Source organism: Melanotaenia boesemani, chromosome 17 (genome assembly GCF_017639745.1).
Source record: "Melanotaenia boesemani isolate fMelBoe1 chromosome 17, fMelBoe1.pri, whole genome shotgun sequence".
NCBI classification, from domain to species: Eukaryota; Metazoa; Chordata; class Actinopteri; order Atheriniformes; family Melanotaeniidae; genus Melanotaenia; species Melanotaenia boesemani.
The window spans coordinates 9,324,728-9,396,816 of NC_055698.1; the positions used below are offsets into that span (position 1 = coordinate 9,324,728).

The 72,089-nt window shown below is 36.6% G+C and overlaps 3 protein-coding genes and 1 long non-coding RNA gene across 6 annotated transcripts in view; 2 read left to right on the forward strand and 2 right to left on the reverse strand.

The window, feature by feature from the left end:
* LOC121656319 (trafficking kinesin-binding protein 1-like) overlaps positions 1-8,916 on the reverse strand; it is a 15,033-nt gene extending 6,117 nt beyond the window's left edge. The window contains exons 1-11 of one of the 2 annotated variants that reach the window (XM_042011385.1): positions 8,746-8,916; positions 6,787-6,981; positions 2,101-2,177; positions 1,827-1,943; positions 1,645-1,742; positions 1,385-1,490; positions 1,212-1,290; positions 528-658; positions 363-437; positions 139-276; positions 1-61 (exon numbers count right to left, since the gene is read on the reverse strand). The exon at positions 1-61 is cut by the window's left edge and continues 16 nt beyond it. In XM_042011385.1, coding sequence (XP_041867319.1) covers positions 1-61; positions 139-276; positions 363-437; positions 528-658; positions 1,212-1,290; positions 1,385-1,490; positions 1,645-1,742; positions 1,827-1,943; positions 2,101-2,151 — 856 coding nt within the window. In that variant the 5' untranslated portion in view covers positions 2,152-2,177; positions 6,787-6,981; positions 8,746-8,916. Of the gene's footprint in view, positions 62-138; positions 277-362; positions 438-527; positions 659-1,211; positions 1,291-1,384; positions 1,491-1,644; positions 1,743-1,826; positions 1,944-2,100; positions 2,178-2,878; positions 3,216-6,786; positions 6,982-8,745 lie in introns of those variants that run through there. The other variant, XM_042011386.1, reaches the window with a different exon arrangement.
* Positions 8,917-12,912: 3,996 nt separating this feature from the next.
* si:dkey-166k12.1 (solute carrier family 22 member 13) lies at positions 12,913-33,985 on the forward strand. Of its 2 annotated transcripts, XM_042011388.1 has the most exons (10): positions 12,913-13,644; positions 14,989-15,092; positions 23,835-23,989; positions 25,325-25,493; positions 25,692-25,806; positions 30,733-30,839; positions 30,927-31,138; positions 31,222-31,330; positions 31,404-31,616; positions 32,503-33,985. In XM_042011388.1, exons 1-10 carry the CDS (start codon positions 13,312-13,314, stop codon positions 32,603-32,605), a joined length of 1,620 nt encoding a protein of 539 aa, XP_041867322.1. In that variant the 5' UTR covers positions 12,913-13,311; the 3' UTR covers positions 32,606-33,985. The 2 variants fall into 2 exon arrangements, with proteins under 2 accessions (XP_041867322.1, XP_041867323.1); XM_042011389.1 differs by lacking the exon at positions 32,503-33,985 and having other exon boundaries at positions 31,222-31,325; positions 31,404-31,609.
* On the reverse strand, positions 33,821-40,400 carry zgc:110239 (uncharacterized protein LOC550326 homolog). The gene is made up of 11 exons (XM_042011387.1): positions 40,242-40,400; positions 39,515-39,574; positions 39,270-39,362; positions 38,394-38,566; positions 37,851-38,112; positions 37,563-37,758; positions 37,230-37,423; positions 37,056-37,147; positions 35,326-35,487; positions 34,456-34,645; positions 33,821-34,365 (listed from the first exon to the last, which is right to left on the reverse strand). Exons 1-11 carry the CDS (start codon positions 40,285-40,287, stop codon positions 34,178-34,180), a joined length of 1,656 nt encoding a protein of 551 aa, XP_041867321.1. The 5' UTR covers positions 40,288-40,400; the 3' UTR covers positions 33,821-34,177.
* Positions 40,401-67,541: 27,141 nt separating this feature from the next.
* LOC121657145 lies at positions 67,542-68,526 on the forward strand. The gene is made up of 3 exons (XR_006013523.1): positions 67,542-67,681; positions 68,028-68,111; positions 68,458-68,526. It is a non-coding gene; the product is annotated as an uncharacterized LOC121657145 (long non-coding RNA).
* Positions 68,527-72,089: the final 3,563 nt, after the last annotated feature.

Consider the following 72,089-nt stretch of genomic DNA (forward strand, 5'->3'; position numbering starts at 1 on the left):
CTGGGTCATCCAGACTCAATTCCTTCCTCATCGTTCCCTCAATCTCAGCTGCCAGAGAATCCTGCAACACGATAGCTCTTAAAGAAAGGAAGATTGTAATGTACACACTCAAAGACACACACACGCGCTCTCCCTCACCATTGGGTACAGTCCCAGCGGGTGGTAGCGGCGGGGCGTTCCTGCAGGGTAGTTTCTGTTCCTCAGGTTCTTCAGCTCCTCCTGAGCTTCATGCAGCATCTCTATACACTCTGAGTACTTCTCCTCTAACTCCTGCAGCTGTTGCATGGCAGACATCACAGTTACACATTACAAACTGTTTATTTACAATAAACAAACAATGAATGGTAAGTCTGGAAACTTACCTCTGCTGTAAGCTGCCTTTGGGCATCTTTAGCTGCCATCAGATGTTGAGAAAGCTCCTCATTTTCTACTGCATACTGGACACACATTTACAGCTTTGGCTTAGCAAACTTATCAGCACCAGAATATGGAACAAATAACATCCAAAGCTGCATGTCTGCACTCACAGATTTGGCCTTTTTTTGGAGGTCTACAATCTGAGAGAGGAGGTGTGTGATCTCCTCTTGCTGCCGGGAGGCATCCTCTGTCTTCCGAGCCAGCTCCTCCGCGATGGCAGAGATCTGCAGGCTGGATAACCCTGAGAGAAATGTTCATTCAGAAGAGGAAAAGACAAAAAACACGAGAGAATAATATGTTAGCCCAGAGGGCAACTAGGAAGAAGAGCATTAAACAAAATACCAAAAAAAGAAAAAACAAATATAATTTCTGCATGGAGACACATGTTTGCTTCTCTAGATCTTGTTGATTTAAGTTTTATTTAATTTTTTGAAATGTTACTTTTTATTTAGGTGTTTTCTGTTGCTTTGTTTTAATTTCATTGTTGTGTTTTCTGAAATGTTGTTAATTATAGATTAACAGAGCTTTTAAGTAGGACTTGTGTGTACATGTACAATCCATGCATATTCATCTAAAGTTGTGCACACAAAAAAAGTTTTTTTGCATTCTGTTGTATTTTGTGAAACTTTTCAATGTTTCAGGATTACTTGTATTTTCTAACCTGCTGCTTCATTTTGTTGTATTTTCTCTTGTGGCAAAGCAAACGAGACAAAAATTACACATCTTCATTTAAAAGTTACTTCAAGAAAAAATGTAAACAAGACAAAAATAAAAAAACTAACAACAAAACTTACTGAGTTCTTTAACGCAGTCATTGACAAGCTGCTGCTCTTTTTCTTCATACGTTTCGGTCTCTGTCTTCAGATGGTTAGCCTGCACAGGTACCCACGATAAAACTATATTTCCAGAACAGCTTCGGTTTATCACATACTTATCGCATGCACACTGCCTTTACTGTGTGTTTTACCTCCGAGCGGAGGGAGAGGTTCTCCTCCTCCAGCTCTTTGAGTTTCCTCTGAAGTGTGTTGCTCACAAAGACTCCTGTAGCTGCTTCTGCTTTACTCTTCTTACCCCTTTTAGAAAAATAAACACTGAGTGAGCATGAAACTCCAACACATTGACAGCTGCCTGTACGGAGCTAGTTATCAACTTCTTTTGCCTGAAAATAGTAAATTAAAGTATTTATCAAGGAGTGACATTAAAAAGCAAAGAAAAAAAGGAGCTAACGGGGAGCTGGTGGACTCATCCTCACTCTCCTCAACAGCACTGGTGTAAAACTGCAGCAGCTCGTCCTTCAGGTTCAGCTCGTGGTGAAGCTGGGCCACCTGGAAGAGGAAAAGTACTGCTCAGTAATTCAGTTCTGGCACCAAAAACACTTCTGTTGAGTCAGTAAGTGTAAAGGTGAAGACCTCCTCTGCGATTTGCCCCACTTGCTCCTCCAAATAGTCATTCTGCTCGGTCAGAGTTCGGTTCTTTTTGAGAAGCGACTGGCCAATCTTTGCAGCCAACTCCAGATCTCTCTCTTTCTGTTGGAAAGAGTGAAAGTTGAATACACCATGCTATTTGTGTTTTTGGGTAAATCTAGAGAGCTGCATGCTCAAGAAGGGCTTTAATTAAAAAAGAAGCTCTAGTGCTGCTTTAAATCACACTGACAGAAAAGACAAAAATAGACTCTTATCTCACCTCCTCCAACAATCTTGTGACAGCATCAATGTCATTGTAGGTCTTCGTCATCTGGCCCACTCTTTCTGCACATAGCACTGAGGAAATACAAAAGCACGCAATTACAGTGTGAACAGTGGTGCAGCCTCTTTATGTAACTACACTAGCTGGGATGGATGGACGTATAGGATGTAACACCTCCATCAGCTGTGATATAATGCTAGAATTTGAATAAGTGGCGCAGAGTTAGGGGTGAAGTGTTGTTTTCCATGGCGCACAGCGGTTGGCTCTGTTACCCTCAGGCCGCAGCGCTTATTGACTTCAGAGCTCTTATCGATCACTTTTTTTGCGAAATTATTGAATGCGTGACAGCTATCCTCTGTGTTGCTGTTTGTATTAAAATCAGCCCCGAATGATTTAGCCTCAGATGGCACATTCTTTAACAAAAAAAGGTAGTCAGAAACTTTAAAACTACGATCCATCTCTAATGTGACCATAACAATAAACACTGTTAATCAGGGGGATCTGTCACAACAGAGCAAATTCAAAGCTTTCAAGTAAGAAATTCCTTTAATTAAGAAAACAAGCTCAAAAACATGCTAAAAATAAAAAAAAGACTACTGGGATTATTTACTGAAGAACATAAAATAGAAAAACAATCTGTGAACTGTTGAATATGATTACACAAACTGTGAAAGAAGTATGGCAGCTATTATGCACATAAATCAAATAACAGTATAAGGAAGAAACAAAAACACAAAGAAACCACCATTTTCCATTTTCTGTACATGTACCTCACCTTTCTTGTCTTCCTTACAGTACCAGTCCTCCAGTTCACACTCATCCCTCACTAGTCCCTTCATCACACTCTTGCTGTCCATGTCTTCCATCTGATTCACGTTGATCGTGGACAGATGACCACGAGCCCAAACACTGATCCATTCACTTTACTATCTCTCAGTCCAACTGCTCAGCTTCTGTATAACAGGCTCAGAGGCTGAATAACCGTCCACCCACATGGACGCTGCTGAGAGTGAACATGAAGGGGGCGGCCGGATGACCGTGAGCGTGCATCCGTTTTAGAAATCCTCTACAGCTACTGATCTGAAACCCAAAGTGGAGTTGGATCGTTATTGGAGAGGAAAGCATGGAAATAGAAGAGAGTCATTCACTAGAGTTGGGCTGCAGTGTGGACACAAGCAAAACTCCCACTTCTCTCCTTTGCACCTTTCTCTGAACATCTCACTTCCTTTCTGTTCCACTTCAAACAAGGCTGCTGCTGATTGATAAGCTTCTAGCCTTTGCCATGGTAACCCTCATCCATACACAAACGAAACTCTGACAAATGCAAAGAAAAATGTAAAGTACAGACAAGTATGCATATTAAGAAGAACTTTCATCCTTCACCATTGATCTGCACATACAGTCCTACTCTAGACCTCAAACATATTACTGACTTACTTATTCTTTCTGTAGTTTAAAGTGTGATGTTGAAACTTAAAATGACCCCTGATCCCAAAATTTCTCAAACATTACTTATAATGATGTTGACAAGTTAAAAAAGGGAAGATCTGATTCGTCAAATCTGTCTAATCTTCCACAGTGTTCAAGCTTTTCCGCTGTCGCTATGTCATCTCTATTTTCTCACTCTGTCAAGCTAACAGCAGTTAGCCCAAATACCTGTATTTTAAAACTCACTTCTATTCTGTCACTTTCACTGCAGATGGACTATCACACAAAACCTCTTTCTAATTTATCAGAAGTCTGCGTATCATCAACCACCAGCGTCTAAACTTTAGGATCAAGCTCCACCATCGTAATCCACTTGAGTGAAATAATTTTGCAGATTTTTTTTTATTTTTATTTTTTGTTTTACAACAATATATTTTGCTTCATTCTTTAAATCCATGAATTTTATCATGTGCAGCAGCTTACTTTATGAAAAGATTGGTGGATTTTGTCAGGAACAAATTCATGTGTGAAATGGACTGGGCTGAAAACACATATTGAGTGGCTTCAGGCCCCCAGGCTGCACTAAAAAACAGGCACAGCTCTGTATGGGCTTAAAAGAAAAAAAGCATGCCGCTCTATCCACAAATACAAGTTCAATTCCACTGTACAAAAGCATTCTTGCAAATCTTTCCTTTTTTCAAAAAACTGGTGCAAATTCATCATCCCAAAGAGAAAGGCAACCATCCAGCTTATTGTCAGCACACAGTTCAAAACCTTGTAGGTTAGTGTTTTCAGATTAAAAACAAAAGGTTTGAATCAAAGCTAGGACACGTTTAGTTTATTTATAAAGCCCTGATCCACAACATATGTCATTTCAAAGCACTTTAAACAGACATTGAAATAGTTCAAGTATAATTTTCATGTTCTCCCCCTGAATACACACATCACTCATTAGTCTGAACTACTTGGATCTAATGCAAATGAAGAATGAACATGTTCCTGTTTCATTGCAAAAGTTTGAGAGAAGCTAAAGTTGTGTCTGAATGAATTAAACTTTCAGAGTGGAGTATCACCCCAAGTAAAGTCAGCATAAATGTGAGCACCATCTTGTGGAAAGAGCATGCAGCAGTTTTAAGAAAACAGAAAACAGATCATGCAAAATGTCAAAATGAAACATATTTTAAAAAGAAGACAGATTGACACACTGATACATGTCATCATATCCACCAGTAATATGAGCTGCTCATCTTCTGTGTAGCCAGCATGTTAGTCAGTGTTGATGTGACACAAGAAGAGGCAAAATAATTAGACTGGTGCCCAAGCAGAATGATTAATATCTATCTTATTGTCGGCCACTAAGAAGAAGAGTTCATTCTCAAGATGCAAACAATAAATACACTTACCAGCCACTCTATCAGGTAGACTGGGTGAATTGCTTGTTAACACAAATTGTTTATCAGCCAATCACATGGCAGCTATTAAATACATTTAGTCATGTTGGTCAAAATGACTTGCTGAAGTTCAAACTGAGCATCAGAATGAAGATGAAAAGAGGATTTAAGTCACTTTGAACGTGGCATGGTTGTTGGTCTGAGTATTTCAGAAGCTGCTGATCTACTGAGATTTTCACACACAGCCATCTCTAGGGTTTACAAGGAATGGTCTGAAAAAGAGAAAATACCCAGTGAGCAGCAGTTGTCTGGACCAATGGGCAGACTGGCTGGAGATAACTGGAAGGGAACAGTTACTGTAACAACCACTGGTTCCAAACAAGGTAACAGAACAGCATCTCTGAACACACAACATGTCCAACCTTGAAGCAGGTGGGTTACAGCAGCAGAGTATCACTCCTGTCTGCTAAGAACAGAAAACTGAGGATACAATTTATACAAGCTCGCCAAAATCAGATAACAGATGATTGGATAAATGTTACCTGGAATAGGTTTCTACTTCAGCTGCAACATTCAGATGGTAAAGTCAGAATTTGACACCAACAACATAGAAGCATGGATCCATCCTGCCTTGTATCAATGGTTGGTGGTATATTGGCACCCTGGGCACATTGTACCAACTGAGCATAATTTAAACACAACAGCCTACTCGAGTATTGTTGCTGAACATGTCCATCCTTTTATGACCACAGTGTAGCATCATCTGATGCTACTTCCAGCAGAATAATGCACCATGTCACAAAGCTTAAATCACAGTTTCCACTGCTGTTATATTGAGGAGACACCCCAACAACACCCACCAACTCTCCTTGAAAGTCAAGTTAATTTGTTTTTATCTCATTTTCTATTCACCATCAAGTCACAACAGAAGTCAGTGTTGGTTCCGTCCTCTACAAACAGCTAAATGTTTAGCTTTTGTATTGGAAAACTAAACAGTCTGTTGTTATTTATCAGATTTATGTGACAGCATGTCATAGCCTCGCACAGTGGAGCTCCACCCTGACGTGCACACACATGGGTAAGCAGAGTGCATGCTACAAGAAAACACGCCAATCACCTGAAAATTAGGAAGAAATATGAACATTTTGAAACTCTTCCAAAGAGGTGAAGATGTAAAAACTCACTTTTCAGCAAGGAGCAGACGGAGTGTTTTACTCCTGCTACAATGTTAAGCCGAACCCCTAATGAGCATCGCGGGAACACACACAGCTGAACAAGCCGAATCTACCCATCTGAGGCGTATTACAGCCTAAAACCGGTCTAATAAATGTTGGTTTAATTAACGTCAAACTGTTATCTGAAATCTGAGCTTTTAGAGGGACTCTACTGAATGAAACAGTCTTCATAAAGACATTTAAAAAGTTAACTTTTTTCTGTCCTGAGTGTTTTTTATTAGATCAAGTTTAAAATTTGAGTGTAGCTGTAGAGGTGGGTAAAATGCAGAGCCTAATTTCCTAATTGTGATGAATAAAGTATTACATTAATTCAGCAGTGCTCATTTTAAAGTTGCTGAGATTTACATCCTGTTTATTGAGCCTGATTCTAAGTTACACATATGAATGTAACACTAAAGAGTCCAAACAGACTAATTAAGATATAGGAAACACCATTTTACTGTGTCTATTTTCCAGATAGTTCTTTGGCTGTTCATCATGCTTTAAGTTTTCTTTTATACATTGTTTTCTTACTGCATTATACTGTCACTATAAATCCACGAAGTCATTCACTTTTCCCCATACCACTAAATACAAAACTACATAAACACACCACTATGGTGAAGTGTGTGTGTGTCTGTCAGACTTACAGAAGTATTTGAGTGTCTCTTCGATCTGCTCAGTAGTCAGGTCGAGCCTGGCGTCCGATGAGACGAGTGGAGTGTGGAGCCAGTCATCGTTGTCGTAGCCGTAGACGGTATCCGCCCGCAGCCGGTACACCGGCAGCTGCTCCTCCAGAAGACTGATGATCTCAAACTCTGGTAAGTCAGTGCTGTTGCACACATCTGTTCATCACAAAGAGAAGAGAGGGATGGGCCAAGAGCAGGGAATGGCAATATTTATAAGGTAAACATTCCTACTGAGACCTCTGAAGGCTTTTTATTAAATGATACAATACCTATTATACTTTTACAATTGGCAGATTAGATTTGAGTTTAATTTCTGGTTTTGCTACTTGGACTGTTGAGGTGAATCCTTCTAAATTTAGATATGTGGTTACACTGGTTGTACATTTTTCTGAACCTCTGTCCATAAATTTGACAATTTATTTTTTTAATTGGAACTATTAAGCTGCAGACTGAGTTCAGCTGACGGGCAGTGGTGCTTTAAAGGTGCAAATTTACAGAATCAAAAGGTCAATGATAAATAAATTTGATACATCATTTAAACAGTTTTTATTTGTTTTTAATGGCTTTACTAAAATAACCGTTTTGTTTTTATCATCTTAAAATGGACCATTATTATCTACTTGCCTTGTGTCAACTTACATGGCAGCTGCCATCAGTGGGGCACCATTTTTACTACGGTGTCTCTGAATGGACAAACAACTCTGTGTGACATGAGAACCTCTGAGCCAGGGATCTCCAACTCCAGTCCTCGTGAGCTACTGTCCTGCAGGTTTTAGATGTCTCCTACTACAACACACCTCTGCACAAGCCTGTTAATGACCCAGTGATTTGAGTCAGGTGTGTTGAATCAGGGTGAAATCCAAAACCTGTAGGAAAGTAGCTCACGAGGACCGGAGTTGAGTTTTAAAACTGCAGTAACAACTTTGTTTGATGGGTGATAATGCGCTGTTTGGGATAAGTACAGCTTACAAGGTACAAAGAAGAAGACAGTAAATATGTAAATGATTTTAAAGTAGTCACCTGCAGTGATGGAAACCATGGTGTTAAAATATCTATTGTTATAACACTATTACGGTTACTAACGTGATATGTTACTATAATTCAGTACAAAGAAGATGTCTTCATCTGGTTTAGGGGAAGAAACAACCGCACGTGTGATGATGATTGACTGAGGAAGGGTAAAATGTTATGGCAGACTTGGTCAACACATTAACAACCAGAGACACACGCAGCAACGATGAGTCCACAGAAAACAAAGGAAGAGTTTTTAGACTGAAATCACAGACATCACTTTTCCCTCACAGAGATAAAAGATAAGAACGTTATGAGAAATGTTCATTATCACCAGAAACTAAGAGTTTCTTCATGTCTGTAAGCAGTTAGAATACGAGAAGCTCTCCTGAGAAGGAGATGGAGCCACAACATCCAAGCAGCATCCAAGCAGCCTGAGATTAGTGTTGATGATTTTTCTATTAGTAGTTTATTCAGTTTTATTGTGAATGAATGAAAATGCAGATGAATTTACAGTTCTTTTAAAAGGGGAACATTTCTTAACATTATAAAATAATTACTTTCCTGAGTAGATATTACCATGGTTCTGTAACTCTGTTACTTTTTGGGATATAGTAACTAGTAACTATAATAAATTATTTTCTTTTTTTTTTAATAACATGCCCAACACTGGTTACATCTAGTGCACCTGAGGACACTGGTTCCACTAACTGATCAAAACATGTCTGCAAGAATTTTGGCCACTGACAGCCACCATCCATCACAACTGTGCATTCTTTTCCATTCTGACAGGCCTCAACAATTCTTCAAATTATAACACTTCATATATGCGGTCGCGTATGCTGTTGCGTTTTTACTATGCTTGAGTTGTGTAACCAAGAAGCATTGCTAAAACTTTTCCCGCCGTACCTGTGATCGTCTCGGCGTCCCTGCAGTGGGGTGGCGCCAAGTGTGGCTCAGGCTGGCTGTACTCCCCCTCGCTCACATACTGCTCCTCGTGGCTGAGATGCTGACTGGGCTCAGGGTCCGGGTCTGGATCCAGGTCTGGGGCTGGAGGTGGGGAGGGGGCTGGGGAGGCCAGCTTGGCTCACCTCTCACTGGTGGAGAGAAGCAGAGGCCATGGGCCACTGGAGCTGGAGCTCCACAGGGTTGTCAGGTCCACGCAGACAAGAGACAACAGAAAAGGACACCTGGAGGAGGGCAGGGAGGAAAAGGAGCAGAGAGCTTAACATAGCAGTTTGCTGTAACTCAAAGTCCACACTGATCGATATGTCTCTCTTTTCATACAGTGTTTAACTTTAAGTTGTGCTGCTGAATCAGCAGTGTGCTGTCCGCCTGGAGGCTGCATGAATCACAGCCTGTCTGCAGTAGACAACACTCTGGATTATCTAGGAAATAAATATAGAGTGAGATGGCAGCTAAGAAGACTTGTACTTGGTAATAATGAAAGAATTGTACTTAGCTGTATGGATGCCTTCATATTTACATTTAGAAACAAACCTCTTGGGGTGCGTGCTGTCTTTACTGTCTCTGTCCCAGACAAACACTTAAAGGAGCAGGGAAACTTTGGCTAATTTTCTAATTTTTAGCACATCTTTCCTCCTACTGCAGCATTTTGAATGCTAAGCACTCTTTTGGACTTAAAATCACTACATCATTTACATAATCTGTGGCTGAACTGCCTTCATGTACATGCAGAAATGGGACATATTACACAAATCCAGCGACCTTCACCACCCAAATCAGCAAACTGTAAGGTACGACAAGTTGTAAAAGCTCCTTCACTGGTCTATTACATCCAGCTTTTGACCAGAGAGGAATTCAGCTGTCCTGCAGTGAACGCTGATGGCTGCCTGCTGACGGTGCTGCAGGCAGGAAATAGGTCAGGGTTCATTCATGCATGTGGCACAAACAATGCTATTTGAATGTTGTCTGAGGGTGTGGCTTCATCTACATCAGCAGGTCACGTCAGAGATGAGAATCTGGGCTTTCATAAATGGTGTCCTTACAGCAGCACAAAAAGGACTTGACCATCAGCCGACCATATGATGCAAGACAGCGCCATTAAAATCATGCAGTTATGGCAGAGCGTTACTCACACTGACGGAGACGGATCCAAGTGTGCTGTTTCTGTTATGTGCAGTCAGAGGATGAAATCAGCAAATAATGCTTCGTGAATGAGCAGGTTTGGGTCGGGCGCTGCTGCAGGCCGGACGGAGCCGCTGTGCGCTCTGGGGTTTGTTAAAAACGCTGACAGCTCAGGATGATCAAGGGCACCTTAGGCTGGCTTCAAAACCTGACCCGGTCCACTCCTCCATCCCTTCAGTCATGTCCCTCAGTCTCCTCCCACACTCTCACCGCATGAAGCGTCCGCTAATAATCAATTCCCCCCACTAAAGCAGAGAGAGAAAGAAAACTTCCGGGACTCCTTTCAGAATAAAACGACAAAACGCCAGGTAATTGTTAAAAAAAAAAAAAAAAAAAAAAAAAAGGAATTCTCTCATTTCAAGCAAGATTATATTGTCGTTTTAATAGAATGCCTGAATATCAGACTTATTATGAGGCAGCATTTGGCAACTAAATATTAACTTTAGATTACACAGAAGCTGCATTTACTCAAGAAAAATAAAGCATTTTTTATAGAATTTATCCGAATTAACGAGATAATTTTACAAAGAAGATAAACCAGTTCAGTTTTTTGACGTAACAATAACTTCAACCAAAGGAAAGGAAAATATTTCTGAAGAAACTTTGAAATAGCAAGATAATTTTACAAAAAAAGAAAAAAAAAAGAAAAGAAAAAAATCCTGAATATCACATATGCCAACTATTTTCAACTAATATTTACTTTATTTGTACGTTTTTTATAAAAACCTGTATTGTTTAATTATTTGATTAATACAGTTTCATTCTCCTTCAGCTTTTGGCTACTTTTTATTCACGTTCTGCGTTTATGAAAATAAGTGACTTTAATGCTTTTAATTTTAAGGTTGATTTATTTCTAACTGCTTCCTAAAAATCTTTTCTGACTTGATTGACTTTCTCATTACCTTCACACCCACATCAGGACCCAGCCCGTTCAGGACCGAGCTTTACTGACGTCACACGCAAAGGAGGAAGGAAACAGGCTGGAAGGATTATATGTTGATCCGAACAGGCATATGAATTTAGAAGCTTATTCCAAGTCACCACATTATAAAACAGTAATGGGACAACCAGACAGCCCATCTTGGAGCAACTTCCTTATCATTTCTTTCAGTGGTCTTCAGGAATAGTTCTCCAGGCTTCTTGAAGGAAGAGCTTCTTTTAAAATATTTTCCTAATATATATATATATATATATATATATATATATATATATATATATATATATATATATATATATATATATATATATATATATATATATATATATATTAATATATACGCCCTCAGCAGGTTGCTAGTCTATCACAGGACCAGGAGATCAAAATTTGGAATTATTGCTGGTCCTACAGTTTGAAAACATGCTTGTTAGGTCAACTGGTGTTTGAGTCATTTCTCCCTATTAGTGAGTTTGAGCAGAAGCAGTTGTTTGGCCCTGCAATGGTGGGTTGACCTATCCAGGTTGTACTCTTCCTCTCTACCTGGTGGGATAGGCTCAACCCCGTATGAGTGTGTAAATGGATGGACAGAAACCTGGTGTGGCAGTATAATTAAATATTTATGGTGATATTTTTCTGCTCCAGGGTTTTCTTGCTTTTGTCTTTAAAACAACACAAAATTCCAACCTTAAAACTCTGTAATTCCAACTCATGTTGATGGTACACTGACATCCATTATGCCACATTAGCTGTTGTTAGGCTTTGTTTCGCCATAGTGTGACAACAACACAACAACAGAAATGGGCTAAATGTAGACCAAATTAAAAACAAACAAACAAACAAACAAAAAACAACAACAAAAAAAAAACAGGTTTTATGTTTGTTGTGCTTTCTGAAAAGTTGCATTTTATTTTATTTTATTTTTTTACTTTTTGAAAATGCTGTAGTGTTTTCTGTTTTGGGTTTGTGTGTTTTTTCATGTCACTATTTAACTTTTTTCTTTCTTTTTTTTTTTTTTTTTTGTAGAGATGTTTTGGTCTGATTGTTGATTACTTTAATGGCTTCACTTCAAGACCAGAATTTAAATTTAAAATGTCTTTTTTCTGGATTTATGGATCCAAATGCTTCATGTTACAGTACATTTTCTTATTACATTATAACAGGTAACTGACGCTTAAACACTTTTTTATGAACTTATAGAGTTGTCCAGAGCTCATATATTCTTATGTTTTATGTTAATCTGTTTTCTTGTATCTGAGGACCAGAACTTTATTTAAATCATACTGTTGTAGTGGTGCTATCTCCACGTAAAAACAGTCTCTGAGAAACAAAATCATTTTAGACGAATCCTTTATTTTATTTATTCACTTTACCTTGATGCTGAATTTAATTTAATGGTTTAGAAACCACAAGAGAAGTCAGGAGAAGGTTTTTGGATAGCACCTGGTCACACAGTAGATGGCAGCAGAGGGCCTGTGTGAACAAGAGGCACGTGTTTCATTGCCAATTTATGGAGATGAGATGCCATATAATGGGTATTAGGCTTTACATCAGCTCGGTGACTGTCACCATGTGCATCGCAAGTTTAAATAATATCCCTATGCAACACCGTTTATTCCGGTCACTTGCAGGATTGCGGTGCGTCCGTGGCGTGCTCTGATCCACACTCTGGAGCATCTTGTCTGGGATTTTGTAATATACTATAGCCCTGCCCTATACACTAAGTAACACATACGTCACAACACCCGCGCCTCCGCTGCCATTTATGTGTGTTTTCTTCCAGATTTTGCATCGAGAGGAAAACGTGGGTCCCTAAAAAAACAGCTCCAGCGGGTCTGTTGGGTGCATGGCTTCTCTCACTTTTTATTTCCCTGAATTATGGATAAGATGGGGACTATTTTGCATGTAGTTTTTTGCGCGTCCAGTTGATGAATTGAATTGTCTGTCTTTCAGTAAGGTGTTGGGGATCTTCAGAGAGAGAGAGAGAGAGAGAGAGAGAGAGAGAGAGAGAAAGCGTAGATAAATATAATTTATATAAATTTTTTAAAGAACTGAATAAACCTGTGTGAACTCATTTGGACACAGTGTACTACATGCAAGCAGGTGGGAGGATGTCGGAGGGAAGATGATATCAGTTTGGTCCATAATTAAGCTTCACTCAGTTCACTTCTGGACTGCTCACTTATTGGTGGACCTCACCTGGACGGACCACGGCAGCACGTGGAAGTAGATTTCCCTTGTTTACGTCCTGCACAGCACAGCTTTACCGCCTCAGTGACTCATTGTGTGGTTGGTAAAGGCCTATTTGGAGTCAATCTCCCGCCTCCTCCTCCGCACCGGCTGATCCAGTCAAAAGGAGCCAGCCTTTCATTTGGCCTACATATTAAGCCAAAATGAATTTCGACCAAATCCTCGCTGCTATCGGGGGCTTTGGCAAGTACCAGAAGATTTTATACATATGGATTTGTTTACCTCAGATCTTACTTGCTTTCCACATGATGGTGAGCATCTTTACTGGAGCCACGCCGCCCCATCAGTGCCGGGAGAGCCCCAGCTCAGGAGTCGAGAACCTGACTTTCATCCCGGCTACAGGCACGCTGAACGTCACCCTCTCGGACGCCTCTTGCTTCACCTCGGAGGTGCTGGGCAACCGGACGGAGAGCGTCCCATGTGGCCACGGATGGGTCTACAGCAAGGAGATATTTGAGAGCACCACTGTCACCGAGGTACACTTGATCAACATAAGACTGAAACTATCGCCTAGATATGACTACAATATGACTAAAGTGTTACAGGACAAAATGTGTTTTCAGTAAGATTTTGACATTTGCTATAAATAATTGCCCACACACAAATAATAAACAACTTTAACCTTTACAGATTTATGTTTAAACTTAACTATACCACGAATAAGGACATGATAACACAGTTGTCCCCACAAGGACCACTGGTTATCACAAGGTTAGTAATGTTACCAGATAAAATCCTAATGAGGCAACAGAACCCACACACACTGTCCAATAAACTGTAAGAACTGAAAAACTCAATAGAGGGAGATTAAAAAAAAAAAAAAAGTATGCAGATGTGATTTATGACTGTTTTGTGAATCTGTTAAGTGCATGTTGCAAATGTTTTGCATAATTTCTGCACTTAGTGGTTATTTTACATCTTTTACATGTCTGTGGTGTCTCTGGTCTATTTTCATCTTGTACATTTTGTTTTATGTGTCATATTTTCATTGCTTTGCATAAAGTTTGAATCACAGTTGTGATATTTTGAGTATCATTTTGGTATTTTTCTTGTTGTAGACCATTGCTGAGGTTCCATCCAGCCCTTTTTATGCACATTTTTAATTTACACATAAAACACTGGAAAGACACAACAGGTTTATTTGTATAGCACATTTCATCCACAAGAAAACTCACAATGCTTTACATAATACATTAATAACTGTAATGTTATTAATGGTGCAAAAGAAACATTAAATTGGAGTTTTAAAAAAATATATCCAATCCACTTTATTTAATAAGCACATTTTAAAAACAAAGAAAAGTATCCAAAGTGCTACACATCAACAGTCAACAATAATCAACAATTACATAGAAAAGAACAAATTAAAATAGAGAAAAACAGAAAATGGGATACATACAGTGAGGTACATATGATACAAACAGACATCAACAGGAAATACATCATTATCATCACTAACATACCACTTTTAATGTATGGGGAAAAATATATATTAAAAAATAATATGAAAATAATATATAAAAAAAATTGAAGATTAAAAAAAGCATACACAAGCTTAGAAAATGTTAAAATCTTATTGTATTTATGAAAATGAAATCTGGTGCCACATGAAGACCCGGATGCTTTATATCCTCATCGTCATATTGTTTTGTGCCTCTGGTGATCCTGTCTTTACTATCATTACACAATGAATCATCAAGACTATTCCAGCTGAGTTCTGTTGAAAAACTGTCACCTGGATGCTGCAATCTAGAAATGAGAAATAAATGTATATATGATTCATGTTAAGCACAGAAACTACATGTTTTTTCATCTCTCAGTGGGACCTGGTGTGCAGCAAAGCTGGTTTAAACAGTCTTGGATCATCTATCTACATGTTTGGCCTATTGGTGGGATCTGTGGTGTTTGGAGCCATGGCTGACAGGTAGGCCTTGCAGCTTTCTTTCAGCGTGCAGTCCTCAGTCTCTGACTTTGTTATAATACTACACACAGCCTGATCCTCTGCATCAAAGCTTGGCTGCAGGGGCAGATGCAGCTGGAGTGCTTTGGCATGAAGTTGCTGTGTGTAAGTAGGTCAGCTGACACACCACCCTCAGTTAGTTCAGGGGCCAACGATACATATGACAGTTTGACTGAAACTCTGAAGCTGGACTGACCTTTCCCACAAATGATATTTGTGCCTTCAACTTAGAATGTATGATGCATTTCTACATCAGTGTTTATTGATGGAGATTGCCTGCTAGCTGCACTATGACAATAACGATGAAAGCATCGTGAAATAAGACTCTTGTGAGACAAAGTGTTCAAGAGATAACTTGAATTAGGCATAAAAGTAGAGGTGGTGCAGAAAAGATGGTTGTGTATTCAGAACAGAGTTACAGATTTTTGTTATTATCATAGCTGGTCACTATGAGACCACACATTTTGCTAAGACATGTCTCTGATGAGCCTCTGGATCCCATAGGGCATTGGCATTGGCCCATTTATAAACAAGACAGTTTAACAATTCAGTAAAATCTGTCTTTGTCTCCCCAGATTGCTCTTTGGGGACATTACTGGTAATTTAATGTACAAAATGTTTTTGGTTTTAAATCAGTCAAAGTATGTGACTTTTTTATGAGAGAGACCACACAAGCAACTGGGTTGCAATGTGAAGCTTGTTTTTCTAAGGTTGAATTATGAGATTTTTCCCTTTTCACATTTTTTTTTGTGTCACTTGTACTTTTAAAAATGTTTCAGGGTTCCAAAGTTTTACTCTGTGAAAGATTTTAAAACTTTTTTTTATTGATAAAGAGTGCTGTCATACCTTTATTGTGCACCCCTGATCTTTCTGTTTCACTCGTGTCTTCTGAAGTCTTAGAACATTTTTAACCTGTTGCTATCTGTCAGATTTCTGAAATAGTTCTGAGGCCTTCATACTGGCCAGGTGACACGATTCCTCCTAGATTCACAGGTTTTTTGTGCTATGGGTCCCTGGGTAGTCAGTTTTGTTAATGCCACTCTTCTCCTGGGTTGTGTTCCCACAGTTTTAAACATGCAGCTGTGCAACCTCTTCTTAAAAAGACTAATGTTCTCTCAAACTTTAGGGCAATTTCTAAGCTGTCTTTACTTTCTAAGATTTTGGAGAAGGTGGCTTATCTTCAAAACTACATGACCTTCATGAGAAATTTCAGTCTGGTTTTAAGTCATGCCACAGCACTGAGATGGCCCTTCTTAGGGTTTCGCTTTTAACTGCTGATTCTGGAGCTTAACTCTAGAGAGTACAATAATTATGCCAACATTTGCACTGTTTTTCCTCTGTTACTGTTTATTTTATTGTTTATTTTTTGTTGTTTTTATGTTTTATTTTGTATTATTATGTTTCCTGGGCAGCACTTTGGGTGAATCTTGGTATGTGAAAGAGCCATATAAATAAAATTTGTTTGGATTTGATTAGAAAGTGAAGAAGAAAGTGATTGCTTCAAACATATAATTCCAGAAACAAGGGGAGTATAAATATAATTATACAGCCCCTCCTGCACCCTCTGCTCCATCTCTCTTGGACTACTAACCATCCCCACATCATCCCCTCAGTACCATGGGTGCCCAAGCCTTCAGCTGATTAGCACTCATACAATGGACTCCCTGCCCCCACACATAAGGTAGTAAAACGCCATGCCAACATTCAAATCCAAACTCAAAACCACATGTTCAAATTGGCATGCTCAATCCGACTGGTCACTGATCGCTACACTTGGTTTATGTGGATGCTTTCTTTTAATATTGTCTGATGTTATTTGATGCTTTTATTATCTATAAAGTGACCTTAGATGACTTCAAAGATGCCAGCAAATATAATTTATATTATTATTATTATTATTATTATTATTATTATTATTATTATTATTATTATTATTATTAAAGATACATTCATATTGATTCAACCATTTCTTTCACATCAGCCTTTTTTGCAAAAAAACATTTATATTAGACATTTCTAGCAAAGAACATTCTGTTTTCTCTTTGGTCTCCTCTATTGATTTAGTCACCACAACATAAACTATCTTTCAAAACTTGAAACACACTCTCAAAGTCTCACAGCATGTTGGCAACATATTAACCATTTTAAAACTTTCATGTGTTCTTCAAAATTGGACATTTGAATGCTTCCACCATTAAAAAGACTTCTCAAGAGCTTAAAATGGTTTGGGGATGAGTTTTCGTCATTCAGTGAATGGGGATCTGTGAATATGCTAATCTGATTGCCAGCAGATGACACTGCCTGCCCTGTCTCTGCTCTGCTACACAATGGATAGATCTCATATTGGGGTAGTTAAGCTGTACATGTTTGTGCCAGAGAGTGATTCTCAACCAGAGATTGTCAAACTGCACAAGGTTGCATGGTTGCAAGTAACTGGTGACCTGATCAAGATAGAGGCTGGGATAGGCTTGTGAAAGAAGTTATTTGTTATTATCAAATAAAGTTTTATTGAAGTCTCAAATCAAACAATTAGTGTTTCTGAGTTTATGGGTAGTGTACTAAATAGGCTTAAAGAATCTTCTCTCTGTCACATCATTTATAGCACAAAGAACTGAAGATCTCAGTATGCACACAAACAGTTATCAATTATTTTGTTGTCTGTCATCTGTGTATTTTTCTTCTATCTGGTACACACTGACCTGGTTCTTTATTATCCTGAGTAAGAGCGAGACACCTCTGCAATGACAACAACAATAATGTCATATAAACAGAGTAGAAAATAATTTTGTTCATATAGTATCTAAGTAAAACACATGAACCGAGAATAAGATCAACCTCAACAGGTTCCAGTTGAAGCTCTGTGCTCTGGGAAAAAAGGTTAGAGAATAATTTTTAATGTTATTATAATAAAAAAAAAATTCTGGTCTGAAACATTCACAAGCAAGTTTCTGCCTTTGGGGACAAACAAAGTTTTTGCAATTGAATTAAATTAAAGAGCAAAACACTCCAAGTAGCATATTTAGTTGTTTTTTGAGAGGTTAGGGCAAGTGAGAGCATGTAGATATTGAATAGCTGTGGCCCCAAGATGGAGCCTTGGGGAACTCCACAGGTTATTTTTGTTTGCTCGGATTTATAATTACCTATAGACACCAAACCTATAGACTTAAACCAGTTAATTGTGGTGCCAGAAAGTCCTACCCAGTTTTTCAGATGGTTTTGTAAGTTGTTATGGTCGACCGACACAACGGCAGCACTAAGGTCCACTAATATCATGACTGAAATGTTTCCTCTATCTTTGCTCAAGCAGATGTCATTAAAGACCTTAACTATAGCAGTCTCAGTGCTGTGGTGGGAGAAAACCTGACTGGTAGACATCAAAACAGTTATTTAGTGTCAGGAAGTTGTGTAATTGTTGAAAGACTGCTTCTTTTATAATCTTGCTAAGAAAGGAGAGATTTGAAATTGGCCTGTAGCTGCTCATGAGCCATGAGTCAAAGTTATTTATTTTTTTTGTTTGTTTTGTTCCAGTAGTGGCTTGATGACGGCTGTTTTTAGGGTCTGAAAGAAGACACTTGATAGCAGAGACATGTTTACCGTCTGTAAAACCTTTGTGGTCCAGAAGCTTTTGGGATTTCATGTTGTTGCTCAGGGAACTGAGCCTGGGACAGTTTTGTCTCGGGCTCTCTTGTCTGTTATCCTTGTCTGAGGAAACAGTGTTTATTCAAAAAAAAAAAAAAAACACAGGTTAGAGGCAAACAGCCTCACTCCTGGTCTGTTTGGGCAGAATCTATCTGTTTTCAAAAGTGCCTGCAACACAGGAATAAATTAAAATTGTCTATGAAATGAACTAAATGTGTGGTACATGCAGCTGACAGACATGCTTTCAGACTAAGCAGCCTGCTTAATCTCTCCACTCCTCCTCTGATTAGTGGGAGAGGGCCACTGATAAATATTAGACATCCAGACACCTGATCGTATCCAGCAGTTCAGTTAAGTTCAGCACCGTAAATTGTTGTTTCACAACATTGTTCCACAGTGAGGTTTTCCAAATTTGTGTTCACAGCCACAATTTGTGGAACTTTGTCTCTCACATCTGATACCATATAGTTGGGAAAGCACAACACTTTTGTACATTTGCCACAGGTTTTTCATGTCTTTCACACCAAAGTCACCAACAATCAGAGTTTGAGGCTCAGCCATTTGCTTTCTTTGCCGCCTTTTACTTTCTGAATTGTTCTTCAGTCTTACCCCGTTGTGTAGGGAGATTTAATCCAGGTCATCCGATCCAAAATCCTGCAGCAGTGGAGCAAATCTGTTCTGCAGTTGCTTGTCTGGTTGTTGAGAAGGAGATTTGTTGTTAGTTTTTCTTTTGAGAACTGGCCATGGCTGTGTCTTGAGGGGTTGAGTCTGGATGGCAGTGCAGGCTAGCTGGTCGCATTGCCAATCTAAGCAAACTGGACTCTGCCTGTTACTCTTCTTCCCTATTTCCTGTGTGATGATTTACTCATTTCGCTTTGCACAAAGAGCATTCCAGGGAGGACTATAAGTTAACAAGTTACTACTTTGTACACTGTCCTCCTGTTTCTTCCCAGTCATGTTTGTGCTAATTAGCTGCATGTTAGCAAGATCTTGTCCATCACTGGCAAAGTTGTATTATTTCCACAGACTCCATTCACGTCAACATTCACCTGTAGCCAGTGAATTTTTAATTCCAGCATAGTGATCTTCTGTAGAAGTTTGTAATAGTAGTTTGTAAAGAGATGTGGCATCTTGCTATTAGTTAACTTTACCTCGCGAGTAACAGTAGATTCAGCTTCTGCTATTTGTTGGCCAGACTGACAAGACACTGACGAGATTTTAAAAGTCTTGAAAAATAGTAGTAGTTAGCTAAATCTATCACAAAATACAGTCCCAGTGATTAATGAGTATCCAGGAACAGCTGCCCATAAATTTCTTCAGGAGAAAAATAAGAATACTGGCAGAAAAATGCAGGCGGGGGAGAGTGAAGCAACAGTGTCAGCAGGGAACAGAAAAAGGAAGATTAGGCCCAAATAGTTTGCTATCTGGTTGGCGTCTTATGGATACTAATACACTGCCTGGCCAAAAAAAAAAAAAAAAAAATCAGGTCACACACTAATATTTTGCTGGACCACCTTTAATTTTTATTATGGCCAGCATTGGCTGTGGCATAGTTTAAAAAAAGCTGCAATATCACAAGATATTTTTCCATTGTGTGTTACATTAATTATTAACCAAGGTCTTGTACTGGTGATGGGAGAGGTCGAACACTGGACAAATCCTTTTCCAGCACATCCCAAAGATTCTCAATGGAGTTAAGTTCTAGACTCTGTGGGGGCCAATCCATGTCTGAAAATGATGTCTCATGCTCCCTGAACCACTCTTTCACAATTGGAGCCGATGGCATTGTCATCTTGGAATGTGGTTGTGCCATTAGAGAAGTAAAAATCCATTGATGGAATACCTTTCAGGCTAGAACATAGCCATCAGAATAATGGAGGTAAAAGACTCAACGGCAGACGCAAGAACTGAAAAAACAGACCACGTTTATATGTTCACGGTGGTTTAGAGAAGCCAGAACGAGGGGTTCAGGTATTTAAATCTTGTATCCTGGTGGAAATCCTGAACAGAGGGGATGTAGTTGCTGCGGTTCCTGAGCAGGTAGTGGGGCGAGCAGGCAGGTTGGTGCAGCAGGGAGGCATGGCTGGTGAATGGTTTGAAGAGTTGAGCTGGGAGATGGATGAAGGAAATTGCTGTGGGAATGAGGAAGTGGTTCAGAAATCACAGAGCATGAGCAGAAGGCTACGCACAGGAATGGCTAAAGCACCGCACTAGCTGTGAGACAGTCTTGCAAGGTCTGGTTCCTCCTGCACTCCTCATAAAGGAGTCTTGATGAGGGCAGATGGAAAACAGCTGTGGGAGCAGGAGCTGACCAGACTCCACCCAAAGCTTCTTGGAGCTTGCTCCGCCCCACCTAAGGCTCAGGCAAAAACACAAGCAGCATTATTGTGACAATAACCTGCTCATTCAGTATATACATGTAGTCAGCTGACCTCATTCTTTGGGCACAAAATGTTACTGAACCTAGGCCTGACCAACTGTAACAAACCCAGATCATAACACTGCCCTGACAGGTTTGTACAGTAGGCACCACTTCATCTGCCCTAATGCGCCCAGCACTCTGAAACAGGATAAATCTGGACTCATCAGACCACATGACCTTCCATTGCTCCAGAGTCTAATCTTTATTCTTCCTAGCAAATTGAAGCCTTTTTTCTCCACTTAGTCTCACTAATTAGTGGTTTTCTTATGGATACACAGCTGTGCAGTCCCATTCCCTTCAGTTAGGGTTAGCATTGTGCATGTGGAAAATGTTCTTACTATTACTATATATATATATATATATATATATATATATATATATATATATATTTATATATATATATATACTATAAGCCTTGAGTTTGCTGTTGTTTTCTTTGATTTGATTTCACCAAAGGTTTAAGTGATCACCCATCATGGTCATTCAGGATTTATTTTGACCACATATCTTCCTGGAAGACAACGGTTTCTCACGATCCTTCCAATTTTTAATAATGCATTAAACTGTTCTTAATCCACTTTTAGTAGTTTCTGCAATCTCCTTAGATATTTTTTCTGCTTTATGCATGCCAATGATTTGACCATCCTTAAACTGTCTTTCTACATGGTTGTTTAAGAAATGAGAAGCTATTCATTGCATCAGCTGGGGTAAAATAACTTGTTGCCAGCTGAAAGATAATTGCCATTATTATAGAAACATAAATTTTCAACAGTCTGGATGAGTGAAGATTAACAAAGTTTATTACAGAAAAGAAAAGTAAAGACTTGTACAAGAAAAACATCACATTCAGACTCAAAAACCAGGACAAAGGCAAGTAGTTTTCTACCTCTGTGTTGTTTACGATGGAGAGAGTGACCAGATAAGACAGCTTCCTTCCCTTGGCCCTTTCTCATAACAGCCTGTTTTATCTTACAGATGTCCTGTCTACAAACAACCCAGTGTCTCTTATGAGAACCACACCATTCCCAGTCCTATGCAGAGCATGCAAACTGTCTGACTTCACCTTCACTTTAGACAGTGCTCTGCAGATTCAAAGCAGAAATTCACTCACTTGATTCCTCAGTTACACTGTTGATTTAGTTCATTATATATTTTATTACACATTAGAAACCGTCTTACTAACATGTTAACAGGGTTAGAAGCATGAGTTTGAATTATGTTAGTAACAACTGAGCAACTAAGTGACTAACTTTGTCTCTCTGAAGAGAAAGGAAGGAAATACAGCAAGTTGCTAATCATTACCACCAGATCACATTGAGATTAAATAAAACAACATCTCAGAAATCTGCAACTAATAGTTAGTCTGTCCTACACAATCAGCATGCTTCCTTGGCTCTAAAAGAAGAAAACCTAATCCGTCCTTTTGCATCTTTCTGTTAAAAGAGTAAATGTGTATTATCCTATTATCACAGTTCAGTTCTCAATTAGGCTGTTCCTACAATTTTAAGAAATAAATTAAAAAGTACAAGAGTCAACTTGCAGTTGTATAAAGCATTTCTAAACTGTTGCTTATAGCAGCATCATCTTTAACACTTCTGCAGAGTGAATGTAAAGACAAAATGTCTTCATAGTGTTGTCCTGCAGGGCATACTTGACCGAATCACTGAAATACCCATTCATGTATTTATAGTGGGACAAAAATAGTGGTCTAATTAGAGGGTCGAGGTTGGCTCACCTGTGCACTGCTACAAACTGCCTGAAATATCTCTTCTGTAGTCCAACATTTTTTTTTTTACTTAAGTAATTACATCATCAGTATGCATATTTGCACATCTGCTTAGTGGCTGGGTTCCCACAACTTAGACAAAGGATTCTGGCCAAATAGTTTTTAAAAATGACCTTGTATCATTCTTTTTAAAGCTCTTTGTCTTGCACTTCTTGGGAAACATCGGGGGGTTGGAGAAAGGTGGTAGGAGAAATCTAAGAAAAGACGGCTGTACTGCAAAGACAATCAGATCACACTTACACTAAGCTGTCATGCAGCTGTGCACCACTGAACCTAAATATGTTAAATCAATATCCTACAAAAGGGGGTTTAGATACTTCATCTTTAGATATATCATTAGATATATCATCTTAGTTATAAATTGTTATTTTATCATCAAGTTGCATAATTAAGAAAGAAAAGAAAAAGACAGAAATTAATCTTTTTGTTGTCACAGGCTGCTCACACTCACTGTCTGTACATTTATTCACATGAATCACAGTTAATTAAACTGGACAAATTTTGAACTTTGCTTTGAAAGTTGGCGCCACAAGGAAATGTGAGAGGACATTATTCCCTTTCTTCAGTAAAAGATTAACCAGTGTTTACTATGCGAAAGGAGATCTTAAAAGAAGCATTGAAGTTCCTTTCATTACTATTTGGACAATTTGGACAACTTTTCCATGTCAACTCTCCTAAACAAAATAAACTATTGAACTTGACCATGTTTATTGCTCTGCCATTTTTTTTACCAATTAGCAGACCAATCAGTAAAGACTAGACCTTTTGGGAAGTGAACCTGTAAATAATGTTTAGAATAAGAGCTTTAATGGTTCAAATATGTTCTCCAGTAGACTCACGTCTATCTCATCTTTCTAAGGTATGGCCGACGTTTTGTCCTGCTGCTGTCCATTGCCCTCCAGACTGTCTTCGGAGTTGCTGTGGCTTTTGCACCCAACTTCCCGGTCTATGTGATTCTTCGCTTTGCAGTTGGCACCACCATCTCTGGAGTCATCATCAATGCTTTTGTTCTTGGTACAAACCAAACACACTCAAGCACAAATGTGGTGATGCACAGCATGAGCTCAAATGGACAAGTTTTCCATTTTGAAAAAAACAATGTGAACAAATATGTAAATGTTGACGGCCAGTGGTTAGTTAACTTGGGAGTATAGAAACCACAACACATCCAGCCTGGTTCTGCCCAAACAACCCTGCCGACCAGCACCTTTAACAATCACTTGGCCTCCAACAGAATATACTAATTATTTCCCTTCCATTTTATTTTGTCGAGTACTTATTCACATATAATTGGATTTTATTTGTATGCTAAATTAAATATTCAAATCTAATAGAAAATACTGTTGTTTCCTTTCTCAAATGTAAAAATATATATTATAATTTTCCTTGAGCAACTTCTCCATATGTAGATGTAGATCTGGGTGGAGTTTAGTCACAGATGTGGTCAGCAGAGGATCCTGTGTCAGAGGGTTTCACAAACTTCTGAACATATGAAGTGGAGACCTGCAGTACCACCTCCCTAATTAGGCTGGCTGTTGAGTTGTATTTGTGAGACTGCCACCTTCTCCTGTCTTCCTGCAGCTGTCATCATAAACTACCTAGCTTGAAAAATGTTTTTATTTGCTTTAATTTCCATTTCAAAACCTTTTCTTTTCATTTCAGGCTGATTTCTAAAGTCTCATAAATACTTTGACATTGCTGTGTTATAATTTTTCTCTGGAATATCATATTTACTTGAATTATATTTACAAGCATATTCATTTTACTGTCAGGAAAGTTCTTCTTCCTCCAGCTTTTTCTGTTCCTATACAGAGCTCATAGAACATTATCTAGACTAACAAACAGCGAGTCTTGCACCTTCAAAGAATGATGATATATGAGATTCATCATTCAGCATACCTGCAAAAAAACAAAGTAGATACTGATGGTTAAAACATTTGCTGCCTTTCTTGGACAGAACCAACAAATGTATGCATCACAGAGTTGTAGAAGTTTTTATAATTAGATTGTGTTCAATTTTGAACACATTTCTAGTCTTATTGCTAAGCTATGCTAACTAGCAGCTGGCAGTATCAATTTTCTGTTCTTAAGGAAAACTAGGGAGCTGATATGGACTGTAGATGTATGATAAAAAAAAAAGAAAGAAACGTAGGCACAGCTACAGCAATTTAATTTTTACAACAGATTTACAAACATTTATACTGTTTTTGCAAACCTTTGCCACTCTTTCCTCCACCTCCAAGCTCCAAGCCAACACCTCACTTACACCCGATACCCATGAACCCCTGTCCTCTCCTTCCCTTTCCCTTCCCTTCCTCTCCTCTCCAAACCTCCCACTGTTTTTCCAAGGTACTGAGTGGACCTGCACCAAGAGACGCATGCTGGCTGGCATCATCACAGACTACACCTTTGGCCTTGGTTATATGCTCCTAGCTGGGGTAGCGTACCTGATACGAGACTGGAGAAAATTACAACTAGCTATATCAGCCCCAGGCTTCTTGCTTATCTTCTATATACGGTGGGAAATTCAACTGGCATCTAAACATTAGATCTACTGTGTATTCATGCTATACATGAATGCCCTCTTTGTAGTGCTCATGTCCTCCTCTATCCTTATGTCCATCACTCTGTTGCCTCTGTTCACTCACCACCATCCACCACCTCCCCAACACTTCTTTCTCTCTCCGTCTTTGCTGTGTGCTCTGTCCCCTGTCAGGGTGCTTCCTCAGTCTGCCAGATGGTTATTGGCTAATGACAGGAGAGAGGAGGCCATTGCACTCCTACGTAAAGCAGCACTTGTTAATGGCCGAGTCTTACCTCCTGCTGTCCAGGTGTGTGTGTGTGTGTGTGCTTATGTTTAATTAGTAACTTTTTAAGTTTGGGGGAAAGAATGATCAAGGTATTATTCTCATTTTAATCGTGGAAAATAAACAACCCTAAGAAATTTCAGATGCTGTGTCAAATGTAAATAACAACAGAATACAATAATTTGTGAATCTCATAAACGAATATTTTATTCCCAGTAAAATATAAACAACATATCAGATGCTGAAACTGAGACATTTTGCCATTTCGTGAAAAATATTAGCTCATGCTGAATTTGAAGGCAGCAACACGTCTCAAAGAAGTTTGAACAGGAGAAACAAAAGACTGGAAAAGTAACTGGCACAAATCAAACACAACTGGAGGAGCAACTAGGAACTAATTAGGTCAAATGGCAACAGGTCAGTAACATGAGTGGGTATAAAGGGAGCATTTTTGAGAGCCTTTCTCAAATGTAAAGATGGGCAGAGGTTCAGTCTCTGTGTGCTGGGGACAAGGCCAAAGGTCAAAACTGAATGCTCATGATCATTGGGCCCTCAGGTGACACTGTACTAAAACAGGCATGATTCTCCTCTTGAAATTATTGCATGGGCTCAGAAACACTTCTAAAAACCACTGTCTGGGAACCAGTGTTGGGGGTAACGCGTTACAAAGGTAACTCGTTACTCTAATATACTACGTTTGGCAGTAACGAAGTAATACAACGCGTTACTAACTATATTTTGGTAATATTATTACAGTAAATGAGTCCGGTAATGCGTTACAATCCCAACTGTCAGTATAAACATCAGACAAATAAATAATAAAACAACCATCGCGCAACAGCCAAAAATAAATATGAAGTAGAAGAAGAAGAAGAAGAGGAAGAAGAAGAAGACGAGGGCGGCGGCTTTAAATTAACAGAAGAAGAAGAAGAAAAGGACGAGGAATGATGGCAACCGACTCGACATTTTCTAAGTGGGTTTACTCTCACTATTTTGAATACATCAGAGAAATCGAAAAGAACATTACAGTAAGATGCACTTTATGTGCTGGTGGAAGGCCAAGAGAACTGTCAACGGCTAAAAATAGCACAAGTAACCTCAAGAAACACTTGGAGCGAGTACACAGCAACCATAAGCTAGAGGCTAAACGGCCTCTTGCTAGCGAAGAGACAGAAGATGACGGCGCTAGAAAATCTAAACAGCTCAAGTTGGATTTCTCCAGACTAGCAGTGAAGATTTTGAACCCAGGAGATGTGAGAAGGCTAGTAGCTGAGTATGTCGTGGAGGATGCGCTGCCGCTTTCCACAATTGAGTCATCGGCGTTTCAGAAGCTTATCAGCAAAATCCCTGTTGGATCAAGTGACAAGGTAAAAAACTAATTTCTAAAAAATTCCTATTAGTAATGTATAATCATATTTCCGCAGATGGTTAATTTAAAATGAGACATTACAGGTGGTGTAGGTGATTCAATGATTAAAAAGCAATTTTGTTTGTTAAGTCAGTTGTGTTTGATGATTTTCTTGTTTGTTATTGTCACATTATCTCAGAATACACATTGTTTATTGTACTAATATATCTCCATGTTTTGGAGAACATTTTGGAACTATTTTGAAAACTATTTTGTTTGTGTAGTCACCTGAGTTTTGTGTCCTATTGTCTCAGGAAAACTTGTTAATAATAGAAGAGAAGAGAACCCTCAGAATTATACAATGTAAATTGCAATTCATATGCTTGTAGTAGATTACAAAAATACAAGTGAAAATATTTTTAAAAATCTATATAATCTATAAAAGATTATTAACTATTAAGATATTTCATTTCATGGAAATGTAATTTTTTTGTTAAATCTTTGTTGGCCGCACTTCATAATGCCAAGCAAATAAATGAGGTGTAGAACAAGAGTTTGTATCACATCATGTTGTTTAATTCTTCCATATCATTACATTATTGTAATTCAGCAGTTCATATTAACAACTACTTTCTGATGCAACCTCATTAGACTTTGTTGCCACACACATACTATAATAATGAGGAACTACATTTAAATGAGAACTATTCACCATGACAAAATATTGCGCACCTTCATTGCGTAATGCCTTGTCCTAAATGCTTATTTTGGTGAAAAGTAACTGAAAAGTAATATGTTACTTATTACTTTATACAGAGAGTAATATTGTAAAGAAATGTATTACTTAAAATTGAAAGTAACTGGTAATGTGAAATATATTACACTTGGGAAGTAACTTTCCCAACACTGCTGGGAACACAGGTCACTATGAAATCCAGAAATGCAGTTCAAAGCTTAATTAGGTCATATGTGAACATGATCCAGAAACACCACCATCTTCTCTGAATCAAAACTCATTTAAAATGTATAAAGGCTCCAGCAATGCTGAAAGTACATAAGATCTAGTATATTTCAGAAAGCAAGGCAAAACCACATACAACATCTATCACAGTAGTATGGCTTCACTGATGTCCTGATGCTGAACTGGCCTGCCTGCAATCCAGACCTTCACCAGCAGAAAACATTTGGAGCATCACGAATCAAAAAAAATGTGAAGGTCCAGGACAGTTGAACTTCAAATCACGCCTCAAAACCCACCTGTGCAAAGTGGCTTTTCATACTTCTTAATTCTGTTGTTTTTCATAATAACGTGGCTTTGAGTATCTAGAAAATTGCTGTATAAATTATTATTATTAACCTAACCTAACATGCATGTCTTTGGACAGTGGCAGGAAGCCGTAGTACCCGGAGAGAACCTACGCATACACGGGGAGAACATGCAAACTCCACACAGAAAGGCCATCGCCCTCAAGGTTCGAGCCTCCCCCCAGCCGAGATTCGAACCGGCAACCTTCTTGCTGTGAGGCTGCGGTGCTAACCGCCACCACCATGCAGCCCATTGGCGGTGGCTTTTCTGTGCAGAGTTTGAATGTCCTCCTCGTGTACAGTATGTGTGGGTTTTCTCCAGGTACTCCGGCTTCCTCCCATCGTCCAAAGACATGCATGCTAAGTTAATTGATGACTAAATTCTCCCTAGGAGTGAGTGTATGTGAGTGTGAATGGTTGTTTGTCCCCAATGTGTTGGCCCTGTGATGGACTGGTGAACTGTCCAGGGTGTACCCTGCCTCTCACCTGTTAATGCTGGGATAGGCTCTAGTTTACCCGCGATCTGTAATGGACTAAGCGGTTCAGAAAATGAATAAATGAATTATTATTATTATTATTGAGCAGCTAGAATTCTGCATCAGACCAGAATGGAACGACATTCCTCTCCTAAAACTCCAGCAACTGGTCTCCTCCCTTCCAATGATGATACACAATGCTAAACATCACACTGTTTCAACTTTTTTGAGGTTTGCACTGCCATTAAATTAATAATGAGGTAATATTTTCCATTAAATGGTAAAATGTCACAGTTTCAACATCTGTTGTTGTTTATGTTCTATTGGGAACAAAATGTTGGCTATCAAATCTTTGCATTCTGTTTTTATTTACATTTTACATAACTTTTTTTAGAATCAACTAACCAGTTAGTGTATCTTAGCCTAGCTTAACATAACTTAGTTTAGCTTAGCTTAAGCATATTTTCCAATTATTCGATTCCTGGTATACAAATGTAGCTTAAAAACATCTGTTCTTTTTTGTTAAATCTTAGACAGGAGTAACTAGAGATTTTGTTGCAGATTATTGTAGAAAGTGTTGAAGGAAAACGTCGTCTAGTGTAAGAACAGTCAGGACTAAAGCTGTTTGCGCACATTTTTTGTAATTCTTTCCCTGTAAAAGTGGATATAAAATAATAATGTTTAGAGATGCAAGCTTCTTTATAGACAGGCCCTCCATTTTTACAGACTCAAAATTAACTTGAGAGGCTGACATAATTATAAACTTAAAGTTTATTCATTTGTTTTGTTTAATTTTCATTCATGGACATAAATCTTTTGTAACCAAAGACTTGGAAGCAGTGGGGGAAAACCTGATGCTGAGTTTCCTCAGTCATGATGCCTTTCCAGGTCTTTCTTGTCTTTTTTTATCTGCTGTTTGTGGATATTTTTGCCTTCAGCCATCAGTAAGTGTATGGAGTTTGGATAATCAGGGAGGAATTCCGAGTGGTAAAGCTAATTTCAGCAGGGAGCCACAGAAAAACAAATTTCTACCAAATAAAATGAGTCAGAGCTTTAAAATGTCATAGTAATTTGAGCAAACCTTGTGAATAGAGATGGTTTTACCACATCACATTCGCTTCAGTTGTTTACTATGTCGCTATTTACTCCTCCAAAGAAAATCTTAATTTTTTCATTTCAATGGTAGGTGCATAATGCCTGAAAATCACAGCAAAGCGTGATCCCTTTAGCTCCTGAGTGTTACCAGTAGTTTTGAGGTAAACCCTCTGTATTTACACCAGTAATTGTAGCTTTTAAAAGTGTTGTACTTGCATTGTTGGAAGTGTTGTTGTTTTGAACAGATGTTGTGAAGGGATTTTCCTCTTAGAAGGAAAGTCACCCTGCAGTCATCGTCTGTGGCTGCTTTTTGTGGTCTGCCAGGCTTAGCTCACTATTCGATTCCTCCAAAAGCTTCTTCTCTCTTTGATAAGGTTATTTTTGTTTCTGTCTCATGATGGCTTCCTATGCTTGCATCCACACCTCTTAGGACTGCATATCAAAACTTCCCATAAATGCAACAAGTGCAAATTACTTACCTGAAACAAACTTAGGACCACTTATCTCCTCAGGCCCCACAGCGGCGCAAAACCACCTATCAACCACTTCTCTCATTACATTTGAGTCATAAAAATGAAAGGATTTAACATTTTTATTAATAATATTAATAATAATTAATAAATTATTTGTGTTGGTCTTTAAAAGGATTGCAATATGAAAAAAAAACATAAAATGCCATCTTATCTCAAAGTTTTCTATTTACATATGTGTCCATTTACATGTTAGGTTGAAAAATGGGAGATTTTAGGTGGAGCACAGCGAAGTCACTCAGCAGTGGATCTTGTTCGGACACCACAGATGAGAAAGAGGACAATCATCTTGTTCTACATCTGGCAAGTATCTTAATTTCAGTATCACTGATGTAGATAGAACAGACCATGCTTTCCACTCCTCTCACCATCTTGTGTTTGCAACCCCAGGTTTGTGAATGTACTAGTGTACTACGGGCTCTCCCTGGGTGTATCCAGGTTAGGGACGGACCTCTACTTGACCCAGTTTGTGTTTGGGTTGGTTGAGATCCCAGCTCGCTCTTTGGTCCTTCTTGTCCTGCCCTTTAGCCGCCGTTTGACCCAGAGTGGTTTCCTGGCTGTTGGAGGAATTGCCTGCCTGCTCATGCTCGCTATCCCAGCAGGTAAGATGGACATCTTTTACACTTCCCATCTCTAAGCAACTGCTTCTCAAATGTGAGGATAATTTTCTTCTTTCTGTCTGCAGATCAACCCAATGTCCTGACAGGTCTTGCCATGCTAGGAAAGTTTGGTATTACAGCTTCCTTTGCTGTCATCTATGTATACACAGCAGAGATATTCCCCACTGTGGTAAGGTAAGACTTGTGGGTTTTTCCTAATTGGTCTATAATTACCTCAAATACTCACCCTTGCCATTTATACTCTCAGGCAAACAGGAATAGGTGTCTCCAGCATGTTTGCAAGGATGGGTGGCGTGTTAGCACCCATTATCAACATACTGCATAATCACAGCCCTACTACGCCCCTCATCATCTTTGGCACCTCCCCTCTTCTGGGAGCTATCCTTGCCCTGGCACTACCCGAAACAGCTGACAGACCTCTTCCTGACACACTGGAGGATGTAGAGAACTGGGATGTGAGGTACTAAAATGACACATCAGTTTAAGGCAGAATAGGACTATATACTTTCAGATTTGAGATAAGTACATTCACCAACCACTTCATTAGCTACACCTTGCTAGTACCGGGTTGAACCCCTTTTGGTATGATCTTCTGCTGCTGCAGTCCATCTACTTCAAGGTTGGAGGTGTTGTGTGTTCAGAAATGATATTCTGCATACCTTGGTTGTAACCAGTGGTTATCTGGGTTAATGTTGCCTTTTTATCATCTCCAACCAGTTTGCCAATTCTCCTTTGACATCAACAAGATATTTTGGTCCAGACAACTGCTGCTCACTGGATATTTTATCTTAAAAATCCAAGTAGATCAGCAGTTTATGAAATACACCAGTAACCATGCCACATTCAAAGTAATTTAAATCCCCTTCGTTTTCCAACTTCAGCCGTTTTGACCATGTCTGCATAAGATAATGCTTTATTCATCCTGTGGACTGCGAAATTTGTTGAAGTTCACGTTTATTTATGTAGCACATTTACTACAACCCCAGTTGCCCAAACTGCTGAACAATAATACAACTACAACATAAACACTACACAATTAAAAAAAAAAAACACTATACAGTAAATAAAGCCAATAAAAATTAGTGAAGAAGAAATTAAATTAAACTGGAATAAAAAGTAAAAGCAAGCAAATGTGAAATGTGTTGTGAGGCATATGTGCATACCTCAATGTATTGAGTTGATGCCATGTGATTGACTTATTAGCTGTGTGCAGCTTTCCTTGTCACACTTTGGCTCTAAGAACTGTTCAAGCAAAATAAAAAATACCACTGTGTTGTTAGTTCCCTGTAAATATTCCTCGTAAATCTCCCTGCAAACAGTCATCTGCTTTGTATTTTCTCTTGCAGGTTGGCTCCCACCAAGGAAAACCCTGAGATGTGTGATGAAGTTGGCCAACTGGCATGCAGTACTGAAAAGCAGGAGCTACAAACTGTAGCAAACCAGCCCTAACAGTGTGTAAAGGGATGCACATGTTCCATTATTCACATTTTATACAGTCTCAACTTTGATACCAGATACTATAACACCCTCTATGCAATTACATGTAAGGATGTGATTATAAGCTCTATGCAAGAAAGCCAAACACGTTCCACACACCAAACTAGCACAAGGTGTTCATGGATACATGCACAAAGCAGGCATTCAGTTCTCCTGCCAGGGCCAATAAGAAGCTTAGTGTTTTCATCAGATGAAGGTAAGAGTCCAACAGTCAGGAATAGTTGTGTATGCAGTTTTGTATATCCTTCATAACTTTGTACCTTTAACCCAGTTTTGTGAAGCAATAATGGTAAGTGTTTGGATACAGAATAAATAGTTCAACCTCAGACTTCACAAACATACAGATTTCATACTTGTGTACATTTATAGACCTGTACTAAGCAGAGGAACAACATTCCACAAGATTATTGCCACATCCTCTCTAATGGCAGCACTCGGTCCTGATGAGCAGCTACTTTAAAACTTTATATTTACTGGACAGTAATCTGCATTACTTTGTGGCTACCACATAAGAAAAAAACCCTACTATCATGTCTCTTAATTGTTTTCTGGAATATGTTTGTTGTATCTTAATGTTGTTTTGCAAGCAACTGCCTCATAATCTCCTCTTATGGTCTTTAGCCAAGATTAGATTGCATGCATTAATTACCTTTGTCATGCCTAATATAGCCTTTTGTTTGGCTGCTGTAGTTGGAATTAATTTTCTATAGAAAACATGGGATGTAACTGATCAGCATGTAAACAAGATTAGCATTATTTGTAGACATGTTTTTTTTTTCTTTACGGAATTGTACTCAAATGTAAGTCGGCTGTGGCTGTTAGGCTGTCTTGGATTTACAGATGTCAAGTACATCATACATACTGTATATTTAAAGGGCTTGTGGGAGTGAGAGGTAAACTGGGAAAATTCCAGATATGCATCAGAAGCAAATGTTATGCAACAGGCTACTTTGGGGTTATGCTGTTACTCAGGCAAATTATGTAGATTTTTTAAAGTCTATCATTTCACTTGCAAAAAAGATTTGAAGTCCAGTATGTTTTGAATGCATAACATACATGAGGAGTGGTAACCAGTTACTCTACTGCATGAATTTGAGAAAGCATGTCCTACTGCTGGCTGCACCATGTGGTTATTTCAGATTAACCAGAGATGTCACAGCAAATGGGTTACTTTTAAAGAAGTTTTTTATTGTCATGATTCCTTGTCCAATGCATTTGAATGCAACAATTTTCTAACAAAAAACATAAATGTGTCACAAAATGTACATTACCTAACTGAAAAGAAGGCGTATTGCCTTGGTTCCTCCAGCAATAAACTTGTTTGAGAAAGTGGATTTATTCTGTGTGCAAGTTGTACATCATCAAAGCAGCAATATTTAAATTTTTATCAGGCAGGTTAATTTGATGCAATAACTACATCTTCACACACCCAACATTGAGTGTTGCTCGATTCCAGGCACTCACAAAGTGGTTTAAGATTAATTTTATTACCATTAAGCTTTACGGAGGGGACAGAAGCAGCATCTATGCCAGTGTAACATAAGTAGCATCAGTAGTGACACCACAGTTGTTATCTTTCATAGACATCAAGATGTACCCATCATTGCCCCAGTAGGTGGACCAAGAGTTCTTTATCAACCAGTATGGCTCCCCGTTCAAGGTGCCGTATCCCACTGCAAGTACAGCATGGTCCAAATCATCTGTAGTATTACCTGAAAAACAAGACGTGAAGGTGTTGAGGTGTAGAAAGAGGATGGTTAGTGGTCTACAAAGTCTGAGAAACAGTGAGAGGTAAAACTCACCACAAGCTGGTTCATAGTAGACGCCGTGACTGTAGAAAACAAATGATCGATGTGAGGCGTCAATACTGACGGCTGCTGGCCCGTTTTTAAAGAGAGCCAGTTTGAGGGCCTCTGCATTGCCAGATGTAACATTGGTGTAGCTCTGGATACGTGCGGTAAGCTGGGATGAATTCACGTGGCAAAAACTATTCTGTTCAGGGAGAAAAATAGTTAACTAACAGGCTACTTCCAAAATGCATCTGGGTTGTTTTGATGTTTCCAAAGTTTGCACATAGGAAATTGGCACTTTACCCTATGTTTACATGTAGCAGAGTTAATTCTGCAAATGTTTTGGCTTTTAATGGTAAATCAGAGTCAGTTGTGCAAAAAGGAAAAATCTCTGACAAATTTACAAATACATTAAGAAAACCAGTCTTTCCAAATTCAAATAGCTGCACTGAAAAATGGAAACAGAGTCTTGTTGTTGCCAAGTCTAGGGCTTGTAAATGGTTTGTTTGCATATCTGCTGGGCTTGCTGAAAGCCTGAAGATTAAAATTAAATGTGGCATTGATGGTATTTACAGTTTCACAGCTCTGGTGGAAAAATGTGTTAACATGCCTCAGTCAGTTGGAGAACAGTCAATCAGAGCACACAGCTGAAATCACATTTCACTGGAACATAGAAACCTAGTTGTTTAAACATGTCCAACAGAGTCCTGCTGCCCCGGTTAAAATGTCCAATGAGCTGTCAATTTCCTCTCCAACACCTCCAAAAGTGTTTTACAACCATTATAAAATAACTTTACAGCTGTGTGCTAGCTTAAAATAGTATTTTAACTGCTATCTCTTAACCACTATATCTTTTACTCCATCACCACTTAATTATCTCACCATTCCCAAATATGCTCCATAGGTTTCTGTTGTGGCGATGCCTCCATGTTTCATAATCCACTCGTACGCTCTCCACTCCTCTCCTCCATCACAACCATTATTGCCAAAACCCCAGGAACAATCCACCAGGATCTGCTGAGACAGGACCTGCAGGGAGCCCGTCTGAAACACAAGAGCAAAAATATAGTTGGGCAGACTAGCAGCCTGTCGGGCTCTGCATGAATAGAACTCCTTGAAATATAAGAGTTATACCAGCGTTGAGATTTTAAAACACTAATATAAGCCTGTCATATTTAGAACAAAAGAGTGTTGTGTGAACCACTTCAAACAATAAATGTTTTTTGAGAATTTATAAGGGAAGAAATGAGACCAAGTATTGAAGAAGACACAAAGAGACAAGAGAGCTGGATATGTACACAAGGGTGAACAAGAGAACAAAGAAGTTTATAATGACCATTTCTGCACCAGCTGTTATCTCCGGGTTGCTAGGCTGATGCTGTGAGATCATACAGAGGTAAATTTAAAATTGGCCCCTGGGGAGTGGCTCTGTTTATGAACCTGCCTGTGGGAACGGGGTTGCTGATTCGCACAGGTCACTTCCCGCTGCTGCGCCACATCCTGGCAAATATACAAAGACAGACTGCTGGGGCCTCACAACAGTACATTTTCCTAGCCAAATCAAACTGTTCCTGCACTCACTGCAAAACAACCGGGAGAACTTATGGAGCTTAAAGAGAAGGTCACCTATCATGCTCCACATCTAATTTTTGCCTCACTATTTTTAAGTAGTCATGTACTGCAAAACACTATGAAAATGCATGCTTTCATTGATGTGTACATCAATGATTTATCTGTGGTTTGACACTAAGGTTTTACTACTATGTAGTACTGCTTGGTTCATTCAAGTAAAAGATCCCTTCTTCTACCAGCAGCCTATCAGTTACACAGCTCATTGCAAAGTACAGGAGACATTATCAATAGAGGTGTGCAAGTAAGAAAGAGAAAGAATTTGGTCACTTCAAGGGGGTGCCATCAAATTCTACAAGCAACCGGTTGTATGTTTGGACCATGTTGCTAGGTAACATGGGGCAGGAATGCCTTTGAGCTGGGCCCTCTGTGCAATGGAGGCAGGCCTATGCAGACATTCACTCAGCTTCAATTATTCACACTCACTGTCAAGTCTGTCTGTCGTGTGTTGAAATTTGCACAATGAATCATCCTGTGGGCCCACCTCTGCTACAACCAGGGGACTCCTCTTTACTCACAGGGATGCTTTCAAGTTGTACATTACAAGAGAGCTGCCGATATCTGTGACTGCCTGTTTATGCAGGCAGTCACATTATGAAAGAAAAAAAAAAAAAAAAAAAGAAAAAAAAAAAAATTATATATATATATATATATATAAAAATGCATTTCTCTATAGTTGTTCATTTGACCTTATTTCTACATGTATTTTTTCTGTAAACTCCACATTTTTATATCAAAATAGTAGAAGGTATTTTAAATTTTGCATGCTGTTGCTGATAAGTATATAACAGTCTTGTAATTAAAACTCACTCGTTAAGGTTTACTATCTAATGACAAGCAAAACTGCTGTAAAACTTAACATAAACAGATGAGGCAGCGTGCTGAGCATATTTTGTTTAGAAGAGAATAAGGAACTAGTCCTATCAGTGGAAAACACTGGAATGGGGCCAGTGCCTGTGCCATGAATATCCAAGTCTTTTCACCTTTAAGAAGAGAGCGCCCTCTACTGCCCCAGTGGTGGCAAAGCTCCAGCAGGAGCCACAAATGGCCTGGTCCTTCACAGGAGTCACAGCACCTGGAAGAGCAGAATTTAGATAAAAACTGGATTTCCTTTTAGATGGCAGCATCTTTGGAAAATGCTTCAGGCTTATACGCACCATACAGCCTCCAGTCCAGTGACTCAGGTACTTTCACCCCTTTGTAAGCTTTAGAGGGGAAAGGGAGTCCTTTGTTTGGGGTCTTTCTTTGTTTTCTTCCCCTCATAGTTGACAACTCTGACATGGTGCGGTCTGCTAAGGAGTTCAGAGACAGAGAGAAGGACAGCCCAGCTCTGTTCTTAGAGTGGACATACCTGCAGTAACAAGAAAACAGGCATCAAGTCATTACAGACTGTTTAAAGATTACACATAAATCCAGGCTGATCTTCTATAAAGAACGCCAGTGTGGAGAAAAAAAAAGCTGGCATATGAAGGCTAAATGTTTCCCCTCACCGGAGATTATGAACAAACGCATGCTCTCTCTTCTCGTGCTCTCTTTCGTCATTGTACTGACGCTGAAACTTGTCCTTGAAATGACTGAACATCTTCTGTGAGTGGCCTGAAGCTGAGGTGTGGATGAGATCTTTCATCGGATTAGCTAGCATGTGGTGCTCCACTCCAGGACCTGGAAAGCCTCCACAGCTCATCCCTGTTGGAAAAATGGTTCAGTGTGTTTTTTTTTTTTGCTTTAACTGTTCTTAAAGAAAGGATTCAGTTTTACTGTAAAGCTGGTATGCAAACCTTCAGGCAGTGAGAAGACTTTGGGATCAAAATTAGTGCTGAACTCCTTGTAGTCCACCAAATACTTGTCATAATGGGACCCCAGCAGCGTGTTGTACCCCATCATCTCATAATGGAGGGGTATGGCAGAGCCTATTTTGCCATCAGCACCTTTCTCTGAAGTTGTCACCCACAGTGTATATGTGTTCTTCTTGAAACCCACAGTGGTCACATTCTGCCACACCTGACACAGGGAACCTCCAAAGTACTCCATTCTCAGGAACTATGGCAACGTATGAGAACACAAACAGAAAAACGTGATCAGACAGACAGACGGAGACAGAGGGAGATTTTCAAGGTCTGCCAATGAAACGAAATACCCTGTTAAAGTGTTCTTTTGCAGATAGAAATCTCAGTCTGTCATTTCAAAGCATTTCTAATCTCATAAAAACATGGTTGGGAAAGACAGAATGCATTTCAGCCAATAAATTGCCAAAAATGGCACATACGGGAAGTTAAAACAAATCTTTAGCTACAAATACAGACACACACACACACACACACCTGGAAGCCCTGTACATCAGGCAACGATGCCTGAGGTGTGACTGCTTCATCCTTGGTTCCATTAACCTGGAAGCACTTCATCACATTTTGCTCCACCTCTGTGGTCTCAGGAGTGATTTTATAGGAAACGCCAAACTGTTGCTGAGACGCCAACTGGTAAGTAGAAACTTGGCCTATTGACAATCATGAGGGAGAAGGAGAGATGTGTTAATTACAGACATTAGTGACAGCTTTAATCTCAGTTATTTTTTTAACCACTCACTTCGTTATATACCAAATATCTGTTCATACCCTAAACAGTGTCATTAAAACATTACAAAAATTGCCATTCTTGTTTCATTTGTCACATTTTTGCATTATTATCAGGCCGCATTCAGAGAGTTCCCTTAATGTTCAAACAAAAGTGAAACGGTTGGTCTGGTAATTCTGAGTTTGCTTTGACATTCTGTACAGAGTAGTTTTATTATCTTATGACTCCCTGCTGTAATTTACGACTCAAGTTTCAGTTAGTAAGGAAGCTGTTTTACTGAAAAGGTCTTCTAAGGTTGCACAATATAGGAATATCACTGCTTCTCACAGATGTAATAACAGTCATATGATATGTTCCCTTCTTAAAGGATGACTCAGCACCAGACAGGACATTTTGCAAGTCAAAAATCTGAAAACCAATTTAATAATGAACAGAAAACTGTGCTTAACAAAACATGAAAAATATGCAATATGATCTAATAGATAAATTTCTCACAGAGCGCTTATTCTTTGTTATTGACTTCTTGTTTATTTGATGATGTTGCAGTCTGGCCTCTTTTCTCTAAAACACAAAATAATCTTAGGCTCAAATCTGTAGGAGTCATGGGTTGAGTTTTTTTTTTTTACCATGATAGTAGTCTATTCGGCTGGACTTCGCTGCTAAGTCAAACCAGGCCTCAAATGGCTCCACAATCTCTGCATAGGGCAGAGAAATCACACCTGCAATGGTGAAGAGAGGCATCAATTCAACCAAAAGTTAAATGAAAAATACTCCTCAAAATCCTCAAAAGAGAAATCATAATAAATTCTATATCATATATATCAATAATGAGAATATAAAGTACATGCAGCACAAGCCATGTTCTACTTACCTTTGACATGATAAGTCTTTCCAAAATTAGGAAGGGGAGGGACTGCTTTTCCCTCTGTGGCTGAAAAGGACCAAAAAGGTGGAAATTATTCAGTTTGTTTTTAGACTAAATATATTATTTACAGTGTAACTGGCATTATTTGTTATTTGACTTAAAGTTATAAAATGTAACCGTGTTGTTAAGCAATGAATGTGACAGGCTTGCTTTAGCAGTGATGGCTGTCCTTTAACATTTGCTCTTGAGTGAAACTTTTATTTACAAACAGCAAAATTAGGTCGGGCCAGAGCAGCAAGTGAATTAACAAAGGTTGTGTTTTCTTTTCTAGAAATGTTAAGCCGAAAGTTAATCTTAGTATTTTCACTGGGCATCGTATGGTAAACAAGTTCATCATACGAAAAGTGTATGTTTACAATAATACAATATTTTACCATTGTAGTTATGGAAATTGTTTAAGCTAGCAGCAACCTTAGCAGAAAATTCAGAAGCTTCGCTACATTGTGCAGTGAGACCCAAGCTGTATCTAAACATAAAAAAGGCTTGACTTTATATAGGCCTTGTATGTATTCCGGCTGTAAATCTACATGTGAGAGCATTATTGATCTACTTGGGTAAAGACGTATGTATTTTCAAATGTTTCCGTGTAACAATAGCACACAATGCTAGCTGCTTTAGGAACGTGCAATGCTGACTGGATACAAGCTAAGGAAAATTAAATGTTTATCCTTACCACTAGCAACACACAGAAGAATAGCTGCAATGTATAAAGGCCGCATTGTTTCCGTAAGGTCAGAAAAAGAAGAAGAGACAGACGAACTAAATCCGAGACACACAGCAGAACATCATGCCCCGTGCTACTCAATTTGTAACCCTCAAAACACAGCTTAAATAAAGACTACACATTGCAAAACACAGGACTCCCTCTCGACCAATCACAGTGTATCAAGGAAACGTGTCCTCCAATCAGATACAAAAGGTGGGCTCTATTTGTTCGACCGTCATGTGGGCAGTGTCATATGACTTCGGATGTTTGTCAGCGCAATTTGAGCAAATTATTGCTGTTCATCGTGAGTTTAGAAGGATCAAGGTGCGTTTGTGATGTTGTGTTGACAAGCCTCGCGTTTTACATCTCACTACAGTAAATTGGACTAAGGACTCGAAAGCTGGAGCACCACAATTTCTAGTAACTGTTTCATAAAAGTTGTTCCAAAGTTGAAATAAGTTAAGAATGGGTTCCAGATGTCTTTGAAAGCAGGAATATTGTTATTGTAGATGATATTTTTCCCCCAGTATGATGTATTCTGTGAAAAGTTGGTCCAGTTTTGAAGATTTTTATTTTTATTTATTTATTTGGCAATAGTAAGAGAGATAAAGTGCAGACTTTTATATTTAATTGTAAGGTTGTTGACTTCTGTGAAATTACCAAGTAGAGAGTGATGGTGATGGAGGGATCATGCAGCTCAAAATAGAGAAAAGTTTCCGAATTACTGATGTCCAAATGGAGTGAACAGGTGAGCAGGCCGGTCCATGTGGCATGAAAGTAATCACCAGTGTTACACTGCATTGTGATTCTGTGTCTGTGAATCCCATTTTAAACATTTTCCTTTGGATGATGTGAGATCTGTGAATGGCTTTTGTCCTGTATGAGTTGTAGATTTGTGTTGCTGGACAAGGAGAAAACATTATTGCAGATTTTAATCCAGAAGTCGGGGTTGGGGAAGAAGGTGAGATCTTTTTCCCATTTGGCTAATGGGAGGGTGGTTATAGCGTCTGAATTGGATATGAGTTTATAAATCTGGGATGTTAGTTTTTTAGGGTTTGTTGTTTTAATTATTTTGTCAAACAATTCTGAGGATATAAATGGATTATTAATAATATTTATTTTTTATTTCATTATGGATTTTAATTGTTGAAAATGTAAAAATTGTTCTTCCCCAACTCTGAACTTCTGCATCAATATATGAAATGAAATAAATTGGTTATCTTGAAATAAATGGTGGGGGTGAGTGATCCCCATGTGCTGCCATAGGTGAATGGGAATGTCCGGAAGTTGAAAATCTGGATTGTGCCAAAGTGGTGTGTATTTACAGGGTGCTAGTGAGGATTTTCTAATGTTATTAACTTTCCACCAGGCTGAGTTGAGTTGATTATGATGGTTTTGCAACAGGTTATTTCTTTATTGAAACTGGTAAAAAAGGGTAGAGCTGAAAGTGAGATATTGTTGCAATGATTTTGTTCCAGTTCCATCCATGAGCTTTTGTGATTATCTTTCCTGATCCATTTCATTAAATATTGAAGTTGATGTGCTAATAAACAGGTATAAAAGTTTGGTGCTTCTAGTCTAGAGGTCAGTTAACTGATTAATCCTTTGCTCTAGATTCTGTTTCAATTCTTGCTGTTGCTTTTTTCCTGTATGAGTATGAAATCATTTAGTATCGGATGACTGTTTTTCCTGTTTCCCAAAGGAGTGATGGTGACATGTTTGGATTTAAACAACTAATTATATAACAGTCTTGAAAAGGTATGGCTTCTTTGCATTCCTTTTATTTGAAAATAGATATATTTTGTCATTTTTGTTCTTTAATTTGATTTATTTATTTATTAATTTGCCAATAAGTACATGTATGAAAAATCATTCTTTCGTGCGTTCCTTTGTTCCTACGTTTGTTTGTTTATTCATTTATTGATTCATGTGGCACCAAACACAAGTGATACATGTGTCCTCCCTACAATTTGATGATAAGATAATAAATAGACTTCTTGTGGGAGAGTCTATATGTAAATAAATTCAATTTCATAGTAAAAGAACAAAGTCCTGCAGATCACATAAAACAGTGGGAGTAACTGTAAAATATAGCAAGTACTGGGTCAATGCAGAATTTGATTTAGGCCTATATGCTTGAAGCTGTTTTTTGTTGTCAACATACAAATGCATGTAAGAAACCATGGGGACCATGGAATGTGCTTGAGATGTAATAGGAAGCCTGATTTGCATATTTGCTGAATAATATTTTGACCTTTGATGAACTGTGTTCTATCTCTGACATCAGAAATCCAGAATGTTGGCCAGTCTCTGCTTCCAGTGTGAAAAGCTAGCTCACTGACTGAGATCCACTGTGGAGAGCTTAAATGTAAGTAATCCTGCAACTTTAACGCTTCTACTTTGCTGCTACAATAACACCCACTTGTCTCTGCTTACAGCAAACTTTTACCTGTGATGTGAGCCGAATAAATACCTCATTGTTAGTACTTTGTTATCCTTCATTTGGATACTGAGCTGTGCGCTCTTTTTCTCATTTTTGCAATAGTAAAGGTGATATTTCTAATGAATCGATGTTTAATAAAGTTGTCTCTTTGAATCCGTGAACAAATAATCATATCTTGTTTAAATCTTTTTAACAGATTTCACTTTTGGGGGAAGATGTCTTTTTTTTTTATCAGAAGTAAAACTATGCAAGAATGACTTTCTCAGGTAAGATGTCAGCTTTCCATAAAACTTTAATTAGAAAATAATTTATTAACAGAGGTGATTAGATTCAATAAGTGCAGTAAGAGCTCTCCAATGATAAGAAAAGCTGTGAGTGAGAATAAGTAAAACCTACTCTTCAAAGTTAGAAAGGTGAAGATGTTTTTAGTAGTTGAGCAAAATCTGCAGGTTTTTTCTGGACACCTCAGGTTTTCTGTTAAAACCATCTAAACTCACATTTGCTAGCATCTGGTCACAGCAGTAGAATTGCAGCATTCATTTGTAATTTGCATGATTTCATTTATAAATTGTAGATTGTAGGTGTTTTTTTTTTCTGAGAAACAATTTTAAAATAATTTCTATTCAGTCAGAAAGGTCATGTGAGTGTTTATAAAATATGATTGATGTTGTGCGTCAGGCTCTGATCACGTCACTCACTGCACACAGTTTTTTCTTGATTTGATATCAGAGTAATGGGAAATCCATCTTTGTGTGGATGCTGGTGGAGTTGCATACAAGCAAGCAGCATATAGTGTTTTACTAACAGCAGAAAGTAGGAGGTATGAACTTCAATAGACCACCCTGACTGGATGGGTATGTTTAATATGTGGCATGTAGATCACATGGAAAAAGTAGAGCTGCTCAAATGGCTTGCCTGAAGTAGCTCACAGCTGTATCTTCATTTCCACTTTTCAAATTTTTCAAAAATATATCTTTTTCTAATGGATGGGAAACTATAAAATGACTTGAGTTTAAGGATGAGAGAACAGTAAAAGTTTTCCAGTGATGAGAAACAAAAAAGGTCACTATTACAGGGAAGCCATTAAACATGTCAGTCTCTAAGTATTAAATGTAAATGGAAGTTTTCTGTAATTCAGTGGCTTTTACAGAGTTGAGCAAGTATTTAGAAATGAAGATGGAAGAGCATAAGCAGTACCAGATCAGCCTCAAGAAGTGAGAGCAAAAATTTAGTTCAGAAGACCCTCATTAGCAGAAAATGTTTTATCTATTAAAAGATGCTCGAGCTCAGTGGCTTTCAAACTAGGGGTCACCAGAGAATTAAAAAATATACAGCCTACATTTATCAAATAAATTTGGGATTTTTTACTAGGACTGTCAAAATGAAGCCATTAATGAAGAAAAAATCTTTTAAATGAGCATATTATTATTTAACACATTTTTAATACATGTGTACTAACATAAACAATAAAGTTTGTACACCATCCATCCATCCATCCATCCATCCAGATGGATGGATGTAGATTTGTGTTGCTGGACAAGGAGAAAACATTATTGCAGATTTTAATCCAGAAGTCGGGGTTGGGGAAGAAGGTGAGATCTTTTTCCCATTTGGCTAATGGGAGGGTGGTTATAGCGTCTGAATTGGATATGAGTTTATAAATCTGGGATGTTAGTTTTTTAGGGTTTGTTGTTTTAATTATTTTGTCAAATAATTCTGAGGATATAAATGGATTATTAATAATATTTATTTTTTATTTCATTATGGATTTCAATTGTTGAAAATGTAAAAATTGTTCTTCCCCAACTCTGAACTTCTGCATCAATATATGAAATGAAATAAATTGGTTATCTTGAAATAAATGGTGGGGGTGAGTGATCCCCATGTGCTGCCATAGGTGAATGGGAATGTCCGGAAGTTGAAAATCTGGATTGTGCCAAAGTGGTGTGTATTTACAGGGTGCTAGTGAGGATTTTGTAATGTTATTAACTTTCCACCAGGCTGAGTTGAGTTGATTATGATGGTTTTGCAACAGGTTATTTCTTTATTGAAACTGGTAAAAAAGGGTAGAGCTGAAAGTGAGATATTGTTGCAATGATTTTGTTCCAGTTCCATCCATGAGCTTTTGTGATTATCTTTCCTGATCCATTTCATTAAATATTGAAGTTGATGTGCTAATAAACAGGTATAAAAGTTTGGTGCTTCTAGTCTAGAGGTCAGTTAACTGATTAATCCTTTGCTCTAGATTCTGTTTCAATTCTTGCTGTTGCTTTTTTCCTGTATGAGTATGAAATCATTTAGTATCGGATGACTGTTTTTCCTGTTTCCCAAAGGAGTGATGGTGACATGTTTGGATTAAAACAACTAATTATATAACAGTCTTGAAAAGGTATGGCTTCTTTGCATTCCTTTTATTTCAAAATAGATATATTTAGTCATTTTTGTTCTTTAATTTGATTTATTTATTTATTAATTTGCCAATAAGTACATGTATGAAAAATCATTCTTTCGTGCGTTCCTTTGTTCCTACGTTTGTTTGTTTATTCATTTATTGATTCATGTGGCACCAAACACAAGTGATACATGTGTCCTCCCTACAATTTGATGATAAGATGATAAATAGACTTCTTGTGGGAGAGTCTATATGTAAATAAATTCAATTTCATAGTAAAAGAACAAAGTCCTGCAGATCACATAAAACAGTGGGAGTAACTGTAAAATATAGCAAGTACTGGGTCAATGCAGAATTTGATTTAGGCCTATATGCTTGAAGCTGTTTTTTGTTGTCAACATACAAATGCATGTAAGAAACCATGGGGACCATGGAATGTGCTTGAGATGTAATAGGAAGCCTGATTTGCATATTTGCTGAATAATATTTTGACCTTTGATGAACTGTGTTCTATCTCTGACATCAGAAATCCAGAATGTTGGCCAGTCTCTGCTTCCAGTGTGAAAAGCTAGCTCACTGACTGAGATCCACTGTGGAGAGCTTAAATGTAAGTAATCCTGCAACTTTAACGCTTCTACTTTGCTGCTACAATAACACCCACTTGTCTCTGCTTACAGCAAACTTTTACCTGTGATGTGAGCCGAATAAATACCTCATTGTTAGTACTTTGTTATCCTTCATTTGGATACTGAGCTGCGTGCTCTTTTTCTCATTTTTGCAATAGTAAAGGTGATATTTCTAATGAATCGATGTTTAATAAAGTTGTCTCTTTGAATCCGTGAACAAATAATCATATCTTGTTTAAATCTTTTTAACAGATTTCACTTTTGGGGGAAGATGTCTTTTTTTTTTATCAGAAGTAAAACTATGCAAGAATGACTTTCTCAGGTAAGATGTCAGCTTTCCATAAAACTTTAATTAGAAAATAATTTATTAACAGAGGTGATTAGATTCAATAAGTGCAGTAAGAGCTCTCCAATGATAAGAAAAGCTGTGAGTGAGAATAAGTAAAACCTACTCTTCAAAGTTAGAAAGGTGAAGATGTTTTTAGTAGTTGAGCAAAATCTGCAGGTTTTTTCTGGACACCTCAGGTTTTCTGTTAAAACCATCTAAACTCACATTTGCTAGCATCTGGTCACAGCAGTAGAATTGCAGCATTCATTTGTAATTTGCATGATTTCATTTATAAATTGTAGATTGTAGGTGTTTTTTTTTCTGAGAAACAATTTTAAAATAATTTCTATTCAGTCAGAAAGGTCATGTGAGTGTTTATAAAATATGATTGATGTTGTGCGTCAGGCTCTGATCACGTCACTCACTGCACACAGTTTTTTCTTGATTTGATATCAGAGTAATGGGAAATCCATCTTTGTGTGGATGCTGGTGGAGTTGCATACAAGCAAGCAGCATATAGTGTTTTACTAACAGCAGAAAGTAGGAGGTATGAACTTCAATAGACCACCCTGACTGGATGGGTATGTTTAATATGTGGCATGTAGATCACATGGAAAAAGTAGAGCTGCTCAAATGGCTTGCCTGAAGTAGCTCACAGCTGTATCTTCATTTCCACTTTTCAAATTTTTTCAAAAATATATCTTTTTCTAATGGATGGGAAACTATAAAATGACTTGAGTTTAAGGATGAGAGAACAGTAAAAGTTTTCCAGTGATGAGAAACAAAAAAGGTCACTATTACAGGGAAGCCATTAAACATGTCAGTCTCTAAGTATTAAATGTAAATGGAAGTTTTCTGTAATTCAGTGGCTTTTACAGAGTTGAGCAAGTATTTAGAAATGAAGATGGAAGAGCATAAGCAGTACCAGATCAGCCTCAAGAAGTGAGAGCAAAAATTTAGTTCAGAAGACCCTCATTAGCAGAAAATGTTTTATCTATTAAAAGATGCTCGAGCTCAGTGGCTTTCAAACTAGGGGTCACCAGAGAATTAAAAAATATACAGCCTACATTTATCAAATAAATTTGGGATTTTTTACTAGGACTGTCAAAATGAAGCCATTAATGAAGAAAAAATCTTTTAAATGAGCATATTATTATTTAACACATTTTTAATACATGTGTACTAACATAAACAATAAAGTTTGTACACCATCCATCCATCCATCCATCCATCCAGATGGATGGATGTAGATTTGTGTTGCTGGACAAGGAGAAAACATTATTGCAGATTTTAATCCAGAAGTCGGGGTTGGGGAAGAAGGTGAGATCTTTTTCCCATTTGGCTAATGGGAGGGTGGTTATAGCGTCTGAATTGGATATGAGTTTATAAATCTGGGATGTTAGTTTTTTAGGGTTTGTTGTTTTAATTATTTTGTCAAATAATTCTGAGGATATAAATGGATTATTAATAATATTTATTTTTTATTTCATTATGGATTTCAATTGTTGAAAATGTAAAAATTGTTCTTCCCCAACTCTGAACTTCTGCATCAATATATGAAATGAAATAAATTGGTTATCTTGAAATAAATGGTGGGGGTGAGTGATCCCCATGTGCTGCCATAGGTGAATGGGAATGTCCGGAAGTTGAAAATCTGGATTGTGCCAAAGTGGTGTGTATTTACAGGGTGCTAGTGAGGATTTTGTAATGTTATTAACTTTCCACCAGGCTGAGTTGAGTTGATTATGATGGTTTTGCAACAGGTTATTTCTTTATTGAAACTGGTAAAAAAGGGTAGAGCTGAAAGTGAGATATTGTTGCAATGATTTTGTTCCAGTTCCATCCATGAGCTTTTGTGATTATCTTTCCTGATCCATTTCATTAAATATTGAAGTTGATGTGCTAATAAACAGGTATAAAAGTTTGGTGCTTCTAGTCTAGAGGTCAGTTAACTGATTAATCCTTTGCTCTAGATTCTGTTTCAATTCTTGCTGTTGCTTTTTTCCTGTATGAGTATGAAATCATTTAGTATCGGATGACTGTTTTTCCTGTTTCCCAAAGGAGTGATGGTGACATGTTTGGATTAAAACAACTAATTATATAACAGTCTTGAAAAGGTATGGCTTCTTTGCATTCCTTTTATTTCAAAATAGATATATTTAGTCATTTTTGTTCTTTAATTTGATTTATTTATTTATTAATTTGCCAATAAGTACATGTATGAAAAATCATTCTTTCGTGCGTTCCTTTGTTCCTACGTTTGTTTGTTTATTCATTTATTGATTCATGTGGCACCAAACACAAGTGATACATGTGTCCTCCCTACAATTTGATGATAAGATGATAAATAGACTTCTTGTGGGAGAGTCTATATGTAAATAAATTCAATTTCATAGTAAAAGAACAAAGTCCTGCAGATCACATAAAACAGTGGGAGTAACTGTAAAATATAAGCAAGTACTGGGTCAATGCAGAATTTGATTTAGGCCTATATGCTTGAAGCTGTTTTTTGTTGTCAACATACAAATGCATGTAAGAAACCATGGGGACCATGGAATGTGCTTGAGATGTAATAGGAAGCCTGATTTGCATATTTGCTGAATAATATTTTGACCTTTGATGAACTGTGTTCTATCTCTGACATCAGAAATCCAGAATGTTGGCCAGTCTCTGCTTCCAGTGTGAAAAGCTAGCTCACTGACTGAGATCCACTGTGGAGAGCTTAAATGTAAGTAATCCTGCAACTTTAACGCTTCTACTTTGCTGCTACAATAACACCCACTTGTCTCTGCTTACAGCAAACTTTTACCTGTGATGTGAGCCGAATAAATACCTCATTGTTAGTACTTTGTTATCCTTCATTTGGATACTGAGCTGTGCGCTCTTTTTCTCATTTTTGCAATAGTAAAGGTGATATTTCTAATGAATCGATGTTTAATAAAGTTGTCTCTTTGAATCCGTGAACAAATAATCATATCTTGTTTAAATCTTTTTAACAGATTTCACTTTTGGGGGAAGATGTCTTTTTTTTTTATCAGAAGTAAAACTATGCAAGAATGACTTTCTCAGGTAAGATGTCAGCTTTCCATAAAACTTTAATTAGAAAATAATTTATTAACAGAGGTGATTAGATTCAATAAGTGCAGTAAGAGCTCTCCAATGATAAGAAAAGCTGTGAGTGAGAATAAGTAAAACCGACTCTTCAAAGTTAGAAAGGTGAAGATGTTTTTAGTAGTTGAGCAAAATCTGCAGGTTTTTTCTGGACACCTCAGGTTTTCTGTTAAAACCATCTAAACTCACATTTGCTAGCATCTGGTCACAGCAGTAGAATTGCAGCATTCATTTGTAATTTGCATGATTTCATTTATAAATTGTAGATTGTAAGTGTTTTTTTTTCTGAGAAAGCAATTTTAACATAATTTCTATTCAGTCAGAAAGGTCATGTGAGTGTTTCTAAAATATGATTGATGTTGTGCGTCAGGCTCTGATCCCGTCACTCACTGCACACAGTTTTTTCTTGATTTGATATCAGAGTAATGGGAAATCCATCTTTGTGTGGATGCTGGTGGAGTTGCATACAAGCAAGCAGCATATAGTGTTTTACTAACAGCAGAAAGTAGGAGGTATGAACTTCAATAGACCACCCTGACTGGATGGGTATGTTTAATATGTGGCATGTAGATCACATGGAAAAAGTAGAGCTGCTCAAATGGCTTGCCTGAAGTAGCTCACAGCTGTATCTTCATTTCCACTTTTCAAATTATTCAAAAATATATCTTTTTCTAATGGATGGGAAACCATAAAATGACTTGAATTTAAGGATGAGAGAACAGTAAAAGTTTTCCAGTGATGAGAAACAAAAATGGTCACTATTACAGGGAAGCCATTAAACATGTCAGTCTCTAAGTATTAAATGTAAATGGAAGTTTTCTGTAATTCAGTGGCTTTTACAGAGTTGAGCAAGTATTTAGAAATGAAGTTGGAAGAGCATAAGCAGTACCAGATCAGCCTCAAGAAGTGAGAGCAAAAATTTAGTTCAGAAGACCCTCATTAGCAGAAAATGTTTTATCTACTAAAAGATGCTCGAGCTCAGTGGCTTTCAAACTAGGGGTCACCAGAGAATTAAAAAATATACAGCCTACATTTATCAAATAAATTTGGGATTTTTTACTAGGACTGTCAAAATGAAGCCATTAATGAAGAAAAAATCTTTTAAATGAGCATATTATTATTTAACACATTTTTAATACATGTGTACTAACATAGACAATAAAGTTTGTACACCATCCATCCATCCATCCATCCATCCAGATGGATGGATGTAGATTTGTGTTGCTGGACAAGGAAAAAACATTATTGCAGATTTTAATCCAGAAGTCGGGGTTGGGGAAGAAGGTGAGATCTTTTTCCCATTTGGCTAATGGGAGGGTGGTTATAGCGTCTGAATTGGATATGAGTTTATAAATCTGGGATGTTAGTTTTTTAGGGTTTGTTGTTTGAATTATTTTGTCAATTAATTCTGAGGATATAAATGGATTATTAATAATATTTATTTTTTATTTCATTATGGATTTTAATTGTTGATAATGTAAAAATTGTTCTTCCCCAACTCTGAACTTCTGCATCAATATATGAAATGAAATAAATTGGTTATCTTGAAATAAATGGTGGGGGTGAGTGATCCCCATGTGCTGCCATAGGTGAATGGGAATGTCCGGAAGTTGAAAATCTGGATTGTGCCAAAGTGGTGTGTATTTACAGGGTGCTAGTGAGGATTTTGTAATGTTATTAACTTTCCACCAGGCTGAGTTGAGTTGATTATGATGGTTTTGCAACAGGTTATTTCTTTATTGAAACTGGTAAAAAAGGGTAGAGCTGAAAGTGAGATATTGTTGCAATGATTTTGTTCCAGTTCCATCCATGAGCTTTTGTGATTATCTTTCCTGAACCATTTCATTAAATATTGAAGTTGATGTGCTAATAAACAGGTATAAAAGTTTGGTGCTTCTAGTCTAGAGGTCAGTTAACTGATTAATCCTTTGCTCTAGATTCTGTTTCAATTCTTGCTGTTGCTTTTTTCCTGTATGAGTATGAAATCATTTAGTATCGGATGACTGTTTTTCCTGTTTCCCAAAGGAGTGATGGTGAGATGTTTGGATTAAAACAACTAATTATATAACAGTCTTGAAAAGGTATGGCTTGTTTGCATTCCTTTAATTTCAAAATAGATATATTTAGTCATTTTTGTTCTTAAATTTGATTTATTTATTCATTAATTTGCCAATAAGTACATGTATGAAAAATCATTCTTTCGTGCGTTCCTTTGTTCCTACGTTTGTTTGTTCATTCATTTATTGATTCATGAGGCACCAAACACAAGTGATCCATGTGTCCTCCCTACAATTTGATGATAAGATGATAAATAGACTTCTTGTGGGAGAGTCTATATGTAAATAAATTCAATTTCATAGTAAAAGAACAAAGTCCTGCAGATCACATAAAACAGTAGGTAGTAACTATAAAATATAACAAGTACTGGGTCAATGCAGAATTTGATATAGGCCTATATGCTTGAAGCTGTTTTTTGTTGTCAACATACAAATGCATGTAAGAAACCATGGGGACCATGGAATGTACTTGAGATGTAATAGGAAGCCTCATTTGCATATTTTTGCTTAATAATATTTTGACCTTTGATGAACTGTGTTCTATCTCTGACATCAGAAATCCAGAATGTTGGCCAGTCTCTGCTTCCAGTGTGAAAAGCTAGCTCACTGACTGAGATCCACTGTGGAGAGCTTAAATGTAAGTAATCCTGCAACTTTAACGCTTCTACTTTGCTGCTACAATAACACCCACTTGTCTCTGCTTACAGCAAACTTTTACCTGTGATGTGAGCCGAATAAATACCTCATTGTTAGTACTTTGTTATCCTTCATTTGGATACTGAGCTGTGCGCTCTTTTTCTCATTTTTGCAATAGTAAAGGTGATATTTCTAATGAATCGATGTTTATTAAAGTTGTCTCTTTGAATCCGTGAACAAATAATCATATCTTGTTTAAATCTTTTTAACAGATTTCACTTTTGGGGGAAGATGTCTTTTTCTTTTATCAGAAGTAAAACTATGCAAGAATGACTTTCTCAGGTAAGATGTCAGCTTTCCATAAAACTTTAATTAGAAAATAATTTATTAACAGAGGTGATTAGATTCAATAAGTGCAGTAAGAGCTCTCCAATGATAAGAAAAGCTGTGAGTGAGAATAAGTAAAACCTACTCTTCAAAGTTAGAAAGGTGAAGATGTTTTTAGCAGTTGAGCAAAATCTTCAGGTTTTTTTCTGGACACCTCAGGTTTTCTGTTAAAACCATCTAAACTCACATTTGCTAGCATCTGGTCACAGCAGTAGAATTGCAGCATTCATTTGTAATTTGCATGATTTCATTTATAAATTGTAGATTGTAAGTGTTTTTTTTCTGAGAAGCAATTTTAAAATAATTTCTATTCAGTCAGAAAGGTCATGTGAGTGTTTCTAAAATATGATTGATGTTGTGCGTCAGGCTCTGATCACGTCACTCACTGCACACAGTTTTTTCTTGATTTGATATCAGAGTAATGGGAAATCCATCTTTGTGTGGATGCTGGTGGAGTTGCATACAAGCAAGCAGCATATAGTGTTTTACTAACAGCAGAAAGTAGGAGGTATGAACTTCAATAGACCACCCTGACTGGATGGGTATGTTTAATATGTGGCATGTAGATCACATGGAAAAAGTTGTTCTTTAATTTGATTTATTTATTTATTAATTTGCCAATAAGGACATGTATGAAAAATCATTCTTTCGTGCGTTCCTTTGTTCCTACGTTCGTTTGTTCATTCATTTATTGATTCAAGTGGCACCAAACACAAGTGATACATGTGTCCTCCCTACAATTTGATGATAAGATGATAAATAGACTTCTTGTGGGAGAGTCATGTTCAGGGGCAGCTGTCCATCAGTCGGGAGATAGTGGACAGAAGTCATGAAATAATGTCCATGTTTTTCGTTTAAAAGTAAGTTGAATATTGTTTTGATTCAGTCAGTCCTGCAGGGTTTTACAGACTCCTCAAGTGAGTTTGTGCAACAATACACTCACACATCTCATCATTTGTACTCATGAACATGTTTGCAGCATAGCTTCATGAAAGTTTCATTACTAGAAAAATAATTTAAATATTTTTTTTAAGAGTTCAAAAGAATTATAGGAACATGTTTTTATTTGCATTATTTTGCTTCGACTAGGATTTTTGAATACATGAAAATCCAGAGAGGGATTTAATTTCTAGGTAAGATGTTGATTTTCCATCAAATTCCTATTAAAAATGATATATTAACACACTTGTGTGGATTTAATACAGGTTCAGAGGCAGCTGTCCATCAGTCGGGACATAAATGGTTGCTGTGGACAGAAGTCATGAAATAATGTCCATGTTTTTCTTTTAAAAGTAAGTTGAATATTGTTTTGATTCAGTCAGTCCTGCAGGGTTTTACAGACGCCTCAAGTGTGCTTGTACAACAATACACTCACACATCTCATCACTTGTACTCATGAGCATGTTTGCAGCATAGCTTCATGAAAAGTTTCATTAATAGAAAAATAATTTACATCTTCTTTTTTAGAGTTCAAAAGAATTATAGGAACATGATTTTATTTGCATTATTTTGCTTCGACTAGGATTTTTGAATTCATGAAAATCCAGAGAGGGATTTAATTTCTAGGTAAGATGTCTATTTTCCATCAAATTCCTATTAAAAATGATATATTAACACACTTGTGTGGATCTAATACAGGTTCAGGGGCAGCTGTCCATCAGTCGGGAGATAGTGGACAGAAGTCATGAAATAATGTCCATGTTTTTCTTTTAAAAGTAAGTTGAATATTGTTTTGATTCAGTCAGTCCTGCAGGGTTTTACAGACGCCTCAAGTGTGCTTGTACAACAATACACTCACACATCTCATCACTTTTACTCATGAGCATGTTTGCAGCATAGCTTCATGAAAAGTTTCATTAATAGAAAAATAATTTACATCTTCTTTTTTAGAGTTCAAAAGAATTATAGGAACATGATTTTATTTGCATTATTTTGCTTCGACTAGGATTTTTGAATTAATGAAAATCCAGAGAGGGATTTCATTTCTAGGTAAGATGTTGATTTTCCATCAAATTCCTATTAAAAATGATATATTAACACACTTGTATGGATTTAATACAGGTTCAGGGGCAGCTGTCCATCAGTCGGGACATAAATGGTTGCTGTGGACAGAAGTCATGAAATAATGTCCATGTTTTTCTTTTAAAAGTAAGTTGAATATTGTTTTGATTCAGTCAGTCCTGCAGGGTTTTACAGACGCCTCAAGTGTGCTTGTACAACAATACACTCACACATCTCATCACTTGTACTCATGAGCATGTTTGCAGCATAGCTTCATGAAAAGTTTCATTAATAGAAAAATAATTTACATCTTCTTTTTTAGAGTTCAAAAGAATTATAGGAACATGATTTTATTTGCATTATTTTGCTTCGACTACGATTTTTGAATTCATGAAAATCCAGAGAGGGATTTAATTTCTAGGTAAGATGTCCATTTTCCATCAAATTCCTATTAAAAATGATATATTAACACACTTGTGTGGATTTAATACAGGTTCAGGGGCAGCTGTCCATCAGTCGGGAGATAGTGGACAGAAGTCATGAAATAATGTCCATGTTTTTCTTTTAAAAGTAAGTTGAATATTGTTTTGATTCAGTCAGTCCTGCAGGGTTTTACAGACGCCTCAAGTGTGCTTGTACAACAATACACTCACACATCTCATCACTTGTACTCATGAGCATGTTTGCAGCATAGCTCCATGAAAAGTTTCATTAATAGAAAAATAATTTACATCTTCTTTTTTAGAGTTCAAAAGAATTATAGGAACATGATTTTATTTGCATTATTTTGCTTCGACTAGGATTTTTGAATACATGAAAATCCAGAGAGGGATTTAATTTCTAGGTAAGATGTTGATTTTCCATCAAATTCCTATTAAAAATGATATATTAACACACTTGTATGGATTTAATACAGGTTCAGAGGCAGCTGTCCATCAGTCGGGACATAAATGGTTGCTGTGGACAGAAGTCATGAAATAATGTCCATGTTTTTCTTTTAAAAGTAAGTTGAATATTGTTTTGATTCAGTCAGTCCTGCAGGGTTTTACAGATGCCTCAAGTGTGCTTGTACAACAATACACTCACACATCTCATCACTTGTACTCATGAGCATGTTTGCAGCATAGCTTCATGAAAAGTTTCATTAATAGAAAAATAATTTACATCTTCTTTTTTAGAGTTCAAAAGAATTATAGGAACATGATTTTATTTGCATTATTTTGCTTCGACTAGGATTTTTGAATTCATGAAAATCCAGAGAGGGATTTAATTTCTAGGTAAGATGTTGATTTTCCATCAAATTCCTATTAAAAATGATATATTAACACACTTGTGTGGATTTAATACAGGTTCAGGGGCAGCTGTCCATCAGTCGGGAGATAGTGGACAGAAGTCATGAAATAATGTCCATGTTTTTCTTTTAAAAGTAAGTTGAATATTGTTTTGATTCAGTCAGTCCTGCAGGGTTTTACAGACGCCTCAAGTGTGCTTGTACAACAATACACTCACACATCTCATCACTTTTACTCATGAGCATGTTTGCAGCATAGCTTCATGAAAAGTTTCATTAATAGAAAAATAATTTACATCTTCTTTTTTAGAGTTCAAAAGAATTATAGGAACATGATTTTATTTGCATTATTTTGCTTCGACTAGGATTTTTGAATTCATGAAAATCCAGAGAGGGATTTCATTTCTAGGTAAGATGTCGATTTTCCATCAAATTCCTATTAAAAATGATATATTAACACACTTGTGTGGATTTAATACAGGTTCAGGGGCAGCTGTCCATCAGTCGGGAGATAGTGGACAGAAGTCATGAAATAATGTCCATGTTTTTCTTTTAAAAGTAAGTTGAATATTGTTTTGATTCAGTCAGTCCTGCAGGGTTTTACAGACGCCTCAAGTGTGCTTGTACAACAATACACTCACACATCTCATCACTTTTACTCATGAGCATGTTTGCAGCATAGCTCCATGAAAAGTTTCATTAATAGAAAAATAATTTACATCTTCTTTTTTAGAGTTCAAAAGAATTATAGGAACATGATTTTATTTGCATTATTTTGCTTCGACTAGGATTTTGGAATACATGAAAATCCAGAGAGGGATTTCATTTCTAGGTAAGATGTTAATTTTCCATCAAATTCCTATTAAAAATGATATATTAACACACTTGTATGGATTTAATACAGGTTCAGAGGCAGCTGTCCATCAGTCGGGACATAAATGGTTGCTGTGGACAGAAGTCATGAAATAATGTCCATGTTTTTCTTTTAAAAGTAAGTTGAATATTGTTTTGATTCAGTCAGTCCTGCAGGGTTTTACAGACGCCTCAAGTGTGCTTGTACAACAATACACTCACACATCTCATCACTTGTACTCATGAGCATGTTTGCAGCATAGCTTCATGAAAAGTTTCATTAATAGAAAAATAATTTACATCTTCTTTTTTAGAGTTCAAAAGAATTATAGGAACATGATTTTATTTGCATTATTTTGCTTCGACTAGGATTTTTGAATTCATGAAAATCCAGAGAGGGATTTAATTTCTAGGTAAGATGTTGATTTTCCATCAAATTCCTATTAAAAATGATATATTAACACACTTGTATGGATTTAATACAGGTTCAGGGGCAGCTGTCCATCAGTCGGGACATAAATGGTTGCTGTGGACAGAAGTCATGAAATAATGTCCATGTTTTTCTTTTAAAAGTAAGTTGAATATTGTTTTGATTCAGTCAGTCCTGCAGGGTTTTACAGACGCCTCAAGTGTGCTTGTACAACAATACACTCACACATCTCATCACTTGTACTCATGAGCATGGTTGCAGCATAGCTTCATGAAAAGTTTCATTAATAGAAAAATAATTTACATCTTCTTTTTTAGAGTTCAAAAGAATTATAGGAACATGATTTTATTTGCATTATTTTGCTTCGACTAGGATTTTTGAATTCATGAAAATCCAGAGAGGGATTTAATTTCTAGGTAAGATGTTAATTTTCCATCAAATTCCTATTAAAAATGATATATTAACACACTTGTGTGGATTTAATACAGGTTCAGAGGCAGCTGTCCATCAGTCGGGAGATAGTGGACAGAAGTCATGAAATAATGTCCATGTTTTTCTTTTAAAAGTAAGTTGAATATTGTTTTGATTCAGTCAGTCCTGCAGGGTTTTACAGACGCCTCAAGTGTGCTTGTACAACAATACACTCACACATCTCATCACTTGTACTCATGAGCATGTTTGCAGCATAGCTTCATGAAAAGTTTCATTAATAGAAAAATAATTTACATCTTCTTTTTTAGAGTTCAAAAGAATTATAGGAACATGATTTTATTTGCATTATTTTGCTTCGACTAGGATTTTTGAATACATGAAAATCCAGAGAGGGATTTCATTTCTAGGTAAGATGTTGATTTTCCATCAAATTCCTATTAAAAATGATATATTAACACACTTGTATGGATTTAATACAGGTTCAGAGGCAGCTGTCCATCAGTCGGGACATAAATGGTTGCTGTGGACAGAAGTCATGAAATAATGTCCATGTTTTTCTTTTAAAAGTAAGTTGAATATTGTTTTGATTCAGTCAGTCCTGCAGGGTTTTACAGACGCCTCAAGTGTGCTTGTACAACAATACACTCACACATCTCATCACTTTTACTCATGAGCATGTTTGCAGCATAGCTCCATGAAAAGTTTCATTAATAGAAAAATAATTTACATCTTCTTTTTTAGAGTTCAAAAGAATTATAGGAACATGATTTTATTTGCATTATTTTGCTTCGACTAGGATTTTTGAATACATGAAAATCCAGAGAGGGATTTCATTTCTAGGTAAGATGTCTATTTTCCATCAAATTCCTATTAAAAATGATATATTAACACACTTGTGTGGATTTAATACAGGTTCAGAGGCAGCTGTCCATCAGTCGGGACATAAATGGTTGCTGTGGACAGAAGTCATGAAATAATGTCCATGTTTTTCTTTTAAAAGTAAGTTGAATATTGTTTTGATTCAGTCAGTCCTGCAGGGTTTTACAGACGCCTCAAGTGTGCTTGTACAACAATACACTCACACATCTCATCACTTTTACTCATGAGCATGTTTGCAGCATAGCTTCATGAAAAGTTTCATTAATAGAAAAATAATTTACATCTTCTTTTTAGAGTTCAAAAGAATTATAGGAACATGATTTTATTTGCATTATTTTGCTTCGACTAGGATTTTTGAATACATGAAAATCCAGAGAGGGATTTAATTTCTAGGTAAGATGTTAATTTTCCATCAAATTCCTATTAAAAATGATATATTAACACACTTGTATGGATTTAATACAGGTTCAGGGGCAGCTGTCCATCAGTCGGGAGATAGTGGACAGAAGTCATGAAATAATGTCCATGTTTTTCTTTTAAAAGTAAGTTGAATATTGTTTTGATTCAGTCAGTCCTGCAGGGTTTTACAGACGCCTCAAGTGTGCTTGTACAACAATACACTCACACATCTCATCACTTTTACTCATGAGCATGTTTGCAGCATAGCTTCATGAAAAGTTTCATTAATAGAAAAATAATTGAAATCTTTTTTTTAAGAGTTCAAAAGAATTATAGGAACATGATTTTATTTGAATTATTTTGCTTCGACTAGGATTTTTGAATACATGAAAATCCAGAGAGGGATTTAATTTCTAGGTAAGATGTTGATTTTCCATCAAATTCCTATTAAAAATGATATATTAACACACTTGTGTGGATTTAATACAGGTTCAGGGGCAGCTGTCCATCAGTCGGGAGATAGTGGACAGAAGTCATGAAATAATGTCCATGTTTTTCTTTTAAAAGTAAGTTGAATATTGTTTTGATTCAGTCAGTCCTGCAGGGTTTTACAGACGCCTCAAGTGTGCTTGTACAACAATACACTCACACATCTCATCACTTGTACTCATGAGCATGTTTGCAGCATAGCTCCATGAAAAGTTTCATTAATAGAAAAATAATTTACATCTTCTTTTTTAGAGTTCAAAAGAATTATAGGAACATGATTTTATTTGCATTATTTTGCTTCGACTAGGATTTTTGAATACATGAAAATCCAGAGAGGGATTTCATTTCTAGGTAAGATGTTAATTTTCCATCAAATTCCTATTAAAAATGATATATTAACACACTTGTATGGATTTAATACAGGTTCAGGGGCAGCTGTCCATCAGTCGGGACATAAATGGTTGCTGTGGACAGAAGTCATGAAATAATGTCCATGTTTTTCTTTTAAAAGTAAGTTGAATATTGTTTTGATTCAGTCAGTCCTGCAGGGTTTTACAGACGCCTCAAGTGTGCTTGTACAACAATACACTCACACATCTCATCACTTGTACTCATGAGCATGTTTGCAGCATAGCTTCCATGAAAAGTTTCATTAATAGAAAAATAATTTACATCTTCTTTTTTAGAGTTCAAAAGAATTATAGGAACATGATTTTATTTGCATTATTTTGCTTCGACTAGGATTTTTGAATACATGAAAATCCAGAGAGGGATTTAATTTCTAGGTAAGATGTTAATTTTCCATCAAATTCCTATTAAAAATGATATATTAACACACTTGTGTTGATTTAATACAGGTTCAGAGGCAGCTGTCCATCAGTCGGGACATAAATGGTTGCTGTGGACAGAAGTCATGAAATAATGTCCATGTTTTTCTTTTAAAAGTAAGTTGAATATTGTTTTGATTCAGTCAGTCCTGCAGGGTTTTACAGACGCCTCAAGTGTGCTTGTACAACAATACACTCACACATCTCATCACTTTTACTCATGAGCATGTTTGCAGCATAGCTTCATGAAAAGTTTCATTAATAGAAAAATAATTTACATCTTCTTTTTTAGAGTTCAAAAGAATTATAGGAACATGATTTTATTTGCATTATTTTGCTTCGACTAGGATTTTTGAATTCATGAAAATCCAGAGAGGGATTTCATTTCTAGGTAAGATGTTAATTTTCCATCAAATTCCTATTAAAAATGATATATTAACACACTTGTGTGGATTTAATACAGGTTCAGGGGCAGCTGTCCATCAGTCGGGAGATAGTGGACAGAAGTCATGAAATAATGTCCATGTTTTTCTTTTAAAAGTAAGTTGAATATTGTTTTGATTCAGTCAGTCCTGCAGGGTTTTACAGACGCCTCAAGTGTGCTTGTACAACAATACACTCACACATCTCATCACTTTTACTCATGAGCATGGTTGCAGCATAGCTTCATGAAAAGTTTCATTAATAGAAAAATAATTTACATCTTTCTTTTTAGAGTTCAAAAGAATTATAGGAACATGATTTTATTTGCATTATTTTGCTTCGACTAGGATTTTTTGAATTCATAAATATCTACGGAGGGATTTCATTTCTAGGTAAGATGTCGATTTTCCATCAAATTCCTATTAAAAATGATATATTAACACACTTGTGTCTATTAAATACAGGTTCAGGGGCAGCTGTCCATCAGTCGGGAGATAGTGGACAGAAGTCATGAAATAATGTCAGTGTTTTTCTTTTAAAAGTAAGTTGAATATTGTTTTGATTCAGTCAGTCCTGCAGGGTTTTACAGACGCCTCAAGTGTGCTTGTACAACAATACACTCACACATCTCATCACTTTTACTCATGAGCATGTTTGCAGCATAGCTTCATGAAAAGTTTCATTAATAGAAAAATAATTTACATCTTTCTTTTTAGAGTTCAAAAGAATTATAGGAACATGATTTTATTTGCATTATTTTGCTTCGACTAGGATTTTTGAATTACATGAAAATCCAGAGAGGGATTTAATTTCTAGGTAAGATGTTAATTTTCCATCAAATTCCTATTAAAAATGATATATTAACACACTTGTATGGATTTAATACAGGTTCAGGGGGCAGCTGTCCATCAGTCGGGACATAAATGGTTGCTGTGGACAGAAGTCATGAAATAATGTCCATGTTTTTCTTTTAAAAGTAAGTTGAATATTGTTTTGATTCAGTCAGTCCTGCAGGGTTTTACAGATGCCTCAAGTGTGCTTGTACAACAATACACTCACACATCTCATCACTTGTACTCATGAGCATGTTTGCAGCATAGCTTCATGAAAAGTTTCATTAATAGAAAAATAATTTACATCTTCCTTTTTAGAGTTCAAAAGAATTATAGGAACATGATTTTATTTGCATTATTTTGCTTCGACTAGGATTTTTGAATTCATGAAAATCCAGAGAGGGATTTAATTTCTAGGTAAGATGTTGATTTTCCATCAAATTCCTATTAAAAATGATATATTAACACACTTGTATGGATTTAATACAGGTTCAGGGGCAGCTGTCCATCAGTCGGGACATAAATGGTTGCTGTGGACAGAAGTCATGAAATAATGTCCATGTTTTTCTTTTAAAAGTAAGTTGAATATTGTTTTGATTCAGTCAGTCCTGCAGGGTTTTACAGACGCCTCAAGTGTGCTTGTACAACAATACACTCACACATCTCATCACTTGTACTCATGAGCATGTTTGCAGCATAGCTCATGAAAAGTTTCATTAATAGAAAAATAATTTACATCTTCTTTTTTAGAGTTCAAAAGAATTATAGGAACATGATTTTATTTGCATTATTTTGCTTCGACTAGGATTTTTGAATTCATGAAAATCCAGAGAGGGATTTAATTTCTAGGTAAGATGTTAATTTTCCATCAAATTCCTATTAAAAATGATATATTAACACACTTGTGTGGATTTAATACAGGTTCAGGGGCAGCTGTCCATCAGTCGGGAGATAGTGGACAGAAGTCATGAAATAATGTCCATGTTTTTCTTTTAAAAGTAAGTTGAATATTGTTTTGATTCAGTCAGTCCTGCAGGGTTTTACAGACGCCTCAAGTGTGCTTGTACAACAATACACTCACACATCTCATCACTTGTACTCATGAGCATGTTTGCAGCATAGCTCCATGAAAAGTTTCATTAATAGAAAAATAATTTACATCTTCTTTTTTAGAGTTCAAAAGAATTATAGGAACATGATTTTATTTGCATTATTTTGCTTCGACTAGGATTTTTGAATTCATGAAAATCCAGAGAGGGATTTCATTTCTAGGTAAGATGTTGATTTTCCATCAAATTCCTATTAAAAATGATATATTAACACACTTGTATGGATTTAATACAGGTTCAGGGGCAGCTGTCCATCAGTCGGGACATAAATGGTTGCTGTGGACAGAAGTCATGAAATAATGTCCATGTTTTTCTTTTAAAAGTAAGTTGAATATTGTTTTGATTCAGTCAGTCCTGCAGGGTTTTACAGACGCCTCAAGTGTGCTTGTACAACAATACACTCACACATCTCATCACTTTTACTCATGAGCATGGTTGCAGCATAGCTTCATGAAAAGTTTCATTAATAGAAAAATAATTTACATCTTCTTTTTTAGAGTTCAAAAGAATTATAGGAACATGATTTTATTTGCATTATTTTGCTTCGACTAGGATTTTTGAATACATGAAAATCCAGAGAGGGATTTCATTTCTAGGTAAGATGTCTATTTTCCATCAAATTCCTATTAAAAATGATATATTAACACACTTGTGTGGATTTAATACAGGTTCAGAGGCAGCTGTCCATCAGTCGGGACATAAATGGTTGCTGTGGACAGAAGTCATGAAATAATGTCCATGTTTTTCTTTTAAAAGTAAGTTGAATATTGTTTTGATTCAGTCAGTCCTGCAGGGTTTTACAGACGCCTCAAGTGTGCTTGTACAACAATACACTCACACATCTCATCACTTTTACTCATGAGCATGTTTGCAGCATAGCTTCATGAAAAGTTTCATTAATAGAAAAATAATTTACATCTTCTTTTTAGAGTTCAAAAGAATTATAGGAACATGATTTTATTTGCATTATTTTGCTTCGACTAGGATTTTTGAATACATGAAAATCCAGAGAGGGATTTCATTTCTAGGTAAGATGTTAATTTTCCATCAAATTCCTATTAAAAATGATATATTAACACACTTGTATGGATTTAATACAGGTTCAGGGGCAGCTGTCCATCAGTCGGGAGATAGTGGACAGAAGTCATGAAATAATGTCCATGTTTTTCTTTTAAAAGTAAGTTGAATATTGTTTTGATTCAGTCAGTCCTGCAGGGTTTTACAGACGCCTCAAGTGTGCTTGTACAACAATACACTCACACATCTCATCACTTGTACTCATGAGCATGGTTGCAGCATAGCTTCATGAAAAGTTTCATTAATAGAAAAATAATTTACATCTTCTTTTTTAGAGTTCAAAAGAATTATAGGAACATGATTTTATTTGCATTATTTTGCTTCGACTAGGATTTTTGAATACATGAAAATCCAGAGAGGGATTTAATTTCTAGGTAAGATGTTGATTTTCCATCAAATTCCTATTAAAAATGATATATTAACACACTTGTGTTAATTTAATACAGGTTCAGAGGCAGCTGTCCATCAGTCGGGAGATAAATGGTTGCAGTGGACAGAAGTCATGAAATAATGTCAATGTTTTTCTTTTAAAAGTAAGTTGAATATTGTTTTGATTCAGTCAGTCCTGCAGGGTTTTACAGACGCCTCAAGTGTGCTTGTACAACAATACACTCACACATCTCATCACTTTTACTCATGAGCATGTTTGCAGCATAGCTCCATGAAAAGTTTCATTAATAGAAAAATAATTTACATCTTCTTTTTTAGAGTTCAAAAGAATTTTAGGAACATGATTTTATTTGCATTATTTTGCTTCGACTAGGATTTTGGAATACATGAAAATCCAGAGAGGGATTTCATTTCTAGGTAAGATGTTAATTTTCCATCAAATTCCTATTAAAAATGATATATTAACACACTTGTATGGATTTAATACAGGTTCAGGGGCAGCTGTCCATCAGTCGGGAGATAGTGGACAGAAGTCATGAAATAATGTCCATGTTTTTCTTTTAAAAGTAAGTTGAATATTGTTTTGATTCAGTCAGTCCTGCAGGGTTTTACAGACGCCTCAAGTGTGCTTGTACAACAATACACTCACACATCTCATCACTTGTACTCATGAGCATGGTTGCAGCATAGCTTCATGAAAAGTTTCATTAATAGAAAAATAATTTACATCTTCTTTTTTAGAGTTCAAAAGAATTATAGGAACATGATTTTATTTGCATTATTTTGCTTCGACTAGGATTTTTGAATACATGAAAATCCAGAGAGGGATTTCATTTCTAGGTAAGATGTTGATTTTCCATCAAATTCCTATTAAAAATGATATATTAACACACTTGTATGGATTTAATACAGGTTCAGAGGCAGCTGTCCATCAGTCGGGACATAAATGGTTGCTGTGGACAGAAGTCATGAAATAATGTCCATGTTTTTCTTTTAAAAGTAAGTTGAATATTGTTTTGATTCAGTCAGTCCTGCAGGGTTTTACAGATGCCTCAAGTGTGCTTGTACAACAATACACTCACACATCTCATCACTTGTACTCATGAGCATGTTTGCAGCATAGCCCCATGAAAAGTTTCATTAATAGAAAAATAATTTACATCTTCTTTTTAGAGTTCAAAAGAATTATAGGAACATGATTTTATTTGCATTATTTTGCTTCGACTAGGATTTTTGAATTCATGAAAATCCAGAGAGGGATTTCATTTCTAGGTAAGATGTTAATTTTCCATCAAATTCCTATTAAAAATGATATATTAACACACTTGTATGGATTTAATACAGGTTCAGGGGCAGCTGTCCATCAGTCGGGACATAAATGGTTGCTGTGGACAGAAGTCATGAAATAATGTCCATGTTTTTCTTTTAAAAGTAAGTTGAATATTGTTTTGATTCAGTCAGTCCTGCAGGGTTTTACAGACGCCTCAAGTGTGCTTGTACAACAATACACTCACACATCTCATCACTTGTACTCATGAGCATGTTTGCAGCATAGCTCCATGAAAAGTTTCATTAATAGAAAATAATTTACATCTTTTTTTTAGAGTTCAAAAGAATTATAGGAACATGATTTTATTTGCATTATTTTGCTTCGACTAGGATTTTTGAATACATGAAAATCCAGAGAGGGATTTAATTTCTAGGTAAGATGTTAATTTTCCATCAAATTCCTATTAAAAATGATATATTAACACACTTGTATGGATTTAATACAGGTTCAGGGGCAGCTGTCCATCAGTCGGGAGATAATGGTTGCTGGACAGAAGTCATGAAATAATGTCCATGTTTTTCTTTTAAAAGTAAGTTGAATATTGTTTTGATTCAGTCAGTCCTGCAGGGTTTTACAGACGCCTCAAGTGTGCTTGTACAACAATACACTCACACATCTCATCACTTGTACTCATGAGCATGTTTGCAGCATAGCTTCATGAAAAGTTTCATTAATAGAAAAATAATTTACATCTTCTTTTTTAGAGTTCAAAAGAATTATAGGAACATGATTTTATTTGCATTATTTTGCTTCGACTAGGATTTTTGAATTCATGAAAATCCAGAGAGGGATTTCATTTCTAGGTAAGATGTTAATTTTCCATCAAATTCCTATTAAAAATGATATATTAACACACTTGTGTGGATCTAATACAGGTTCAGGGGCAGCTGTCCATCAGTCGGGAGATAGTGGACAGAAGTCATGAAATAATGTCCATGTTTTTCTTTTAAAAGTAAGTTGAATATTGTTTTGATTCAGTCAGTCCTGCAGGGTTTTACAGACGCCTCAAGTGTGCTTGTACAACAATACACTCACACATCTCATCACTTGTACTCATGAGCATGTTTGCAGCATAGCTTCATGAAAAGTTTCATTAATAGAAAAATAATTTACATCTTCCTTTTTAGAGTTCAAAAGAATTATAGGAACATGATTTTATTTGCATTATTTTGCTTCGACTAGGATTTTGGAATACATGAAAATCCAGAGAGGGATTTCATTTCTAGGTAAGATGTTGATTTTCCATCAAATTCCTATTAAAAATGATATATTAACACACTTGTATGGATTTAATACAGGTTCAGGGGCAGCTGTCCATCAGTCGGGAGATAGTGGACAGAAGTCATGAAATAATGTCCATGTTTTTCTTTTAAAAGTAAGTTGAATATTGTTTTGATTCAGTCAGTCCTGCAGGGTTTTACAGACGCCTCAAGTGTGCTTGTACAACAATACACTCACACATCTCATCACTTGTACTCATGAGCATGTTTGCAGCATAGCTCCATGAAAAGTTTCATTAATAGAAAAATAATTTACATCTTCTTTTTTAGAGTTCAAAAGAATTATAGGAACATGATTTTATTTGCATTATTTTGCTTCGACTAGGATTTTTGAATACATGAAAATCCAGAGAGGGATTTAATTTCTAGGTAAGATGTTAATTTTCCATCAAATTCCTATTAAAAATGATATATTAACACACTTGTGTGGATTTAATACAGGTTCAGAGGCAGCTGTCCATCAGTCGGGACATAAATGGTTGCTGTGGACAGAAGTCATGAAATAATGTCCATGTTTTTCTTTTAAAAGTAAGTTGAATATTGTTTTGATTCAGTCAGTCCTGCAGGGTTTTACAGACGCCTCAAGTGTGCTTGTACAACAATACACTCACACATCTCATCACTTTTACTCATGAGCATGTTTGCAGCATAGCTTCATGAAAAGTTTCATTAATAGAAAAATAATTTACATCTTCTTTTTTAGAGTTCAAAAGAATTATAGGAACATGATTTTATTTGCATTATTTTGCTTCGACTAGGATTTTTGAATACATGAAAATCCAGAGAGGGATTTCATTTCTAGGTAAGATGTTAATTTTCCATCAAATTCCTATTAAAAATGATAAATTAACACACTTGTAGTGGATCTAATACAGGTTCAGGGGCAGCTGTCCATCAGTCGGGAGATAGTGGACAGAAGTCATGAAATAATGTCCATGTTTTTCTTTTAAAAGTAAGTTGAATATTGTTTTGATTCAGTCAGTCCTGCAGGGTTTTACAGACGCCTCAAGTGTGCTTGTACAACAATACACTCACACATCTCATCACTTGTACTCATGAGCATGTTTGCAGCATAGCTTCATGAAAAGTTTCATTAATAGAAAAATAATTTACATCTTCTTTTTTAGAGTTCAAAAGAATTATAGGAACATGATTTTATTTGCATTATTTTGCTTCGACTAGGATTTTTGAATACATGAAAATCTACGGAGGGATTTCATTTCTAGGTAAGATGTCGATTTTCCATCAAATTCCTATTAAAAATGATATATTAACACACTTGTGTGGATTTAATACAGGTTCAGAGGCAGCTGTCCATCAGTCGGGAGATAAATGGTTGCTGTGGACAGAAGTCATGAAATAATGTCCATGTTTTTCTTTTAAAAGTAAGTTGAATATTGTTTTGATTCAGTCAGTCCTGCAGGGTTTTACAGACGCCTCAAGTGTGCTTGTACAACAATACACTCACACATCTCATCACTTGTACTCATGAGCATGTTTGCAGCATAGCTCCATGAAAAGTTTCATTAATAGAAAAATAATTTACATCTTCTTTTTTAGAGTTCAAAAGAATTATAGGAACATGATTTTATTTGCATTATTTTGCTTCGACTAGGATTTTTGAATACATGAAAATCCAGAGAGGGATTTCATTTCTAGGTAAGATGTTAATTTTCCATCAAATTCCTATTAAAAATGATATATTAACACACTTGTATGGATTTAATACAGGTTCAGGGGCAGCTGTCCATCAGTCGGGACATAAATGGTGGTGGACAGAAGTCATGAAATAATGTCAATGTTTTTCTTTTAAAAGTAAGTTGAATATTGTTTTGATTCAGTCAGTCCTGCAGGGTTTTACAGACGCCTCAAGTGTGCTTGTACAACAATACACTCACACATCTCATCACTTGTACTCATGAGCATGTTTGCAGCATAGCTTCATGAAAAGTTTCATTAATAGAAAAATAATTTACATCTTCTTTTTTAGAGTTCAAAAGAATTATAGGAACATGATTTTATTTGCATTATTTTGCTTCGACTAGGATTTTTGAATACATGAAAATCCAGAGAGGGATTTCATTTCTAGGTAAGATGTTGATTTTCCATCAAATTCCTATTAAAAATGATATATTAACACACTTGTGTGGATTTAATACAGGTTCAGGGGCAGCTGTCCATCAGTCGGGACATAAATGGTTGCTGTGAACAGAAGTCATGAAATAATGTCCATGTTTTTCTTTTAAAAGTAAGTTGAATATTGTTTTGATTCAGTCAGTCCTGCAGGGTTTTACAGACGCCTCAAGTGTGCTTGTACAACAATACACTCACACATCTCATCACTTTTACTCATGAGCATGTTTGCAGCATAGCTTCATGAAAAGTTTCATTAATAGAAATTTAATTTACATCTTCCTTTTTAGAGTTCAAAAGAATTATAGGAACATGATTTTATTTGCATTATTTTGCTTCGACTAGGATTTTTGAATACATGAAAATCCAGAGAGGGATTTCATTTCTAGGTAAGATGTCTATTTTCCATCAAATTCCTATTAAAAATGATATATTAACACACTTGTGTGGATTTAATACAGGTTCAGGGGCAGCTGTCCATCAGTCGGGAGATAGTGGACAGAAGTCATGAAATAATGTCCATGTTTTTCTTTTAAAAGTAAGTTGAATATTGTTTTGATTCAGTCAGTCCTGCAGGGTTTTACAGACGCCTCAAGTGTGCTTGTACAACAATACACTCACACATCTCATCACTTGTACTCATGAGCATGTTTGCAGCATAGCTTCATGAAAAGTTTCATTAATAGAAAAATAATTTACATCTTCTTTTTTAGAGTTCAAAAGAATTATAGGAACATGATTTTATTTGCATTATTTTGCTTCGACTAGGATTTTTGAATACATGAAACTCCAGAGAGGGATTTCATTTCTAGGTAAGATGTCGATTTTCCATCAAATTCCTATTAAAAATGATATATTAACACACTTGTATGGATTTAATACAGGTTCAGAGGCAGCTGTCCATCAGTCAGGACATAAATGGTTGCTGTGGACAGAAGTCATGAAATAATGTCCATGTTTTTCTTTTAAAAGTAAGTTGAATATTGTTTTGATTCAGTCAGTCCTGCAGGGTTTTACAGACGCCTCAAGTGTGCTTGTACAACAATACACTCACACATCTCATCACTTGTACTCATGAGCATGTTTGCAGCATAGCTCCATGAAAAGTTTCATTAATAGAAAAATAATTTACATCTTCCTTTTTAGAGTTCAAAAGAATTATAGGAACATGATTTTATTTGCATTATTTTGCTTCGACTAGGATTTTTGAATTCATGAAAATCCAGAGAGGGATTTAATTTCTAGGTAAGATGTCTATTTTCCATCAAATTCCTATTAAAAATGATATATTAACACACTTGTGTGGATTTAATACAGGTTCAGGGGCAGCTGTCCATCAGTCGGGAGATAGTGGACAGAAGTCATGAAATAATGTCAATGTTTTTCTTTTAAAAGTAAGTTGAATATTGTTTTGATTCAGTCAGTCCTGCAGGGTTTTACAGACGCCTCAAGTGTGCTTGTACAACAATACACTCACACATCTCATCACTTGTACTCATGAGCATGTTTGCAGCATAGCTTCATGAAAAGTTTCATTAATAGAAAAATAATTTACATCTTCTTTTTTAGAGTTCAAAAGAATTATAGGAACATGATTTTATTTGCATTATTTTGCTTCGACTAGGATTTTTGAATACATGAAAATCCAGAGAGGGATTTCATTTCTAGGTAAGATGTTAATTTTCCATCAAATTCCTATTAAAAATGATATATTAACACACTTGTGTGGATCTAATACAGGTTCAGGGGCAGCTGTCCATCAGTCAGGAGATAGTGGACAGAAGTCATGAAATAATGTCCATGTTTTTCTTTTAAAAGTAAGTTGAATATTGTTTTGATTCAGTCAGTCCTGCAGGGTTTTACAGACGCCTCAAGTGTGCTTGTACAACAATACACTCACACATCTCATCATTTGTACTCATGAGCATGGTTGCAGCATAGCTCCATGAAAAGTTTCATTAATAGAAAAATAATTTACATCTTCTTTTTAGAGTTCAAAAGAATTATAGGAACATGATTTTATTTGCATTATTTTGCTTCGACTAGGATTTTTGAATTCATGAAAATCCAGAGAGGGATTTAATTTCTAGGTAAGATGTTGATTTTCCATCAAATTCCTATTAAAAATGATATATTAACACACTTGTATGGATTTAATACAGGTTCAGAGGCAGCTGTCCATCAGTCGGGACATAAATGGTTGCTGTGGACAGAAGTCATGAAATAATGTCCATGTTTTTCTTTTAAAAGTAAGTTGAATATTGTTTTGATTCAGTCAGTCCTGCAGGGTTTTACAGACGCCTCAAGTGTGCTTGTACAACAATACACTCACACATCTCATCACTTTTACTCATGAGCATGTTTGCAGCATAGCTCCATGAAAAGTTTCATTAATAGAAAAATAATTTACATCTTCCTTTTTAGAGTTCAAAAGAATTATAGGAACATGATTTTATTTGCATTATTTTGCTTCGACTAGGATTTTGGAAAACATGAAAATCCAGAGAGGGATTTAATTTCTAGGTAAGATCTTGATTTTCCATCAAATTCCTATTAAAAATGATATATTAACACACTTGTGTGGATCTAATACAGGTTCAGGGGCAGCTGTCCATCAGTCGGGAGATAGTGGACAGAAGTCATGAAATAATGTCAGTGTTTTTCTTTTAAAAGTAAGTTGAATATTGTTTTGATTCAGTCAGTCCTGCAGGGTTTTGCAGATGCCTCAAGTGTGCTTGTACAACAATACACTCACACATCTCATCACTTGTACTCATGAGCATGTTTGCAGCATAGCTACATGAAAAGTTTCATTAATAGAAATTTAATTTACATCTTCTTTTTTAGAGTTCAAAAGAATTATAGGAACATGATTTTATTTGCATTATTTTGCTTCGACTAGGATTTTTGAATACATGAAACTCCAGAGAGGGATTTCATTTCTAGGTAAGATGTTGATTTTCCATCAAATTCCCATTAAAAATGATATATTAACACACTTGTTTGGATTTAATACAGGTTCAGAGGCAGCTGTCCATCAGTCGGGACATAAATGAAGGAAAACAGCAATAAGAAGCAAAAGGGAAAGAAGAAAGAGGAAAACCTGTCTGGTTTAAGGGTCTATGGCGAATGGAAGCTGCCACAGTGTCCAAGCTTCACCAATGTCCAATCTTTCCTTGTCTCAGTCTAATATGAATGAATTTAATGCCATTTGGTAAATTAGACATTTCTCTGATCTACTGCTTGCACAGTTTCCTCATTCAAAGATGAATGAGGTGATATGTTTCACACTTACAATAAAGGTTTACCTCATAACTGGATAACATCCTAATTTTTTACATTTTTTTTTTAATTTGGATGTCGGTGTTATGCTTCTGTACTCTTCCCTTATTACTAGCAAACTCTTTTTCTTCTGACTCTTGTCATTAAATACTTGTTGATTAGAATGCTGTATTTATAAGAATCTTTTACAATGTTTGGTGTGTTTATATGTTAATGTGGATCTATGTGCCTCTGTTTGCAAATGAGAATTGTTCTTGAACGTTTCACCTGGTAAAATAAAGATGAGAAAATCAGACACCATCAGCAGCAAAAGCTGTTTGGCATTGGTACAGAAGATTTGGCAAGTTTTTCATGGTTCAACCCACAAATGCAATTTCT

Coding starts and splice junctions, on each gene's coding strand:
- si:dkey-166k12.1 (XM_042011388.1), top strand. CDS start 13,312: ATGAATTTCGACCAAATCCTCGCTGCTATCGGGGGCTTTGGCAAGTAC. Junction 13,645..14,988: donor AGAGCACCACTGTCACCGAG/GTACACTTGATC, acceptor TTCATCTCTCAG/TGGGACCTGGTGTGCAGCAA. Junction 15,093..23,834: donor TTTGGAGCCATGGCTGACAG/GTAGGCCTTGCA, acceptor CATCTTTCTAAG/GTATGGCCGACGTTTTGTCC.
- zgc:110239 (XM_042011387.1), bottom strand. CDS start 40,287: ATGCGGCCTTTATACATTGCAGCTATTCTTCTGTGTGTTGCTAGTG. Junction 37,148..37,229: donor ACTGGACTGGAGGCTGTATG/GTGCGTATAAGC, acceptor CTGCTCTTCCAG/GTGCTGTGACTCCTGTGAAG. Junction 34,366..34,455: donor CTACTATGAACCAGCTTGTG/GTGAGTTTTACC, acceptor CTTGTTTTTCAG/GTAATACTACAGATGATTTG.